The sequence below is a fragment of the Nicotiana tomentosiformis genome, chromosome 12 (assembly GCF_000390325.3).
Source record: "Nicotiana tomentosiformis chromosome 12, ASM39032v3, whole genome shotgun sequence".
NCBI lineage: Eukaryota > Viridiplantae > Streptophyta > Magnoliopsida > Solanales > Solanaceae > Nicotiana > Nicotiana tomentosiformis.
Genome location: NC_090823.1, coordinates 108,317,473 through 108,389,561, shown reverse-complemented (window position 1 = coordinate 108,389,561; position 72,089 = coordinate 108,317,473). Strand labels below are relative to the sequence as shown.

The following is a 72,089-nucleotide window of genomic DNA, read 5'->3' as shown; positions in this document are numbered from 1 at the left end:
ACTCACTCGTGAATAAAGAGAAGACATATTTTTGGTAATTCAATAATAGGGATATCACATAGACAATAACAATTCATTACCACTAGTAACTTTATTTAATAAGTCTCAAAATACACGTATTTTCATGGTTTAAAGTTGAACAAGTGATCAAACACATCATAACTTGTTTAATTTTCCCAACACCAATATACAACCCACACTATGTCAACGAAGCCTCTAGCAGATACAAAATAGTACTATGATTGTGCCGGAAGCAAGGCCCCGACTATACCTCAAACACAATACACAAGGAACAAAATATACATGACCCCGAAATGAAGTGTGGCTCTCCAAGTCAACTGTGAAGAGGGTGTACTGCTATCACTGATCAATGCCTCCTGCTGTGGAACCACCTATATCCATTGAAGATGCAGCGCCCCCGACAAAAGGGACGTTAGTACATATGGAATAGTACTAGTATGAGTGACTAAACACCCTCTCAATAGAATGAGTAATAATACAAGAAGGAACAATCATAAAATCAAAGGAAGCTTCAAACAATACCAACGCATGAAGTTAAGAATAAGATACGTTTTCAAGTAACATTCCATATTTTTAGGTTAGGATATCTTTAGTACCGATATACCATCGTTCACAATACCACCGTACCTTTAGCACGCAGTCCGATCATGACCCGATTGGCTAGGACGTCTCATCTTAGATATCAACCACAATCACATTTTCAATAACAATTTACGGCACAATCAACACCATTTATGCGGCACGATGCCCTATCACGACCCGATCAGCTAGGCCGTCTCACCCGAGACATTATCCTTTACTATCAATCATCTCGTTTCATACTTCTTTCACATCTTTTCATTTCATTGGCCCTTGTGGCCATAATTATAAAATCATTCTTGGCACTTGGCCGTATTTCATAATTCATGTTCACCTTTATCACTTTCAAACATCATCATCATCATCATCAACAATAAGGCTTTTCAATTCAAGACTTTAAGTACACATATAAACAATTAAGATTCTTAGGCACATAGAGTTTTTTCCACACAAGTTGGCATAATAATCTTCATTCAAACTTGAAGTCGTAACATTTTTACCACACAGCCTATACTTTGAACACATTCTCAAACGATAACATAACATGATAAGAGCAATTGGAATACATATTAAACATATATCTTTCAACACAAGCTTATTTTGAATAGCGAATTATATAATGAAAAACTCGGGACTTACATAATTTACACGAACATCGTGGGGTTCAATTCTAAGAGAGAAGTTTAGCCAACATACCTCTCTTTGAGATTCCTTAAAATACTACGATGATCCGAACATTTTAGCAACCTCAATCTATTTAGAAACTTAACAAAATTGAATATAAATTAAGAAGATATTCATGGTTTCAGCTCATTTGAGCATTTTATCAAACACTAGGTGTGCATCTGGATTTCAAGGTTTTTCCATGGTGGAATCTTTCATCCCCCAACCCAATCTTTACCCATACTAGTTCAATGACCTTTCCACAACCCTTGTTAGTACATACATGTATACATAATACTCTCACACCCAAGAATCATACTCGCAATCACCCATCTTTTATCCCAAACTCGAAATTGAAGAATACGATTAGAACCATACCTATCGGGTGAAGATCTTGTGAGCTTTATTGTTGAATTTCTAGGATTGAGCAAGATTTTGATGAACAATTAGCTAGGTCTTCTCTTTCTCGCTCTAAGATACTCTCACCTCTCTCTAAAAATATTAGATAAAACCCTTAAAATGACCCCAAAACCTTTTTATAAAATTTTCCAGATCTTAAACTGTACGAAACCGGGTCTACGATCACAGACTTGGCCGCATAATCAATCTGCGGCCCGCAATAAGGCCGCAAAAAATGATGCCCAGAAACTGAACAAGACTGCCGCTGATCTGCTGTCCGCATACCATTTCTGCGACCGCAAAATGGGCTGCAGAATCCCCTTCCAAATTTTTCATTCCAACTTCTGCGATAGAAGTGCGGTCCGCAAAAATAGATATGCAATCGCATAATGGACCGCACAATTGAACTTCAAATTTCCAAAAGTTTTCCTCTTCACTTTGCGGTCGATATGCTGCCTACATAATGATTCTACAGTCGTAAATTTGACAGCATACATTTTCCAACAATAATTTAGTGCATTCTTCAACCAAAAAAGTCCGGGCTTTGATCATATTCGCCTACCTAGGCACCACGAAATATTGGGTTTTAGGTAAAAAAAATCACGGGGCCTTACATTCTCCCCACTTAGGATCATTCGTCATCGAATGAGGGTACAAATCCGCCATTAGTATCCACTATGGACCAACTATTACCTCACACACCAGTCATACCAAATTTTGACTAACTCCCAAAATTTGAAAAACTTTTGCCATAATTTCCTTTGTAACTGGGCCTATCCACCAGTCAGAGAATCCCAGAAACCAATCCAAACAACATATACATAATCCAAAGATGCAACATAATATGAAACAATACAAATCATGTCCTCACAAACAATACATTTCTAGTAAAGGAACACTATTAACATCAACTATCCAGGTGTTACGAAATTCATAGAAGGTAAGCGCTCAACATCTTCGTAGAACACAAATACTTAATTACATAGATATTGAAACAAACGAGGGTACTTCTTCTTCATTTCTTCCTCAGCCTCCCAAGTGGCCTCTTCAACCTGCTGGTTTCTCCATAACACTTTCACGGAGGCAATTTCTTTATTTCATAACTTTCGTACCTTCCTATCAAGAATGGCAACATGAATTTCTTCATAAGCCAGTTCTTCATTAACCACAATAGTCTCAATCGTAACAATGAGTGTCGGGTCTCCAACTACTTTCTTCAACATAGACACATGAAATACTAGGTACACTAATGACATCTCAGGTGGTAGCTCAAGTTTGTACGCCATTTGACCAATCCTCTAAATGATTCTGTATAGTCCGACATACCTCGGATTCTAATTCCCTTTTCTACCAAACTGCATTATACCCTTCATGGGTGAAACCTCCAGGAATACCCAATCATCTTCTTTGAACTCCAAATCCCTACGATGAATATTCAAATAGGACTTCTGATGACTTTGAGCAGTTTTCAATCGCTCCTCAATGATCTTAACCTTCTCCATAGCCTGATGTATGAGGCCTGGTCCTATCAACTCTGCTTCACCAATCTCGTACAACCCAATGGTACATCTACATCTCCTACCACATAAAGCCTCGAATGGTGCCATCTAAATACTAGGATGATAACTGTTGTTGTAGGAAAATTCTATGAGTGGCAAATGATCATCCCAGCTACCTTTGAAGTCAAGAACACAAGCGCGTAACCTATCCTCAAGGGACTGAATAGTCCACTCTTCCTGCCCGTCGGTCTGTGGATGAAAGGTTGTACTAAGACTCACCTGAGTACCCAAACCTTGCTGAAATTTCTTCCAAATATTAGTTGTGAATAGTGCCCCTTGATAAGAAATGATAGAAATTGGAGTGCCATGTAACCTTACAATTTTCTTAATGTACAACTGAGCATATTATTCCGTTGTATCGGAAACCTTGACAGTCAAGAAGTGTGTTGATTTCGTGAGTCGATCCATAATCACCCATATCAAATTGAATTTGCGAGGTAGTCCTACCACAAAGTCCATATTAATCATTTCCCACTTCCACATTGGAATTTCTATGTTCTGTGCCAACCCACTAGGTCTTTGGTGTTCGGCATTCAGTTGCTGACAATTTGGACATCTCGTCGCAAAGTCTGCTACATTCCTCTTTGTATCATTCTACCAACAGACTTTCTTAAGATCATGATACATCTTTGTAGAACATGGGTGCACGAAATGCCTAGAATGATGAGCCTCAGTCATGAATCTTTCCTCGAGACAATCTACATTTGGAACATATAGTCACCCTTGGTACCTTAATGTACAATCTTCCATGCCAAGTAAAAAAGCCATAGTCTTATGTTTATGAATCCCCTCCTTCAATTGTAGCAACAATGGTTCATTGTATTGCTTCTCTTTGACTTCCACAACAAGCAATGATTCAACCCTGTTTTGCACAATCAACCCTCCTTCACTAGAGTCCGCAAGACGAACTCCCAAACTAGCCAACCGATGAACCTCCTTGGCTAATGGCCTTTGATATGCCTCCAAGTGAGCCAAACTGCCTATAGATTTCCGGCTAAGAGCAACCGCCACAACATTGTCTTTTCCCAGATGATAAAGGATATCGATGTCGTAATCTTTGAGTAACTCAAACCGTCTTCTGTACCTCAAATTCAACTCCTTCTGTTTGAAAGTGTATGGAAGGCTTTTATTGTCTGTCAATATATCTACGTGGACCACATACAAATAATGATGCCAAATCTTCAATGCATAAACAACCGCCGCAAGTTCAAAGTCATGTGTTGGATAATTCTTTTCATGGTTTTTGAGTTGTCTTGATGCATAAGCGACCACATTACCATGTGGCATCAATACACACCTAAGTCCAATCCTTGAAGAATCATAATATACCACAAACCCATATGTACCCTCTGTTAGGGTCAACACTGGCGTTGTCGTAAATCTTGATTTCAGCTCCTGGAAGCTCTTTTTACAACCATCAGACCATTGAAACTTTACCGCCTTCTGCGTCAATTTAGTCAATGGAGAGGCAAGAGTAGAGAACCCCTTTACAAATTTCCTGTAATATCCAGCTAAGCCCAAGAAACTGTGAATCTCTATTGGAGTTGTAGGTCTAGGCCAATTCTTCACAGCTGCCATCTTCCGAGGATCAACTTTAATCCCTTAATGGGAGACAACATGATCCAAGAATGTGACATATTCAGGCCAAAATTCACAGTTTGAAAACATCACAAATAACTTGTGACGATATATGGTCTACAGAACTACCATGAGATGATCAGCATGGTCCTCTCGACTTCGTGAATAGACTAGAATATCGTCAATGAACACTATCACAAATGAGTCAAGAAAAGGCTTGAAGACTCTATTCATGAGATCAATGAATGCCGCCGGGGAATTTGTTAGCCCAAAAGACATCACAAAAAATTCAAAGTGCCCATATCAAGTTCTAAAATCTATTTTTGAAATATCATACTCCCTGATCTTCAATTGGTAATACATGGATCGTAACTAAATTTTGGAGAAGTACTTAGCACCCTCTAATTGGTCAAACAAATCATATATCCTTGGCAGTGGGTACTTATTCTTGATTGTGACCTTGTTGAGCTACCGATAGTCGATACACATTCTTAGTGACCCATCCTTCTTCCTTACAAAGTGAACAGGTGTGCCTCGAGGAGACACACTTGGCCGGATGAAACCCTTATCCAATAAATCCTTCAATTTTTCCTTTAGTTCTTTTAATTCTGTCGGAGACATTATGTAGGGTGCAATAGATATAGGCTGCGTACCCGGCATCACACCAATCCCAAAATCAATCTCCCTGTTTGGGGGGATCCCAGGGAGCTCATCTGGAAAGACCAAAAGAAATTCATTCACAATTGGCACAGACTCAATTATAGGTGCCTCATCATCGGTGTCCATAACCTGGACCATGGTAGATTCACCCTTTTTTAATCATCTTTGTGGCCTTAAGGTAAGAAATAAACCTACCATTTTGCACCACATTACTCCCTTTCCATTCAATCACTGACTCATTTGGAAATTCAACCCTAACGGTTTTGGTTCGACAATCAAGCTTGGCAAAAGATGAATAAAGCCAAGCCACCCCATTATTACATCATAGTCGACCATCTCTAATTCAATGAGATCGGCCATGGTGTCCCAAACATGCACCATGAAAATACAATCTTGACAAACCCGCGCAGCCAAAATAGACTCACCAAGCGAAGTAGATACAGAGAACGACTCATGAAGCCATTCCGGTTTTATCTAAATTCCATAGCAACATATGGAGTAACACGTGACAAAGTGGAACGGGGATCAATAGCAGCATACACGTCATGAGATTGACCAGTCAATATACTTGTGACAACAAAATCTTCTGAATTTTGGCGACCCATCATAACATAAAAATGGATGGGTCCTCCTAAACTCTATGCTCTACCACTAGCTACACCATGCCCTGTGGGTGTTGGAGTGCCTCGAGCTGGAGGAGGTGCTCCGGATGTAGTAGCTGCAGAGCTGGCTCATTATGCCATTTCTCTGCACGCACGCGTGCGGGACAAATGACACTCTCTCTGAATGTGACCCCTGAATCCGCACCCGTAGCATATGGGTAAGTCTGTCACGATGGGCACCCGGTACCTTACTCAACCAAGTACCAGTGTAAAATATCTTTTGTATCGTACTATCATGGGTAAATGGGCCAAAAGGGCCGTCATGAGATAACCAGAATAAAACATAAGGGAACATAGGACGACCCAACATAATATATAAACTTATACATGTGACATACGGGCGTAGAAAGCTGACATGATCATTTGTAAACTCAAAACATAGGCCGTACAAGTATCCATATACCTGACATCCGTCTACAAGCCTCTAAGAGTGTATAAACATCATAAAGGTCGGGAAAGGGCCCCACCATACAATTAATACATGTCCAAACATAATGACCAAATAGGCAACTCAGGAGTAAGTGGAGTGCACCCTTACGATGCGTTGATAGCCTACTAGGATGACTATCAACTTGTCTATCGGAACCTGCGGCCATGAAATGCAACATCCCAAGGAAAAAGAGACGTCATTACAAATAAAGTATCGAGTATTTAAGGCATGAAAGCAATATATAAAAGACATGGAAGAAACATATAGTAAAGAACTCAACCTGTAAGTCTGAATAGATATGTGAATCATGAAACATTTATAATGTCATGCATATGTGTATAAATGGCATATCATGTATAGGTATATGCGTACATAACATCATCAAGCCTCTGAGGGCGTCCCATCATATTATCTCGGCCTTTGTGGGCGAAATCATCAACGTATTCCAGCGGATCAGGTGGTGGTGCGTATATAACGCCATAACCTTTTCCCATACTCCATATAAATACAATATACGCATATATAATACCATGTGGTCATGGGTCAATGTGCATGTATACGTGAATGCAATGTATAAGAAGTAAGTCAATAAGATCTCTCGGGATGTCATAAGATCAATATGCCTTCGGTTAATATCATGAAATAAACTTTATCAACTTATGTATTCTCTGAGACCCATAAACAGACGATATAATAATAGGACATATGGGGAACCAAGAACATAGGCACCCCTAATACTTCTAAGAATAGAGTCATTTGTGATTGTTCCGCGTTTGCTCATTTTATTTGTATCATATGGATCATGCCAAAAGGAAAGAAAGGATAGCCTTAACATACATCAAGTCATCAATGCAACTCAACAACAAGCTTATGAAAACAAGTGCGCCAACCCTATAACAAAGAAATACATGTACAACTTAGATGGCGCAAGTATAGCACGTATCTCAAACGATAACTCGATTCTAAAATAAAACGGGAAGTATTTCCCAAAATTTTACTACTTCCTCAAGACTACTATAGGAGATATACAAACAAAATACAATCATCAACTCAAAAACAACCCAAATACAATTCGGGACATTCAATACAACAAACACCCCAAATATACCATAACACACCCAATCAACAAGTTATCAATTAGCTTGAAATTGCAACGACGAGCGACCAGCCTACTACCCTACCACATGTGGCGTTTCTCCACGCCCTTGATCCTTCCAAACTCCATAAGTCAGCAGCAAAATAGGACAACACGAGTGGACTACAAAACAGTCCACTAAAAGTGAAATAAATCAAACTCACGGATTCCGATCACCGTCCCGTGAGTTACAAATATTAGGAAACAAATTTATCAACCTTACATGATATTTAAAATCTTAAATACAGAATGTATATGTTTTTTTAACTATTAAGTACCTTCTAAAACTCAAACTACAAACGAAAAGAGAGGTGGTGTAGCGATACTTACGTCGTAGGGATCGGTCTAATGTTATCGCTTATTGATTTCGTACCAAGGATGCTAGCCTTCTTTGAAAAACATGTAGAGAGCTTAAGGATAAGTTTAGGGGGAGGGGGGGGGGGTTCTATGTTTGTGTTCTAGGATAAATGAAGAGAAAAACGACATAGGACCTATATATATCAACTTTTGAAAAGTCAAAGAGGTGTTAGCTTGACACCCTAGCATTGGAATCTTCAAATGTTTATATATTTTTATATGGACGTCATATAAATGAACGGTTAAGAGCGTTGAAAAATACATTCCATGACCTTAAATTATATATATAATACGTCCCAAAAAGAGCTCATATAACATATGAAATGTATTGCTCAAAAAGCTTAAGTGTCACACCTACTTGTGACCTATGCAGTCTGCGCGGTCTCGCAAAACAGCAAATATCTCTATACTCTGATGTCATATTGACAAATGATTTAATGCACCAGAAACCACACTCGTAGATCTTCAATTTTATGTGTTCATCATCCCATAATTCCAAGTATATTGGGAGAAACGCTCCGCTACATTTGACCTAATTTTCAGCACATTTATGAATGTAACTTGTGATGACCTTTGCCAACTTTTGTTCCACAACTCGCTTGAATTCAAAATGCAACACATGACTATCATAAGCATAAAATAAGTCATAAAATAACTGCTTTATCATGTTAATAACCCTAGTCTCACCTCAAGGTGCATGTTATAACATTCCAAGCTTATCGACTTTCGATGAAACTTATTTTTCATTTAGCTTCTAAGCTTTCCAACCCTCTTGGTACTTTTTATCATGATCTTAAAGATTTGTAACCTCCAAGGTAACATGATTTACTTACTTTATGTACTTTCAAAGATGATTTCATTTCTGAGCTTACATCAATTGACTTACGACGTACTCTCACATACGAAAACATGGGGTGTAACATCATTCCCCCCTTTGTAACATTCGTCCTCGAATGTTGACTGATGCGATTATCAGTCTCATATCCTATACTTCATACAAATACTTAAATATTGTCCTTTCAATTTAGGCATCTGCTCTATGAATAAATCCAAAGGCCAGGGCATTCCCCATATTAAGCCTCTTTCTCACACCACGACCTGTGGTCAAAATTCTTCCGATCTCATAACTGTTGCTACCTTCTGTCATGCAGCATGTACGACTTTGTCCTTGTATGTGTGCCTATGCGACTCTTCTCTCCTTTTTCCTCCAGCTTCTAGCCAATCTATAGGCCTCACTTTGGGAACATATACAGAACTTTGACAAGTTGTCCCTCTGGGCATCTATAGGTGTGCTGAAGTTCTTCGCTCGGTACTTTGTCGAACTTACTACTATTGCTATATTTTGTTTCATAGCCTCAGTTATCTATGATTAGGGCTTTACAGCAACTAGGTAGGTCATACTATACCATAACTCTTACTTCAATTTATTATTATCGAGGTCTACTACCCAACTCCAGGTTACTCTCTCGCTGCTTATCCTATATGTATAACTCTAAGTCCTTTAATACTTCCTCATTACTGTTCATCTTAAGAATGATAGCCTAATCTCATCTCATACTTTGTAACTTTTATCCATCCATTATTGATTCACCTTAATATTGATCTATAATCTACCATTGATAACTTTAACCCTCTCACGTAATACATTGTCACTAGGGCTCAAGTTGCATAGGGGAACATTTGAAGTGATTTTCGTGATACGCCTAGGGATGATACTATACATCAATAACTTCATTTCATAGCATCCCAATGTGATTCATCTTATGGGGGTATTTTAACCCCGTGTAATTCATGAAATCTCTTCTCATTGAATCATTACTGAATCGAAGGCCTAAACAACATCCTCTTATCATTTATCATAATTACACCCTTACTTTACTACCAGGGCAACATTCCATCTCTTCCAAATGCTCCTAGGTTTAAACTCCTTTGAGTTCATTCAAGCTATTCTGATCTGTCTATAACTTATGGAAACCATCAGCTCTCTTGTTTTATGGGTTTAATCCCAAGGCCTTACCCATTCTTGTCACCTTCTCACTCACCATTTCTTATCCTTACTCCTATCTACCTAAAACCTTGTCGCTCTGCCATACTTTAGCTTGCAACCTACATATATATCTATTTGTACTATTCGCAACCTTCCTTTTAATTGCTAGCACCATATATTTTCTTTCGTGCCTTCTTAGTTGCCTTTAAACATAAGCAATTACTTATTCTTGTCATTCTGTCACTTGCTGCATGGATACTTGGCTTATTTTAGTGACCATGATTACTTGAATTCCCTGTAAATCATACGATCTCAAATATCACTTTTGACATCCCGTTCATTAATCACGATAGGTACCACTTTCTTATGGAGTGCATACAGTTTTATAGTGGTGCTGTTATTGCAAGACCATTTCTTCTTTATGTCTCTATGCTTAGGTTGACGCCATCTTTGTTATTTCCTTAGCTAGTCTTTCTTTGTAGTACTTAGGGGAGACCCTCCGACTCCTGTAAAGCTGTGAGCTTATTCCATCGTATACCCGAAGGAATTTTTGATGTTCTTACTTTATCCATAGTTACTTACCTCCGTGCCCTTGTGCTCGCAAGTTACTTCTTAACTTATACTTTTTACTCTCTCCCCAGTGGCACTTTTTTTTTATTTCCGTAACATTTATAAGGTACCTTTAATTACCCAACTCCTATCTGAATATTTCTCAAGGATTACGACGTCATATCTACTAGACTGAATTCACTATGTTGGGGTTCACTATGTTTATCTTGCACAATCTTCTGATTTGTTTGTATCATCTTGTTTAGCCATAACTAGGCTCTTCATGATCAACTACTAACTACTCGTTGGTCCATTCTCATATTTATATTCCGCGTAATCTCTCTTGGGATATGTCCTTTGTCTTAGCTTACCTCTTGCACTGCTCCTGATGTATCAAGTGTCCATTCGCACTTATTCATCAATAATATCCTGGCCGGGAACTATTAGTGCCTCTCCCCAACATCTTGCTTGTATAATGTCCTAGAGTCGCGACATATATGTATGATCTAAATAAATGCAACTTCACTCCTTTCGCCTTTTTACCATATTCTTCCTTTACCACTCCATAGCTACCTGAACCACTTAACTCCGACTTAATACCAAATCACACCATATTCCCCCCTTTAGGGGAGTTCTAAGATTTACTGCTATGACGATCTACCTATGTATGTTTTAGCTCTTAATATTTAGTGTCTTTTTGCATAATGAATGACCCTTAATCCGCTTACGGTAACCCCTCTGTACCGGGGATAACTAGATTCTTTATGCACAAAGGTGACACATGGTGTAACTGGCACACTTAGTTCTTTAAGCTTAATTCCACTCACGATGCTTGCTTTAGGGAAGTGTCTTCCTAAATGACCTTTAAAGGCCATTCTTATGTTGTCTATTCTATTATTGCTGGAATGCGATCTCTGAAATTCTCACGATGTTGACTATTATCAAATCTTCCAACCCCTAATTCATGTTCAGTATATCTTGTTGATTGCTAGTACACAGGGGATCGAACTTTTCCTTTCGGTAATCACGTTCGAGTCACCAACACATTTCTCGAAGTGAGGGTATGACTTTATGGCTTATACAGTTTTATTGTCTCAAGTCCTGTCACCTCTTGTCTTTTCTTTGACTTGACTATAGGCTCTGTCATTTTGTCATATTTTTATTTACCGTTATCACCCATTTATCACATCTTACTCATAATGTTTAATTTACTCTTTTCTTATTCTCCGGCTAATATTTCTGCCTATCATTTTATTCTAAAAACTTCAACTGAACGTTATTTCACTTTTAGCTCTCCTTGCTTAATCTCACTGGTTCGTCAGGATGCCTAACATTCTGTCTTTTTTTTATTAGGGTCGGGAGTCATACTAAGGTAAATATTTATCCTTTCTAGGATTCCACTACCTATCTTCTGAATTTTTTGAACATTCTAGGATTTATTTCTAACTGTACTATTCTAGAGTGCACCATCTGGGTGTCTCACAAAGAGATCTATTACCACCTTTGCACTATCCTTCGAAAATGTTAGCTAATAATAACAATCCATCCACCATTTTGGGTTACTCTAACCCAGTTGGATCCTCATATCACATCCGTCTCTTAATCTATATCTGTTAGCTCCCATAGGGCATAACTGAGATGGGTGTTGTCAAGTGTATGTATCTTTGTTACTGTTGAAAGTAATCCAGAATGCTTATATTTCTCTGCCTGAATTATAAATACTGATAATCTTCACTAACTGGGTACCTCATACCCTTCTTCACCTTGCTTCTTTTACTTGTTGTAACTTGTATCTTCTTTCTGATTCTCTTATTGCCTTTTACCATATGGGTGGATAGATATTCATGCCTTAGGGCTCCTTATCAAGAAGTTTACACGTCTTAGTACACACATGATCTGCTGAAGACCTCACATTTACTCATCATAAGCATGATACACAATCGAGTTCCTCTGACTAAACTCTTCTACAACTAAATTCAATCTCTTACCAAATGTCTTTGTGGATATAGATATCGTTGTATTACAAATAAAGTAGAATTTAGGAGTTTGAATTCTTAAAAATGAGCTCTACCACACGATCTAGAGTAAAAAAAAAAGAGTGACAGTCCTAAATGCCTTGTAGCCTCCTACTTATAAGTGTGGTGCACAACACACCCATAAACAAGACTCTACTAGACACGACTTGTAGACTCCCAAGGACATAACTACTCTGATACAACTTTTGTCACGACCAAACTGAAGGGCCAAGACGGGCATCTGGTACCTTACTTAACCAAGTACCAGCGTAACATATCTTTCTTATCGTACTATCATGGGTAAATGGGCCAAAAGGGCCGTCATGAGATAACCAGAATAAAACGTAAGGGAATACTAGACATAGGACAACCCAACATAACATAGAAACTTATTCATGTGACATGCGGGCCTAGAAGGCCGACATGATCATTTGTAAAATCAAAACATAGGCCGACAAGATCGTACAAGTATCCATATACCTGATATCTGTCTACAAGCCTCTAGGAGTACCTAAATGTCATAAAGGTTGGGACAGGGCCCCGCCATACCAGTCAATACATGTCCAAATCATACTGACCAAATAGGCAACTGCGGAGCAAGTAGAGTGCACCAACACCTTCCGCTGAGCTGATAGCCTACTAGGAGGACTGTCAACCTACCTATCGGGACCTACGGATATGAAATGCAATATCCCCAGGCAAAAGAACGTCAGTACAAATAAAGTACCGAGTATGTAAGGCATGAAAGCAATATATAAAAGACATGAAAGAAACATGGAGTAAAGAACTCAACCTGTAAGTCTGAATAGCTCTGTGAATCATGAAACATTTATTATGTCATGCATATGTATATAAATGTCATATCATGCATAGGTATATGCGTACATAACATCATCAATCCTCTGAGGGCATCCCATCATATCATCTCGGCCTCTGCAGGAAAAATCATCAATGTATACCAGTTGATAAGGTGGTTGTGCATATATAATGCCATAACCTTTCCTCATATCCCATATATATATATAATATACACGTATATAACGCCATGTGGTCATGGGTCAATGGGCATGCATAAATGAAAGCAATGTATAAGTAATAAGTCAATAAGATCTCTCGGGATGTCATAAGATCAATACGCCTTCGGTTAATATCATGAAATAAACTTTATCAACTTACGTATCTCTGAGACCCACGAACAGACGATATAGTAAATGGACATATGGGGAACCAAGAACATAGGCACCTCTAGTACTTCTGAGGATAGAGTCATTTGTGATTGTTCCGCGTTTGCTCGTTTCATTTGTATCATATGGATCATGCTAAAACAAAAGAAAGGATAGCCTTAACATACCTCAAGTCGTCAATGCAACTCAACAACAAGCTTATGACAACTAGCACGCCAACCCTATAACAAAGAAATACATGTACAACTTAGATAGCGCTAGTATATTATGTATCTCAAACAATAACATCGATTCTAAAATAAAATGGGCAGTATCCCTGATTTTACAGATCCCACAAGCCTACTATAGGCGAGATACAAACACAATACAATCTGTATTTCAATTACAATTTCCAGAACAATCACCACCATGTGTGAGACATGGCATCCGATCACGACCCGATCGGCTAGGCCATCTCACCGGAGACATCCTCCTTTTCTATCAATCATCCCATTTCATACCTCTTTTACATCTTTTCTTTTCATTGGCAGTTATGACCACAATTATAAAATCATTTTTGGCACTTGGCCATATTTCATTATTCATGTTCACCTTTATCACTTTCAAACATCATCATCATCATCATCATCAACAACAATGTTTTTCAATTCAAGACTTTAAATACATATGTGAACAATTAAGAGTCTTAGGCACATAGAGATGTTTCTCACAAGTTGGCATAATAATCTTAATTCGAACATGTCCTGAAGTCGTAACATTTTTAACACGCAACCCATACTTTGAACGCATTCTAAAATGATAACATAACATGATATGAGCAATTGGAATACATATTCAACATATATCTTTTAACACAAGCTTATTCGGAATAGCCAATTTTATAATGAACAACTCGGGACTTACATAATTTACATGAACACTGTGGGATTCAATTCTAAGAGAGAAATTTAGCCAACATACCTCTCTTTGAGCTTCCTTAAAATACTACGACAATCCGAAAATTCTAGCAACCTCAATCTATTTAGAAACACAACAAAATTGAACAAAAATTAGGAAGATATTCATGATTTCAGCTCATTTGAGCATTTTATCAAACACTGGGTGTGCATCTTGATTTCAAGGTTCTTCTATGGTGGATTCATTCATCCCTCAACCCAATATTTAACCATACTAGTTCAATGACCTTTCTACAACTCATGTTAGTATATACATGTATAGATAATACTCTCACACCCGAGAATCATACTCCTAGTCACCCATCTTTTACCCCAAACTCGAAATTGAAGACTAGGATTAGAACCTTATCTCTTGGGTAAAGATCTTGTGAGCTTTCTTGTTTGATATCAAAGCTTGAGCAAGATTTTGATGAATAATTAGCTAGGTCTTCTCTTTCTCTCTCTTAGATACTCTCACCTCTCTCAAACAATATCAGATGAAACCCTTAAAATGACCCCAAAGCCATTTTATAAAAATGGGATCGGGTAAAATTTTTCAGATATTAAACTGTATGAAACCGGGTCTGCGGCCCGCAAAATGGCCTCATAATCAATCTACGGCCCGCAAAATGGCCGCGAAAAATGATGCCTAGAAACTGAACCAGTCTGCGGCTGATTTGCGGTTCACATACAATTTATGCGACCGCAGAATAGGCCGCAGAATCTTCTTCCGAATTTTTCATTTTGAATTCCATGATGAAGTGCGGTCCGCAAAATAAATACACACAATTGACCTTTAAATTTCCAAAAGTTTTCTGCTATACTTTACGACCGATAAGCGGCCCGCATAATGATTTTGAGGTCACATGTTTGACCACATAATTGCCTTCTTCAACCAACATTTGCCAACAACAATTTATTGCATTCTTCAACCAAAAATGTTAGGGCTTTGATCAGATTAGCCTACCTTGGCGCGATGAAGTCTTGGGTTTTAGGTAAAATTTCATGGGGCCTTACATTCTCCCCCACTAGGGCGGCCCTTAGCTGCCTAAGCCCCACCCCGAGCAGGATGGGCTAGTTGTGAAGTAACGGAGCTGAAGTCATAGGCTGACTCCTCTGCTAAGCTGGACCTCCCGAAAGACGAGGATAATGCATCTTTATGTGACCCATATCTCCACACTCAAAACAACCTCTCCCTGTGAATGATGATGAATACTTAGACGGACCCCGAGAACTAGAGTAACTATTAGAAGGACCTAATGCAGATAAACCTTGAGCTGATGGTGCACCAGACAAACTCTGAGCTGGAAGGGCATGGAGAGATGAGTGACCCTAATGTGCACTGTATGAACCATAGTCGAATGATGCACCACAGTGAACTGGACGAGCCGTCTGGGCGTGCGTATTAGGACGCCCCCTGTTGTAGTAGAAGTGACCCCCAGATGGATCACCACTAAAACCAACCGATCCACGAGGCCTCTTGGCCTCCCTCTCGCCCCACTCCTGACTGCGGAACATCTCTATCTGTCGAGCAATGTCGCCAACCTCATCCAAAGTAGTGGTGATGCACCGACCGCCTTGCGCCTATCATAAGCCTCCCACCGTCTAAAAACGGCGCCAGAAAACTGAAAAGTAGTGAACAAGATCCCACTAGTCTCCATAATTCCTGCTGTGCGGAGAATCCGCTGACACTTGCCCAAGAAACCCTGCGCATCCTCCGATTTTTTCCACTGAAAGATGGAAGTTGGAGTCTCCCAAACCTCTCTAGTCTCCGCTGCTCATCATTAGTTATAACAGGAAGCACATGGGCCTGAGTAGCTGCCACCGACTAGGCTAGTAGTGCCCCCGGTGTCTAGATTCCCTGCATAACCTGCTCTGGTGTACAGGTGGCAGTAGTCTGATCACCTCCCCAGGCTTGAGAAGTGGTTGCTGCGGCCGGAACAGAGACTGCCTAAGCAAGACTGGTGCAGACAGTTAGAATCTGAGTTAAAGCCTCCTGAAGGCTTGGAATCCTAATGGGCGCAGTTGGTCCCTAAGCTGGCCCCATCGGCTCAACTGTATTTGGCACCTGCTCCTGAGCTGGACGGACTGGTGAGTCTGCAGGTGTACAAGCTGTACCTCTGCCCCTTCCATGGCCTCTGCACCTCTGCCACCGACTAGTGGGCCTACAATTGCCCTAACTGGTGGTATTGGTGGCTGCCCATCTTGTCCGATATTACATGTCCTCACCATCTATGAGAGAATAGAATAATAGAAGTTTAGTTACCGGAATCAATAGATTTGTATGACAAGAATTCAAGAATGTAAAGTTTCCTAAGTGTTCGACATCCTCTCGTAGATAAGTACAGATATCTCCGTAGCTATCCACAGGACTCTACTAAACCGTCGTGATGGTGCCTATCATGGAACTAGGCAATCCAGCTACTCAACCATTTCAACACAACAAAAGATTTGAAAAATACAACTCAGCAGCCACCGTGATCAGAAGCACCTGAATTTGCACACGAGGTACAGGGTGTAGCATGAGTAAAACCAACTCAATAAGTAACAAATCCAACCTTTGGATAGAAAGTAGTGGCAGACTCAACCGATACAGTTCAATATAGAAATAACAGTGCAGAAACATAGACATACTTTCAAGTTCAATGGTTAAACTTAAGATAATAAGATAGATCATATCTAAATGATATGAAGAGTATAATTTCTCTATTTCTACATGCCAATGCACATGCGTTATGTGATGCACCATGTTGAAAGCGTCATGTGCTAACTCCCTCAAAATTCTCAATTACTCAGTACTGTATATGGCCAATCCGGCCTAGGGAAGATCCATCCCGAAATATATACATCAACTGACCATCAGTCACTCAGTACAAGGTAGGGTCAATCAAGACAATGGGGAAGATCCATCCCCAGGTATAAATGCTTCGGACAAGATCCATCCCTCAATATAATCAATCGCGCTCACTGGGGGTTTGTGCAGACTCTGAAAGGGGATCCTTCAGCCCAAGCGCTATCATAAATCAGTAAAATCTACTGCGGCGTGCAGCCTGATCCCATAAATGTCACTCATAATCAGGCTTAAGCCTCACTCAGTCATCAATCTCTCTAGTCTCTCTCTCACGGGCTTAGAATGTCATGAAACTAGCCCGAAAATGATGATATGATGTATCAATAAATAACAGCAGAGACTGAGATATGATATGTAATGAATGAATATGACTGAGTATGAAATTCCATTGAAATCAATAAGTCAACGGCAAGAAACGACCACTAAGGGTCCCAATAGTACCAGCATATAGCCTAAACTTTATCTCTAGAATGATTGACAGCTCAATGACGTTATCACATGATGAAAACACATATATCAACAAGATAGATCTACTATACAATGCCATGGAATTGACCAGGTCACAATTCTCATGGTGCACGTCCATCACTTACCTCAACCCCAATCACATAACACATAATTTGGGGTTTCGAACCCTTAGAGCCAAGTTTAGAAGTGTTACTTACCTCAATCCGAGCAAAACTCTACTTCAACATATTATTGCCTCATAAATCGGCCTCCAAATGACCCGAATCTAGCCACAAAATGTACGATACAATCAATACGGGCTGAATGAATCAATTCCACAACAAAATACGAAGTTATAAATCAAAAATCTTAAATCGGCTCAAAGTCGGCCCTTGGCCCACTTCTCGAAATACGACAAAATTCCACAAAACCCGAAAGCCCATTCAACCACGAGTCCAACCATGCAAATTTTATCAAAATCTAACACCAAATGTCACTCAAATCCACAAATCAAACTATCCAAAACCATAACCTCAAACCCCCAAATTACACCTCAAAACCACACAATCTAGATGGAAAAATAAATGGGGAAACAAGATTATTGAAACAAAACGAGCACAAGAGACTTACCTCAAGAATCTCTTCAAAAACCCTCTACAAATTCGCCTTAGACCGAGCTTGAAATGTCCAAAATGAAGAAAAATTGCGAACCCTTATTATTTTATGTTCTGCCCAGCACTTCTACTTCTGTGGAAATTTAATCACTTATGTGCCGTCGTAGAAGCGACCTCTCAATCGCACCTACGGTTCCTTTGGCTTCTGCTTTTCCTAACTTGGCTCTTGTGGACTCGCTTCTGTGACCATTGAGTCTTCTTCTTTGGAACCCAGTCTGCTACCCATCTTTGCTTCTGCGGTGCCCTAGCCGCATCTACGGTCACGTAGGTATGGGAAAGCCTTCGCAACTGTGACCACCTGCTCATGCCTTCCAAACCTCGCATCTATCCAACCCTCCCCTCACCTGCGATCAAAGCTCCGGAGGTGCGGTTACACCAGCAGAACCCAACTTCAACAGCTCCACAAATTCTACCTTTGATCCGTTAACCTTCCAGATGAACCTCGAAGCCCCCGGGACCTCAATAAAACATACCAACAAGTCTTAAAACATCATACTAACCTAGTCAAGCCTCAAATCACATCCAACAACATCAAAAATAAGAGTCGCTCATAGATTCAAGCCTAATGAACTTTGACATTCTAATTATTTACAAACAACACTGAAACCTATCAAATCATGTCCGAATGACCTAATATTTTACACACAAGTCATAAATGACACTACGGACCTACTCCAACTCCAAAAATCCCAATCTGACCCCGATATCAAAATGTCCACTCCCGGTTAAACCTCCCCAAAAATCCAACTTTTGCCATTTCAAGCCTAATTAAACTACGGACCTCCAAATCGTAATTCGGACACGCTCCTAAGTCCAAAATCACCAAACGGAACTAACGGAACCAAAAAAACTCCATTCCGGAGTTTTTTATACATAAGTCAACATCTGATCAACCTTTTCAACTTAAGCTTCTAACTTTGAGACTAAGTGTCTCAATTCGTTTCGAAATCTCTTCAGACCCGAACCGACTAACCCGGTAAGTCATATAACAAATGTAAAGAAGTGAGAAGTAAATGGGATAATAGGGCTACAACTCTCAAAAAGATCGACTGGGCCGTTACATTAGATTTTTGAGGACTATTGGAGAGCCATTTCTCCATTTGGGGATTACCGCAGTCGATTTCGGGGGCCCATTGGTAGGCCCAAGGAGGATGTGTATTCTACACTAGGTCAGATTTGTTGACTCAACACTGTTATTTCTGAGAGGTGTGCCATTCGAATAGAGTTGATCTTGTTCATGTTCTGATATGTCTATGTGTTACTTTTCTATGATATGAGAGGATGTGATTTGTTGGTTCTATGCACACATAATGTGGTTCTAATCGAGCCTTGTAGCTCGATTTGAGCGAGATGGGTATTAGGTTGTCAAATGGTTGATTTTGCCTTGGTTATGTTCTCTTTGGGATGTGGTATGTTGTGTTATTTGCTTCTCCATGGTTATGGTCATACGCATAGTGTATTTGATGTCGAATTGCGTGTAATTGTTGATTTTGAGCATGGTGACTTGAGGTATTTCATATGGGCCTGTGTTTGGTTGGGTTACACATTGTAACGGGTCTATGTTGGGATATGATCCTTAGTGTTATATTCATGTGTCCTTGTTCTACTATGTATGATGGTTTTGTAGCATTGCGATTGTGGTGGTGCTTGTTGAGCTTGCGGGACAGTTCTCTTATTTGAGTCATTTTTAATTTTTGGGAGCATTTGAATTGTCGCGTATTGGTGCATGGATTGATCTTTTTGTGGCTTAAGGTTGTATTGGTATTGCAAGACAGTATAATGGTTGTATTTGATGAGATGGGTTGTTGGACCTAGAATGAGTGATATCAAGTTTGATTGCGCTATATTTGGAAGGATAATGTCACTGATCGACTTAGAAATTGGCTATAGTTCTTGTCGAAGGACGAAGAGCTCCATGACTTGATGATATGATGAGTAGTTGTGAGTTCCTACGTGTTTCTTTCAACACCGGCAGTGTACGAAGGTTTTGAACGATATTTTGTTTGATATGAGGTTTATTACCGAGACCAGGTCTGTTTTGAGCAGTTATTATGGCCAAAAATTATTGCTATGAGTATGTGAAGTATACTATATATCATGTGATTACATCTTGGGTTATGGTTATGGCTTGATATAGCCTGTTGAGACTTATATAGTGTGTAGATGCAAGATTCGGGTCTGATAGGAAATTTCGGATGCTGGAAATTGGATTCTAATATTTACAGACAATGTTTGAAGTAATGATATTTAGTTATGTTGTGTTGTAGTGCCTATATGGAATAGGGTGACATAGGATCACCCCCGGGTATGTGCATGGCAAGGTTACACAATGATTTGATGGCTTAGGAACGACTCTTGGCACGTTCGAGGACGAACGTATGTTAAAGTGGGGGGAGAATGTAACGACCCGACCAATTATTTTGACCATCTCCACTTCTCTTGGTGGTTTGAGTATATGAGTAGCTCCGTATGACATATTATGACTTACTTGTATCGTCGATTTTGGTTTTCAGGTATTTCAAAATTAGTTTGGAAGAATGAATTTCATGTTTGAAGCTTTAATAGTTTAGAGTTTTGATGGTTCCGTTAGGTCTGGATGGTGATTTTGGACTTGAGTGTATGCCCGGATTTCCATTTGGATATTTCTAGAAGGTTTCGACGCTAATTGGCAAAAGTTGAATATTTGAAGGTTTGGAATGTTCATGAGTTTGACCGAGTGTTGACTTGAGGATATCAGGATCGAATTGTGGTTTCGGGAATTAGAATAGCTTTGTTCTGTCATTTGGCACTTGTGTGCAAACTTTGAGCTCATTTTGGGTTAATTTGATATGTTTCGGCACGAGTTTTAGAAGTTGAAAGATTCAAAGTTCTTTATGTTTGATCTGAGGTGCGATTCGTCATTTTGATATTGTTATGCGTGATTTTAGGCCTCGGGTAGGTCTGTGTTATGTAATGGGACTTGTTGGTATATTTGCACGGGGTCTCGAGGGGCTCATGTGAGTTTCAGGCGAGTTTTTGACAATTTCCGTGTTCTTTGGCACTTCTGATTTTTGTTGTTTCAGAAATTCTTCGAGATCATAAAGATTGGGACGTGATTGTGTAATGTATTGTGGGAGACGGCCTTTTCCTTCATCGCATTCGCCACCATGTTATCACGTTCACGTGCCTTTGTGAGGCTTTGCCATTATGTTCGTGTCCTTATGCTCGCGTTCGCATTGAGTTGATTTGAGAAGCTAGGGAATGGGGAGAATGTCTTTACATTCGCGAAGTAGTTGATGCGATCGCGTAAGGTTGGAGCTGTTGTGCATCGCGTTCACGAGGACTATGCCAAAAACGCGTAGAGTATATTTGGAGGCATTTTATTTTGTTAATCGTGAATGCAATAGTTTTTCTGCATTAGCGAAGGGTTAGCCTGGGCAGTGCCTATAAAATACTCTATTTCGGAGGTTTCGGCCATTTTAGCATATTTGGAGCTATGGAGCTAGGATTGATACGTTATTTGAAGCATTTTCATCACATGGATTGAGGTAAGTGTTCTCTACTCGGTTTTGATTATTTTTCATGAATCTATCCTCGTTTCTAGCAGTTGGTTGATTATTTCGAAAGAGAAATTGGGGGGTTTTGTCTAAAATTTCATAAAGTAAAATTTTTAGTTTTGGACGTGGATTCGGTGTCGGATTTGAGTGAAACTACTATGGTTGGACTCGTGATTGAATGGGTTGTCGGATGTTTTGAGTTTTGTCGGTTCCGAGGTGCTAGCCCAGGTTTGCCTTTTTTGTTGACTTTTGGATTTTGATTAAAGATTCGACATTTATTGATTAGGTTTGTTTCCTTTGGCACTATTTGATGTTCTTGAGTTGCTTTTGGCTAGTCTTGAGCTGTTTGTAGGTCGGATCGCATGAAATGGCATTTCAAGAGTATTGTTTGACTTGTTCTAGGTAAGTAACACTTCTAAATTAGTGCTGAGGGTATGAACCCCAGTTATGCATGTTAAGTGTTTTGTGTTGAGGTGATGAACATGCTAGGTGACGGGCGTGTGGGCATGGACCATGTGAATTATGACTCGGTTGATTCTAAGGTATTGTGTAATTACCTAATCTTGTCTTTATCCGTGAAATTTCTATGTGCTACATTAATGGAGTTGTGATCCACGTTAGAAACCATGTTTACGGTATATGATTATCCTGTTGGGATCCCCTAAGGTTATTTTTGTTATTGAGTTATTTGCGTAAATTGCAATTACATACTCAGACATACGCATTCATTGCATATCATATCTCAGTCTCTGATGTCATTTGTCTCACATCTTATTATCATTGTTTGGGCGGATTGGCATGAGATTTGCGAGGCCGAGAGTCTGGAGATATTGATGACTGAGTGAGTCGAATGCCTGATTGTGAGGATGTTTATAGGATCGGGCTAAATGCCACAGTAGGCTTTACTGATTAATGCCATGATTGGCTTATATTAGCGCTTGGGCAGGATCCGCCCCTCCGGAGTCTGACATACTGGCAGTGAGCGCAAGTACCTACTGAGTGTCGAGTGCGAGTATAGAGAAAGAGTGTCAAGTGACCGTGAGGACTAAGTAACTGTGAGGACTTAGCGAATTGATACTCCGAGAGTATACATATGGTTTTATCACTACGTTTCATTACAGTTGGCATGCATACTTGGCATGTAGGGATTGAGATGCATTTCCTCATGTTGTACGGCATTATGACATTCATGACTTAACGTACACATTGACATGTAGGCATAGAGATGTATTGTTCTCATACCATCTAATAATGAAACATCTTATCTGTTGTTGAATGTTTATTGCAAAAATCATGGTTTTCAAATTTACTCATATTTCAGTGATTTTGGTGAAAGATTTTGGGTTTTACTGCTATACTTTAAAAGCATTCCTATTTTCGGGGCCATTTCTTGTACTACTTTTATTATATTGTTATGAGTTGTTTTTGGCTATTGGTGTTGGACTTTTACCGTTGTCCAAGCTCATCACTGCATTGAACCTAAGGTTAGGTTTGTTACTTATTGAGTACATGGGGTCAGTTGTACTCAAACTACACTTCTGCACCTTGCGTGCAGATTTTGGATGCCGATGTTGCTGTGTATGGTGGGAGCTGGCATTGAAGATGTACTTGCGTTCCGGTCATGGCTGCCTCTTATTCTTGGTAGCTTAGAATTATTAACATGTTCATGTATATTTGAAACAGATGATGTATTTATTTCATACCAGCTTTGTAAACTCTAAATCTTAGAAGATCATGATTTGTAGTACCAGTCCTTGGGAATTGTATACAAGTTCAGTTATATTATCTTTATTTCTCTTAGTAAATCTCATTGGTATTGGATTTTGTTAATTGGCTTACCTAGCGGATTAGGTTAGGTACCATCACGACTAGTTGGATTTTGGGTCGTGTAATCAACCATCGGGCCCACATGCCCAGATTACGAAATTCTTGAAGAAAACCATTACCTATTACACCACAAACCCAAATATATAATTTTTTTCCCAATTCCATGTCCAAATTCAAGGTAAAATCCAAAAAAGCCGAATTATGGGTTTTCTCCTAAAATCCAACAATTTTCATAAAGTTTCATATTTATATCCACATATAGTCCATGTATTTAACTCACAATGTATTCAAGAAAGGAAGATTGAAGAGTGGTATTTGATTATGTAAAGATTAGTATATCACTGGACAAGAATTATGGAAAGTCAATCATGAGTTTTTAAATAGCACATGAAGAAAGATCTAGCAAGAGCTTACAAAGAAATATTGTTATGGAAGGAATGATATAATCAAGGTGCAAGATTGTGGAATTATAATGAAAATGATCTCAAATCTATACGGGATCATTTAAGTGCAAGATCCAAAAGCAATTCCTTGTATTATTTAAAAGCATGTGAAGAACTTCTTTATGGAAATATCTTTTTGGTCAAATCTAATCATCTTTAGATATAAAAGGCAAATGAACATGGACAAGGAAGTGCAAGCTGCCAGAAGCAAAGAATGAACCGTAGTAGAAGGTATCAATTTGCGCAAATCAAGCAGGACACAAGATCACAAAAATGCTACTGCATTTATGAAGTATAACGGCTAGAGGGATTCGAAGATAGCATAAGAAGGAGCGATCAAAGACGAGAAAATTGATGCAATCTTCTATACAATTGTCTACCCAACTATAAGTTCTTTATTCTACTCTTAACAAGAATTGTAATTTACCTTTAGTAGATTTACTATGTACACAAAAGAGTAAAGAGAGACAGAAAAATATTGGAGAGGCGGTGTGTACTTAGAGGTTGTGTCATTATTCGTTTCTTTGGTGAGCGAGTAAAAATCAACCTTTTGCGTTGTTGGTGAGCGTGTTAAAACCAACTCTTGTTTGTTGTTTGTGAGCGAGTAAAAACTAACCTTTTAAACGTTGGTGGTGAATGTTAAAAATCACACAAGGTGTACTCAACTCATATTACAAAGAGCTAAAGAGATAACCTCCTTGTAACCCAAGGGGACTGGAGTAGGATACCACATTGGTTCCGAACCAGTATAAAATTCCCGGTGTCATTTACCTTACTACTTTCATATTTTATTATAAGTAATTACTGTTTATTGAGATAAGTATTTGATTGAATCGAAGTTCTAACAGTATTGTGCAGGCTGTCTTCGTATTAGTTAACTAGGTATGAGGAATAGTTGACTAGAAATTTAAAAAGGCTACAATTTACCCCCCCTCTTGTACTTTCAATTGGTATCAGAGCTGGTCTTATATTTTTACTTTTGCTTAACAGTAAGTGAGAAAAGATCATGTCAGCACACACAGTTATCGGAGCCTTACTCCAAGCGAAGACTTCTGCATTAACACCCCCATACTTCAATGGGCAGTATTACTCACTGGAAAGTTCGAATGGAAGCTTTCATCAAATCTTATGATGTTAATGTATGGTGCATCATCAAGAAGAGTGACTTTCCTCTCCTACAGCCCAAACCAGAAAAGAAACTAGAAGGATATGTATCTACTGAAACCCTTAATATTGATGATTATACTGATGATCATATGACGATCGTGCAGATAAATTCAAAGGCACAAAATCTATTATACAATGTTATAAGCGGAGAAGAATTTGAAAAAATATCAAGTTGTGACACAACCAAAGAAATGTGGGATAAACTAAAAGTTACCTATAAAGGTACCGGTAAAGTAAAAGAGACAAGGATAAATCTTTTGATTCGTGATTATGAGCTGTTTCAAATGAAGGATGATGAATACATTGAAGACATGCTTGGCCGATTTAGTAAAATAGTTGGAGATATAAAATTCTTTGGAAGACTATATTCAAGTGGTGAACAAGTCAGAAAAATTCTAAGAAGTCTACCCACTTTATGGCAACCAAAAGTTATTACTCTTGAATACGGAGATCTCGACAAACTATCATATGATGAATTTCGTGGAGACCTTATAGCCTTTGAGCAAACCCATCTCAAAAAGCATGGACATGAAGAAAAGAAAAAGAGTGTTCCCTCTAAATCAACTATTACTGAGTCTGAAGGTGAAGATGAAGAAGAAGGAGACAAACATCAAGATTATATTGTATTATTTTCTAGAGTTGTCTCTAACACGACGCGAAGTAGCAAGAATAATAGAATAAGCAAATCAAGTTCTAGAAAAGGTAATGAAATAAGTGAGAAGAAAAATAATGATAGAAAATGCTACGAATGTGAAAATTATGGTCACATCCAAGCCAACTATCCAGAACTAAAAAAGAAACTATCCAAGGGAAATCAGAAGAGAAAATCTTCCAGCGTATGGAGTGATGAATATATACCAGATAAAGATCATAGTGGAGCTACCAACCTTTGTTTCATGGCATGAAGTGAACAAGTGAGAAAAGAAAATCTTTTGGTGCCTGGAGTAATGAAGATATATCGACAACGATCATGAGGAATTTACAAGCAACTGCTTCATGGCCCCAAGTGAAATAAATGAGGTAAGATCTCATGACTGTGACAAATGTAATGAACTTCAAAATATCGTAGAACATGCTTTAGAAGATATGAGAAAAATTCTTGATGAGCTCAAGAAGACTAAACGGGAGAAGAAGAATTAGAAGACCAAACTTGAAGCAAGTTAAAAAAGAAAAAGGAAGAGTGGGATATTCTACTCGAAGATTATCAGGTTGAAAATGACTTACTTCAAGAAGAAAATGTGGAACTTCACAAACAAATAAATAGTTTGCACAAATCTTCCCGTCATCTTTTTGATTGACCGAACAAGTGGGCTCATTTTCTTAATAACTCCAAGTTGACTTACAAGGGATCTACTAGTAGACGCTCTACTTCAAACAAGTCGACTCAGGAAAGCTTCAAGTCGACTAAGACACCTGCTGGTAAATACTCTACTTCTTTTGTTACATGTCACTACTGTGGTAATTTAGGACATAAGGCGTTTGCATGTAGTTATGACAAAAGCCATATTAGATCAAAATTTATTTGGAGATCTAAACAGTTACATGTATCTCCAATTATACAAGCTACTAACCACGAAGGACCCAAAAAGATTTGGGTACTAAAAATAAACTAATTTGTTTTGCAGGAATTCCTAAGTCCATCCATAAGAAGGATCAATGATATTTGCATATTGACTAGTCAAGGTACAAGCTTAATATGCTTCAAAATTCATATATATTCTACAAAGGATAAAGGAACTATGACGTATGATCTAAAGCTGAAGTGACCAGTATCTCTAAGGTTTGTTCAAATTCTTTTCGCTGCATTAGGTGATGCATACCTAATTATTGGTTCAGTGAAGTATATCATGGTATATACTTATTAGTCACGTATATACAGTTTGAATCCACTAGCTAGATCACATTGTTATTCTATTCAGTGTTATTTTTATCCATGACTTATATACTTTAAATAGCTTGAATGCATGTCTTGCATGAACCGTGTCAATTGCATAAGATATTAGGAAGTAAGCATGCAATTTTATTAATATCATACAAACTTGATTCATGCCTACATGTGTCTTATATTATTCTTGAAGTGAATCATTTGTGTAATATTTACTTTCTTGGTAAAAATACTAATACTTCACTCAAGACTAAGGAAGTTATTTAACTTTGAGGCAACTTCTGCACATGAAATATTTTGGGCAATACTCAAAAGCCTACGCACGAAAGGTATGTATTTCTATTATTAAAGATTATTCGCTTTAATTGGGTATGTTCTAGATCTATATTAGAGGACATCTTATGTGAGATGTAGAAGGAAGAAAAAAAATCAAGTGTTAATTATTTCTGTCTTTTTTTTTTGAAAATGCTTACCCCCACCGTGGTAAGGAATCTGGAAGATTCATGATATTCTTTTAGCATTTTACTACTAATAATTCTTCAGTATTTGGAAGTGTAATTATAAAGTCGTTTTTACACGGTTTCTTTTGACTAATATCTTTTTAAGCAGTTTTGTGAATAAGGATGAAGAGCATATTTCGAGAACAAGCAATAAGCCAATAAGGATACATTTGCACAAGCTGGATAAGGAATGCTTGTGCTAAGCATAACAAGTTCAAGTCGAAAGAATTCGAATGAATTGAAGTGTGAGAATTTTATTACCAAGTCAAGTGAGCTACTATAATTGATATTCAGCAACGAGCATGATGAAAATGGTAAGGCTATGAATAACAATGGTAAACTTATAGCCCAAGATTTTACAACAAGAAGGTTTGTTTTTTCATTGAGATTATTGTTATATGATATCTTTATCGTCATCTTACAGAGTTTTAAATATTTTTTATATGTTTGAATTAATTTTATAATTGAAGAATATTCTTTTTAAGCATTCCCTAATGTTGAGAGTTTTCAAATAGCATTCATGTGACCAAGAAGTTTTATTTCTCTTTCCAAAAATGATTTTTGAAAGGCATGAAATTGTATTTTTAAAGTTGCACAATTTATATTGACAATATTATATTTCGAAGAACTCATATAAAGGTGTATCAAGAATTCTATAAGATTTTGCTAGGTGGTCGAATTCGAGATGAGCATGAGGGAGAATTAACATTCTTCTTCAAGCTCCATGCCAAGGAAGAAAATGTTACTTACCAAGCCAAATGCACAAAGGGGCAATTCAAAAGATTTGATTTGAAGAATTCAATAGTCACAAATCATTCTGTGAGCCCTCTACTTCTTTAGACTAGGATAAAAGTGGTGTACAACAAAAGCAAAAATGATTTATGTCACTTATTTTGAAAATTTATTTGCGCAATGAAAGCAAAGCTCTTCAGCCCCATCTACAGCTAAAAGTGGATACCTCTCCATGAGAAGATATTTTCTCATTTGAGGGAAGAAATTGGTATTACTAATGATGTTTCTTGTATCCTTTCATGGTAAAAATGATCATCTTGGTTCTTATGTGCTTAGTATTTGTGTGTTTCCAAGTATATTTTGCAATCTGCCTAAGGCTCTAGGAAGCTACAGATATTTTTGAATCAATTCAAATATCTTTTTCTAATATTCTTGTGATCTTGCATGGTTGAAAGTATTTGACTAAAATTCTCACTGATTTTATACTCAAATTGATATAAAGTCCTCCAGTCTTTTTTGAAGTGATTATATACTGTGCACCTATTGTGATTCGATGGCGCCTTTAAGTTTTTTTGAAATGAGTTTTCATATTGATTATTTTCCAAAATTGTCGTATGATTAAAAGTTGCTAAAGCTTTTTAATTGCTTTAAAATTACTATTTTTTACTTTCAGTTTGTGTGATTCTTAAGCACTCTCATTAATTAGACACTTGGTAAGGAGAATATATTGCGAATTATATTGGTCTCTTGACTTTTATATCCTTAGGTTCATGTATTTGGTATACGTACACCCTTTTGATGATGACAAAAGAGGGAGAAAATATATGGTACAGAACTTTCCTTGCAAACGTTGTAGATAAAATGCATGAAGGCAAGGGGAGATAACCGAGGAATGCATAGAGTGATGAGGGGGAGTTAACACTTGATGTACTACCTATATTTCAAGAAGATTACTTCAGGGAAGTAACCAGTTTACCTAGCATATTTAATTACAGTCTTTGATTAACTCTTTGATTAAATTCTCTTATTTTGTACTCAATGGTTTGCCATCATCAAAAAGGGGGAGATTGTTAGCCTCAAGGTTTCACGTATTAATTTTAATGATAACAAACCAACATAATTATTAATCAAAGAATATTTACTTGTGGTAATCTTATTCTTGCACAGGTTTGTTCAAGGAAGAAGATGCTAGTAAAGATCCAAAGAAATATGAGGAAGAGAATATCATGTGAAGAATTTATGAGCGAAAATATTATCAAGGAAGATACTGCATGGAAGAGATACTACTAGGCCAAGGAAGAATATATTTTCTATGGAAAGAAAATATATTATGGGTATAGTATATCTATATTATGAAAATTATTCCCATAATTATATAAATAATAAATGGTTATCGAGATCTTCATATTGGAGACAAAAATCAAGATCCAAAGTCAAAGGAAGAGGATCTTGAAAATCTGTTGGGTTATCTAAATAAGAGCTCAAAGTTGTACAGCCAGAAATCTACCCTAAGTAGAAGAGTACAAGAATATTTTAGCAATCAGATAAAGGTTATAGAATATCTATTTACAAAGTGATACGGTGTGGGGAGGAGGTCAAAAAGAATATATGATCAAGGAAGAATGAAGTTGTAGGAAGAAAAGAGTCTGAGGAGTTTACAAGGCAACGAAGCTGTCCGAAGGAAACTGTACTACAAGGAAAGAAATAGTTTTCACTATAAAATGAGCATATGTGCAGTACGAAACAAATAAATTGGTCCGGTGAATAAGGAAAGAAAAGCACGTTGAAAAACTATAAAAAAGGAAGATTGAAGAGTAATCTTTGATTATGTAAAGATTAGTATATCTCTAGACAAGAATTATGAAAAGTCAATCATGGGTTTTTAAATAGCACATGGAGAAAGATCTAGCAAGAGCTTACAAAGAAATACTGTTATGAAAGGAATGATATAATCAAGGTGCAAGATTGTGGAATTAAAATGAAATTGATCTCAAATCTATTCGGGATCATTTAAGTGCAAGATCCAAAAGCAATTCCTTGTATTATTTAAAAACATGTAAAGAATTTTTTTATGAAAATATCTTTTTGGTCAAATCTAATCATCTTTAGATATAAAAGGCAAATGAACATGGACAAGGAAGTGCAAGCTGTCAGAAGCAAAGAATGAACTGTATGAGAAGGTATCGGTTTGCACAAATTAAGCAGGACACAAGATCACAAAAATATTACTGCATTTATGAAGTATAACGGCTAGAAGGATTCGAAGATAGCACAAGAAGGAGAGATCAAAGATGAGAAATTGATGCAGTCTTCTATACAATTGTCTACCCAACTACAAATTCTTTATTCTACTCTTAACAAGTATTGTAACTCACTTTTAGTAGATTTACTATGTACACAAAAGAGTGAAGAGAGACAGAAAAATATTGGATAGGTAGTGTGTCCTTAGAGGTTGAGTCATTATTCGTTTTTTGGTGAGCGAGTTAAAAGCAAAGAGTCGTTGTTGGTGAGCGAGTAAAAACCAACATTTTGCGTTGTTGGTGAGTGTGTTAAAACCAACCTTGGTTCATTATTGGTGAGCGAGTGAAAACCAACGTTTTAAATGTTGGTGGTGAACGTTGAAAATCACACAAGGTGTACTCAACTCATATTACAAAGAGCTAAAGAGATAACCTCCTTACAACCCAAGTGGACTGGAGTAGGATACCATATTAGTTCCGAACCAGTATAAAATTCCTGGTATCATTTACCTTACTGCTTTCATATTTTATTATAAATAATTACTTTTTATTGAGATAAGTATTTGATTGAATCGAAGTACTAACAGTATTGTGCAGGCTGTCTCAGTATTAGTCAACTTGGTCTGAGGAATAACCTCTCTTGTACTTTCAAGAAGATTGGTTGATGAGAAGTCGAAGCCAAATGAGTTGGCTAGTCAAATTGGCAATATTGCATTGTATAACTCATTTGAAAGGTTTGCAGATACACCTTTTGCAAGAGCAGCTGAAAGAAAATGGCCCAGTCATAGAGGAGGAAAAGTTGATGATATTATTGTTATTGTTGCTTACATATAGAGGCGGACCCATGACTTGAATGCGATGGGGCACTAATATCTTTACATATGCCAATTGGTAGCGATAAAGTTTTGGCGTGCAACTCTTGGCGTGCAACTCGACATATGTTGTTGGTTCGCCGAAAGGAATTGTTAAGGGGAGGAAGAGAGTTTATATTTTTCTACTTGTAGAGAGGGGCTACACTTTGGGGCTTTTTATTTTTTGGGAGGGACCCCGAAAAGAATAAAATTAATTAAACCGACTATTAAGTAGTATTAAATTATAATTGAATTCGAAAAGGATAAATTCATAATAAAAAGGTAAACCAGTTGACTATTAAGTATTAAAAAAAGATGCACTTCCTCAGACTGCTCCTAGGGGAAAAGTCCCAAAACCAAAGACAGCAAGAGGATCTTCATCTGCTGGAAAAAAGGGGAAGGGGAAGTGGACCTGCAACTGCAGAATCATCTGCTGCTTCAGGGGGAAAAAGCCAAGAACTGTTGGCTTTGGATGCTACACTAATACAGAGACAGGAAGGATAATCCTTAATGTAAGAATCTTGATTTCTGGTTTTGTTTCTGGTTTATGTAGCCTGGTTTGTGGTTATTTTTGCAGCCTGGTTATTTTTATTTACTTAGGTTTTTGATTTTACAATTACAGTCTGGTTTGTCAAGTGAAAGGGTTGTCAACCATGGGACTAGAGTCAGGAGCACAACTGATGTGAATCTGGATGATGGAATTAGACTTCCAAGACTTAGATGGAATGGGAGAGATGCTATTACTACGTCGCACCTGCAACAAATGAGTGCAAGTCGATGAAACAAAGTTGGAACACAAGCACCAACTTAGTCTTCAACTCAAGTGATCATGGATAAACTAGCAAAATAAAATTAGTGACAAGTCAAGATTATGATGCAACACTTGTTTTTGTTCAAAACTTGCTCTTTTTGTTGAATGTGGTTTGCTGCACTAACTGGTATCTTTTGGAACTGGATTATGTAATATGCCAGCACTTCTTTGATTTGCAATGAACTAAGTTCCATTCCTTTTGTACTACTGTCAGCCCTTCTTTTAGTAGCTTCTACAATGAAGTAAGTTTCATTCCATTCATAAGACTAAAGAATTGCAGTAAACACTAACATTAAACACTAAAGAATTGCAAATTTTTTTAACACAAACAAAGAACATTGCGTTGATAAGGCAGTATCAATTACACAAAATAGGATCCCTACCATCCCAAGTACAACAGCAATGAACAAAAGTAGAGTAATAGTTCCCAACACTAACTACATTAACTAGCCTAAATTACAAACGATTTTCCCAAAAACTTGGCTCAATCCATCAACAAGAGCAAGAACCACAACAAAGCCATATGATTAAGGCCACTAGTAAAACAACAAACACTACTGTGTTCCTCTATTTTTTTTGTTCGATCTCTTTCTTGATCAAATGCCTTCACTGTCTTCAATAAACCCCATATAACTCTATTCGCTTGCTCAGGAAACTCGTCCTCAAATCATCTAAAATATTTACATCCTCCATCGTCCTTCAAAAATAAAAATGAACTGATATAAATCAATGACAAATAAAATCATATAAAATAATTTTTAGTGGAATACACTTTCTTTGCTAATTTTGCATACAAAGTACCTTCTTCCTGGGTTAGCAGCACTCCATGAAATTTTCAGTTCACCCGGACGACCACATCGATACCAGTCAACCCTTTCGGTATTTTGGGACATTATTTAAACACAAATTAAGAGAAGTAGAAAGAAAGATTACGTCAAAAATTCGACTAGGGAGGATGGAGTTCTTTCAATTTGAAATAAAAAAAAGCTCTGAATTTTACTTTTTGATGAAGAATTTAGCTCAGCTGAAATGAAAAGAAATTAGGGCTTGGAGAAGATAACAATGGAGAAAGGGGTTAAAATAAGGAAAATAACGTGGGGGTTTGGTTTATTACCGTTTGAATAGTCCATGTCAGCTTTTTTTATAACCCTCATGCGCTAAACATATGTGATTCCCACACAAGGTGGCCCTTGTGTTTTTTGTGTCTAAGTGACACAGTAATAGCCTTGTTATAGGATTCAAATGGAACAGTCTCAAGATTAAGTGTCATAGTGTAAAGGGAGGACAAATTTAATAACGTGCCGATGTATTCTGCCATAAATGTAGCTGCCAAGTTTCCATCCCGCGTCCCCAAGCACATAGAGAAAGTCTAGCCATATACTCAATCAAAGCTATCATCCAGCCTTTTATGTTTTTTGGGACACCAGCAAATTATTAAAGGGGTCCTCTATGTATACACTAGATATATACGAGATATATATACATTGTTATTTCTGAGATTAATGGGTTCTGGTGACCCCTCTACCTCATAGGTAGCCCCTGCTCACATCCAATGACTGATGAAGTGACTATTTGGAGAGGAAATTGAAGAAGCAGAAAAATAGAACCCAAAGAAGTGGAAAATTAACGTATTTGTTAGGTTGCCTATATTTTTTGTCTGCACTTGAACATTTTACAAATTTGTATAAACAATATGAAGCACAAAAAATAACGTGCACAAATTACTGTAAATTGCATAGTTACTGATTCCTTATGAATAAAAATTAAGGAGATCTACTCATTTGGAATCCAACGATTATATACCTTTTTATGGTCAACTTTGGCGTTCATAGCATTCTTTCTACATTTTCATATTGCCTCAGAAGCCTTCGTGAAAACATGGATAATTGTTTCTTCAGTATCATATTTAGTTTAATCGTTCATTAATTAGATGAAATATTTGCAATTATATTTTTAGGATGACATACGCAGATTTCATAGTACAACAAGAAGTTTTGTAGTATTGGTTAGTTCTGAACTATACCTTTAAGTTTCCTACTTTGAACAATAAATTTAGAATTTGCAGGGGAAAAACATTATTCTTCCTTTGACAATTAAAAAGAAAAACTTATATACCGCCGAAGAAATCCCAAAGTGATTTTTTTGTCTTATGGTGAAAGGAGAAGGCGCAGTGAATTAGTCATAAAATTAGAGAAACAAATCCTCTCTCATAGAGTAATAGTTATATTATTTTAGTTAATAAAGAATGAAATATTAACTTGCGCACACATAGGGTGTGTTTGGTATGAAAAAAATATTTTCCTTAGAAAAAATTTCCTGAAAATAATTTCTTGAAAAATAAATAATTTTCTTACTTATTTTTTGATATTTTGAAAATACTAACAGACGCACAAATATTTTCCAAGAATGAATATATTTACAATTCTATGATTAAGTAAATTAAACTTTGGTGGTGTGTAAAAGAAACTTTTCCTAATGGTGAAGCATGTGATGAAACTTTTCCTAATAGTTAAAGCAGCCAGCCATAATGAACTAACTGGATTCTCTTGAACTTCACATAAGTGTTGAAAATTAGAGAGGATCTTCCACTAGTACACTAATAACGGCCTACATGACTGAAATTAGAGTCTAACTACACAGTATTTTGGAACTATTTTGCTTGTTATTTCATGAAGTTTGCAGTATTTATTTCATGCACAAAATGCAATGGTATTGTTATTTCTTTTTTTATTTTTATTTTTGTGGGGGGAGGGTGAGGGGTTTGGGTTTTGTTTATAATGTGGTTTGTGTGCACATCAACCATTTCATCGGTATCCGCTACCTTTCTCGAGCATAAATATGATGATATTGTTATAACAAAATATCCTACCAAATGCGTATTTTACTTCAAAAATTATTTACAGAACTTATTTATTGTGGTAAAAAATATTTCCGCACGAATATCAACTCTTACATAGGTATATGCTTATGAAGTTATGCTATAATGAAAGGGAAAAAAAGAAGAGGAAATATCTAACTCAAGATCCATCCAAAATCACAATATATCCCAGATTATTCTTTTCATTATTTCATTTGTGAATATCTTCTGGCTAATGACCCAACAAAGGGTTCCAAAATCTGAATATCTGACCAATCAGTAAATGAGTTAAAATCCTAATTTATTTCACCCAAAAATGAAAAAATAAAATAATGGACAAACCAAGAAAACAGGGGTTGGCCAATATGTATACTTTATTTACTTTGATATATATATATATATATATATATATATATATATATATGCATCCATCCACCTTTATATCATAACAAGTTTACTATAAACTTTGATGATGTTGGAGAAGCCTTTACAAATCCATTAGGTCTCCCAAAAAAAGAAAAGTAGACAACAAAAGGAAGAAACAGAAAGCAAACTGAAAATACTAGTCTTGTAACTAAATACTGTATGATCTTTTAGTAATCAGACTGCTTGATCTTGACCTTAACTTTGTCTCTGCTTTGGAATGGGAGCTAAGACAATAGAGGAAGAAGAAATGGCCGCTTTAAGAGTAGTTTTGGTGTTAGTGATAGGTTTGGCCTCTGGTTTTGAATCATCTAAAATTTCATCAGTCTTTCTTGTGTTGGCCAAGAGATTTATTTGCTGTGATGTGCTTTCTCTGTGGATTGTATTCCGAGGAGGGAAGAAGAAATCTGTTGGAAAAAAGTTGTATTGAAGGCCAGCCATGAGGAAGTGGTTGTGTTTTTCTTGCTTGTTGTGAGTCAAATTGTTACGGCTGCTCTCTTATTTATAGACTCACATTTACAAATTAAAGGCGGTGCCAAAGGATCCAAACAACAGGGTTGGGTAGGTGGGGAGGGGATACAAAGTTTGAGATTAATTAGCAAAATATATTCTACACAACAACGTATCTAGTGTATTTTCATGTCTAGATCGGAGTCTGGGAAGGATAATGTATAAGTAGACTTTACCCCTACTTCGAGAAAATAAAGAAATTATTTACGGTAGATTAGCAAAATATATTGTATGAAAATGTAAAAACTTTTGAAATAAAATGGTGTTTGGCCAGTTGTGAAATCATTCAGATACTAAATATCTCGATTCACCAGAGGTTTTAATTAACCTCACTTATTTTTCTTATTTCGGTTGATAATTGAACTCTGATCTTTCGTGATTTTCATTTATTTTATTGATCGGCATGCCACATCCCAAGGTGCAATTGTACTATAGTACTCCCTCCCGTTCACAATAAGTGATCATTTTAACTTTGGCACACCCATTAAGGAAATAAGAACTCCTAGAGGAAAAAAGATGTATTAACTAAATAAACCTTAATTAATTATTATTATCTTGACACATTTATTTTTAAGCAAATATATGTCACGACCCCAAATTTCCTTTGTAGGAGGTCGTGATGGCACCTAGTCTCTAAGACTAGGTAAGCCTAACAATGCGGAATAGTCATAAATATCTGAAATAAATAAACTACAATTCAAATAATTACAACTCTCAAAACCCGGTAGAAATAAGTCACAAGCTTCTAAAAAATTATTCTCAATGTTTCTATGTATCAAGGTCTAAAGAAAAATAAGGAAGCAACATAAAATGATAGAAGGGGACTTCGGAGTCTGTGGACGCTAGCATATATACCTCGAAGTCTCCTTGCGCAGGTAACTCGCTGACGTCTAGACTGGTAAGATATACCTGGATCTGCACAAAAAGATATGCAGAAGCGTAGTATGAGTACACCACAACGGTACCTAGTAAGTGCCAAGCCTAACCTCGGTAGAGTAGTGACGAGGTCAGGTGAAGCCCTGCTGGAATATAATAATGGCATGTAAAATGTTTAACAATATAGTAAAATAAAATGACATTGAAAATGAATCAAGTAGTATGTCACATTTAATTACACCAAATAATGGCAAATAATTACCTCGTGGAAACAGAACATAATTCTTTTCAACTTTAAGAAATCACAACAATAATCAAAGGCAACTGCGGCCATAAATCAATATCAACAAGAGCACTCACGAGGTACCGCCTCGTAGTCCCAAATCATAAGCAAATTCACAATATCTCATTTCCTTATCTCACCGCGAGAGCCTTCACAATTTATTTGAAAGAAAATATTTTTTCCCGAAATAGCATCCCGCATTTTAGCCATCCTTATCACACCGCATGATTTCTAGTAGTTCTCCCCTACTAGCTACGCGTATCAAGCTACCCTTATCTCACCGCATGCGTTTTAATACACAGACCTTATATCACCGCATGCGTATCAATATCACAATATATCACAATTTGCACCTCAAGTGCTCAAATAATTTAACTTGCCAAAATAATTCAACAACAATATTTTTCCACAATAAAGAGCTCACGGCTCATGCCAAAATAAATCATCAATAATAGTTTTTCACAATAAAGAGCTCACGACTCCATCACAATGAGTACGAAAATCTTACAAAAATATTCAAGAGTAAATAATTCAGGAAAATAATATTATAAAATCTTTAATACGTTGCTTCAATATCAAGTTTAAAAATATCAAATACTTCATATTAATAATATTTAATTTAAATAAAATCAACCTTCAAATAATGCACAGTATAAAAGAAACTAAGTTTCAATTAAACAGGTAAAACAATTTATAGGAAAATGTCAAACAAATTTAAAGTATATATCTCAGATAAATGATGAAGAATATAATAAGATAAAATAATTTAATAAATGCGAAACAATGATCTACACAATTTAAAAATATATTCTTTCACATTTAGCCCGTGTACATACTCGTCACCTCGTGTACACGACTTTCAACATATTTCAATAATCACATTCATATTAATTCTAGGGAAAATTTACCCCACACAAGGTTAGACTAGTCACTTATCTCGACTTGCTCCAATTTAACCAAGTATTATGCTTTATTCTCGATTTTCCGACTATAATCGACTCGTATCTAGTCATAATTAATTCGATACAATCAACAAAAATTATAGGAATCAATTTCATAAGAAAATACTATATTTTTCAATAAAATTCGAAATTAGCTCAAACATCGCCTGTGGGGCCCACGCCTCGAAATCTGGCAAAACTCACAAAATCCGACAACCCATTCAATTACGAGTCCAACTATACCAGTTTCACTAAATCCCGACTCTGAATCGATACCGAAATCTCAAAAATTCGTTTCTATGAGATTTCTAAAAATTTCCAAATTTCAATCTCAAAACACTAATTAAATAGTGAAAACAATAATATATTTGTGTATATAGACCAAATCCGAATTGGAATCACTTACCCCAAATTTTTCCTTGAAAATCTGTCAAAAGTCGCCTCTATTCAAGTTCAAGTTTGTCAAAAATGGCAAATGGGTCGAATGCCTATAACTTACAGATCTGTCCAGTCCGATGAGGGAGCTCGATCAGGGAGCTCGATCTCGGGAGCTCGATCCCGGGAGCTCGATCTTGGGGGCTCGACTTTTGGGCCTCGATCCGTTAACCATCAGAAACTCACCCGAGGCCTTCAGGACCTCAACCAAATATACCAACAAGTCCTAAAACATCATACGAACTTAGTCGAACATCTAAATCACATCAAACAACACTAAAACCACGAATCATACCCCAATTCAAGCTTAATTTCACTACGAATTTCCAAATAAAATTTCGATTACACTCCTAAGTCAAAAATTACCATACGGAGCTGTTGGAATCATCAAAATTCTATTCCGGGGTCGTTTGCATATAATTCGATAACCGGTCGCTATTTGAATTTAAACTTTTAATGTTTCTTCAAAATTCCATATCTCGGGCTAGAGACATCGGAATTTAATTTCGAGTATACGCCCAAGTCCCAATTCACGATACGGACCTACCAGAACTGAAAAAATACTGATCCAAGTCAGTTTTCTTAAAATGTTGACCAAAGTCAACTCAGTTGAGTTTTAAAACTCTAATTCATATTTTAGTCCATTTTTCATATAAAAATTTTGCAGAAAAGTTTACGGATTACGCACGTAAGACGAGGAATGATAAATAGTATTTTTTCGAGGTTTTAGAATACAGAATTAATTATTAAATTTAAAGATGATATTTTAGGTCATCACATTCTCCACCTCTAAAACAAAGGTTCGTCCTCGAACAGAGTTAGAAAAAGTACCTGAGCTGGTGAATAAGTGTGGATAACGGTTGTGTATATCATGCTCGGTCTCCCAAGTCGCCTCCTCGACCGGATGACCCCTCCACTGAACCTTCACGGAAGCAATGTTTTTTTTACCTCAGCTTTCGAACCTACATATCCAAAATAGCCACTGGTTCCTCAACATAAGATAGATCGTTGTGCAACTAAACCGAACTGAAGTCTAACACATGAGACGGATCGCCGTGATATTTCCGAAGCATGGAAACATGGAATACCGGATGAACCGCAGAGACACTAGGTGGTAGTGCAAGTTTGTAAGCCACCTCTCCAGCTCTCTCAAGAATCTCAAAAGGCCCAATATACTTAGGGCTCAACTTGCCCTTCTTCCCGAACCTCATCACACCCTTCATAGGCGAAACCCGGAGAAATACCCGCTCACCAACCATGAATGCAACATCACGAACCTTCTGATCCGCATAAATCTTCTGTCTAGATTGGGCTGTAAGAAGTCGATACTGAATCAACTTATTCTTTTCCAAGGCATCCTGAAGCTGATCAAATAGGTCATCAATACGTGGCAATGAATACCTGTTCTTCACGGTAACCTTATTCAGCTGGCAGTAATCAATACACATCCGCATAGAACCATCCTTCTTCTTTACAAATAAGACAGGAGCACCCCAGGGCGATACATTGGGCCGAATGAAACCCTTATCAAGCAACTCCTATAACTGTTCTTTTAATTGTTTCAACTCTGTTGTGGCCGTACTGTATGGTGGAATAGAAATGGGCTGAGTGCCTGGTAACAAATCAATGCCAAAGTCAACATCCCTGTCGGGCGGCATATCCGGAAGATCCGCTGGAAATACATCAGAAAAATCCATTACTACAGGAACTGACTCCATAGTAGGAGTATCAATACTACCATCTCTCACATATGCCAGATACGCATCACACCCCTTCGCAACCATTCGTTGAGCTATAAGAAATGAAACAACCCTGCTAGAAACATGATCCGAGGTACCTCTCCACTCTAGCCGCGGTAGACCTGGCATAGCCAACGTCACCGTCTTGGCATAACAATCAAGAATAGCGTGATAGGGCGACAACCAGTCCATACCCAAAATAATATCGAAATCCACCATACTAAGCAATAATAAATCATCTATGGTCTCAAAACCACTGATAACAATTAAACATGACCGATACATACGATCCACAATAATATATTCACCCATGGGTGTAGATACATAAATAGAAGAACTCAAGGAAACACGTGATACGCCCAAATACGTGGCAAAATAAGATGACACATAAGAATAAGTGGAGCCTGGATCAAATAAGACTGACGCATCTCTTTGACAGACCGGAATAATACCTGTGATAACAGAATCGGATGCAAGAACATCTGTACTAGAAGGAAGGGCATAATATTTGGCCTGGCCTTCCCCTCTAGGGAGACCTCTACCTTCCCGACCTCCATCTCTAGCTGGATGTGCAAGTGGAGTGGAAACTGGTACAGTAATCATGGCCTGAGAAGCCCGAGGACCTTGCGGAATAGGTGGGGCCTGAGAAATCTGTGGAGGTGCACCCCTCCTAAATATGGGGCAACCTCTCATAATATGATGAGTGTCACTACACTCAAAATAAAGCCTCTAAGGACGTGGATGCAGGGACTGGCTCGGGCCTGATAGACTAAACTGCCCGCTGAAAGCACCCCGTACAGGAGGTACATAAGACACTGGTGGTGCATAATATGGAACTTAAGGTCTGGGAGTAGTCGGAATACCACTGGAAGCTGGAAGTACTAAATGAATAGGACGGCTCACATAACCTCTATCATGACGGGCTGCAACTGGGGCATGAGAATTATTATATGTGCCAGAATCTCGGGGTCTCTTACCTTCCCTCTCCCGAGTCCGCATACCTTCCAATCTCCTAGCAATTGACACCACCTGTTGGTATGTGATATCCATCTCTAGAACTCAGGCCATACTGTATCTGATACTAGGGTGAAGACCCTCTATAAATCTGTGAACTGGCTCTCAAACAGTAGGAACTAAGGCTGGTGAATGCCTAGCCAAATCACCGAATTGGACCGCATACTCTGACACGGTCATAGAACCCTAGCGCAACTACTCAAAATCTGCGCGCCATGCATCCCTAAGACTTTGAGGAACATACTCCCTTAAGAACATATCTGAAAATTGAGTCCAAGTTAGTGAAGATGCCTCAGCGGGACAATCCAACTCATATGCCCGCCACCACTGGTAGGCTGCTCCTCTAAACTGGAATAGCGTGAAAAACACCCCACTGGAATCCACAATACCCATAGTACGAAGGATACGGTGACATTCCTCCAGAAAACCCTGAGCATCCTCTGAAGCTAAACCACTGAAAGTGGGAGGGTAGTACTTCTTATACCTCTCGATCCTATGCTACTCCCCCTTTGAAACTGCTATCCTAATATCAGGCCGAACTGGGACAACTGGCTGCACTGGTATAACCTCTGGGGCATGGTCAGCTTGGGTACGTGGCTCTGGAGTACGGGCAGTGGGAGTCTGCGCTCCTCCCCCAGCCTGAGATATGGCAGGAGCAAGTGGAATTAATCCTGCTTGAGCTAAAGTGCCAAACATGCTCAAAAACTGGGCAAGAGTCTCCTGAAGTGTAGGAGTAGTAACAAGCGTCTCAGGTGCCTGCTCTCCAACTGGAGCTACTGGTGGCTCTAGTGCAGCAGCTCGTGCAGATGCTCTGGCTGCACCACGTGATCTTCCTCGGCCTCTAACTCGGCCTCTGCCCCGTCCCCGGCCTCTTGCGGCTCCAACAAGGGGCACGTGTGTTTGATCATCAGATCCATTTGTGCATGTCCTCACCATCTGTGAGAGAATAGAAAGACAATTGTTTAAAATTTTGAAGTCAACAAATACGCACGATAAGGAATCAAAGAAGTGCATATTTCCTAACAGTTCCATAGCCACTCGAAGATAAGTACAGTCGTCTCCGTACCGATCTGCAAGACTCTACTAAACCTGCTTATGACTCATAACACCTATGAATCCTAGGGCTCTGATACCAACTTGTCACGATCCCAAATTCCCTCTGTAGGAGGTCGTGATGGCACCTAGTCTCTAAGACTAGGTAAGCCTAACAATGAAGAATAATCATAAATAAATAAATTACAATTCAAATAATTACAACTCCCAAAATCTGGTAGAAATAAGTCACAAGCTTCTAAAAATTTATTCTCAATGTTTCTATGTATCAAGGTCTAAAGACAAATAAGGAAGCAACATAAAATGATAGAAGGGACTCCGGAGTCTGTGGACGCTGGCAGATATACCTCGAAGTCTCCGTGCGCAGGTAACTCACTGACGTCTAGGCTAGTAAGATGTACCTGGATCTGCACAAAAAGATGTGCAGAAGCATAGTATGAGTACACCACAACAGTACCCAGTAAGTGCCAAGCCTAACCTCGGTAGAGTAGTGACGAGATCAGGTGAGGCCCTACTGGAATATAATAATGGCATGTAAAATATTTAACAATATAATAAAATAAAATGACATTGAAAATGAATCAAGTAGTATGTCACATTTAATTACACCAAATAATGGCAAATAATTACCTCGTGGAAATAGAACATAATTCTTTTCAACTTTAAGAAATCACAACAATAATCAAAGGCAACTGCGGCCATAAATCAATATCAACAAGGGCACTCACGAGGTACCGCCTCGTAGTCCCAAATCATAAGCAAATTCACAATATCTCATTTCCTTATTTCACCGCGGGAGCCTTCACAATTTATTTGAAAGAAAATATTTTTTCCCGAAATAGCATCCCGCGTTTTAGCCATCCTTATCACACCGTATGACTTCTAGTAGTTCCCCCTACTAGCCACGCATATGAAGCCACCCTTATCTCACCGCATGCGTTTCAATACCCAGACCTTATATCACCGCATGCGTATCAATATCACAATATATCACAATTTGCACCTCAAGTGCTCAAATAATTTAACTTGCCAAAATAATTCAACAACAATATTTTTCTACAATAAAGAGCTCACGGCTCATGCCAAAATAAATCATCAATAATAGTTTTCCACAATAAAGAGCTCACGGCTCCATCACAATGAGTACGAAAATCTTACAAAAATATTCAGGAGTAAATAATTTAGAAAAATAATATTTTAAAGTCTTTAATAAGCTGCTTCAATATCAAGTTTAAAAATGTCAAATACTTCATATTAATAATATTTAATTTAAAGAAAATCAACCTTCAAATAATGCACAGTATAAAAGAAATCAAGTTTCAATTAAACAGGTAAAACAATTTGTAGGAAAATGTCAAACAATTTTAAAGTATATATCTCAGATAAATGATGAAGAATATAACAAGATAAAATAATTTAATAAATACGCAACAATGATCTACACAATTTAAAAATATATTCTTTCACATTTAGCCCGTGTACACACTCGTCACCTCGTGTACACGACTTTCAACACATTTCAATAATCACATCCATATTAATTCTAGGGAAAATTTCCTCCCCACAAGGTTAGACAAGTCACTTAACTCGACTTGCTCCAATTTAACTAAGTATTATGCTTTATCCTCGATTTTCCGACTCTGATCGACTCATATCCAGTCATAATTAATTCGATACAGTCAAAAACTTATAGGAATCAATTTATAAGAAAATACTATATTTTTCAATAAAATCCGAAATTAGCTCAAAAATCGCCTATGGGGCCCACATCTCGGAATCCGGCAAAACTCACAAAATCCAACAACCCTTCAATTACGAGTCCAACCATACCAGTTTCACTCAAACCCGGCTCTGAATTGATACCGAAATCTCAAAAATTCGTTTCTATGAGATTTCTAAAATTTTCCAAATTTCAATCTCAAAACACTAATTAAATGGTGAAAATAATGATATATATGTGTATATAGACCAAATCCGAGTTGGAATCACTTACCCCAAATCTTTCCTTGAAAACCTTTTAAAAGTCGCCTCTGTTCAAGTTCAAGTTTGTTCAAAATGTCAAATGGGTCGAATGCCTCTGTTTTTATAACTTACGGATATGTCCAATCCGATGAGGGAGCTCGATCAGGGAGCTCGATCTTGGGGGCTCGATTTTTGGGCCTCGATTTTGGGCCAAAATTTCCAGCAGAAAGGAAAATTTGCAGCAGCTATTTTAAATCCAACTTTTGATCCGTTAACCATATGAAACTCACCTGAGGCCTTCAGGACCTCAACTAAATATACTAACAAGTCCTAAAACATCATACAAACTTAGTCGAACATGTAAATCACATCAAACAACGCTAAAACCACGAATCATACCCCAATTCAAGCTTAATTTCACTACGGATTTCCAAATAAAATTCTTATCATGCTCCTAAGTAAAAAATCACCATACGGATCTGTTGGAATCATCAAAATTCTATTCCGGGGTCGTTTGCACATAATTTAATATTCGGTCGCTATTTGAATTTAAACTTTTAATTTTTCTTCAAAATTCCATATCTCGGGCTAGGGACCTCAAAATTTAATTCCGGGCATACGCCCAAGTCCCAATTCACGATACGGACCTACTGAAATTGAAAAAAATACTAATCCGAGTATGTTTGCTCAAAATATTGGCCAAAGTCAACTCAGTTGAGTTTTGAATCTCTAATTCATATTTTAATCCATTTTACACATAAAAACTTTCCAGAAAATTTACGGATTGCGCACGCAAGTCGAGGAATGATAAATAATACTTTTTTTGAGGTCTTAGAACACAGAATTAATTATTTAAGTTAAAGATGACATTTTGGGTTATCATAATATACCACTAGGTAGGCTTCCTAGTGGTTAGTGTATATATATATATATATATATATATATATATATATATATATATATATATATATATATATATATATATAAAAATCCCAAAATGGGTCCAAAGCTTACAAGATGTCCAAAACTAAATACAAAATGCATAAGACTAATAGCTACTAGAAAGATCAAATAACTAAGAACTAAGGAGCTAGCTATTACACAATGATAATCTGAACGCTTCTTTCTCCGGTCAGTGTATGTGGATCCAATAGCCAGGGAAAATACTAAGTAGCACCTATCAATCTCTCACTAGGTGCCAGGGCATGCATTTTATTGAAAATGGACAAGGCTAACATGAAATCCAAACATCTACACCACTGAGTACAAGCAAACAAAATCTTCCAATACCATAGAGATTTCCATTTTAAACCAAAGCAGTATACTGAATTTGCCCCAAAACTGATCATTCACCTGCTCACTTAACAACCATACCATGTATATTGCATTATCACCTCCAGAATGAGTGTGTTCACACACTAATACCACTGAAAAATGACAACACAATACACCAAAGAACATGAAGAACAATATGTGATGGCAAGAGTAGAGGAACTGCATTGTATTGTATGATGTGTGCAAACACTGTCTAAAAATCATAGCAATAGTCCAATGTGCAGTAATAGCATCATGTGTGAGTCTTGACCAACCAAAAGTAGTGTGCAAAGATATACCTTGTAAGCTTATAAAAACTACTGCCAGAACCCTAGAGATAGAAACTATTCTGAACACTGCTAAACCACCCCCAGGTTGAGCATGGTAACATACTAATACCACTGGGAAGCCATTCAACAATATCCAGAAACACAAAAATGTAGAATGTTCAGGCAGTACTAGCAGTACATAGCATAATATGCTCATCAGTCAGGATATCTTTTCTTGGCAATCCTAACCCTAAGATTAGGAATTTGAGATTTGTCCATGTTGATCAATGTTCTTCCTTCAATTGGCAGTTCATGGAATGAATGAAATGTGATTGTACCTCCAAAAGAGAAAACTAGGTTAGCTAAAAAATCAGCAACAATGTTGCCCTCTCTTAGAACATGCTGAAAGAGCACATTATATGTACTCTTCATCTCCTTAATCTTCCTCACTTATGCCCCTATACACCATGGTGTTTCCTATTCATCGTCAATGATCATCCTTATCACTAAGGAATCAGTCTCCATAATCAAAGGATGCAGCTGCCTTTCCATACAAAATGCCAATCCCTTAACAATAGCTTTAGCTTCAGCTACTATATTAGTTTCCTCTCCTATCTCCTTTGCCTTAGCAAACACCAAATTCTCTTCATGATCTCGTACACAAAAGCCATAAGAACTGGGACCTGCATTACCCCTAGAAGCTCCATCAGTATTTCACTTGAACCACCCTTCATAAGAAAGCTGCCATGTCGCTCTTTTAGTCACTACATATGGCTTGTAATTCATAAAATATCTGATCATTTATGGCCACAAGAGAGGGATTCTGGACATCCATGGATACCTCACCTTTGCAAGATAGTATAGAGCTTTATTCACATCATGTATCACCCTATTGTAAGACACTCCCCCACCATGCTTCATTGTGTTTCTTATCTTCCAAAGCTTCCAAATAATCACTGCTGGAGCAGCCTGAAATGATGGCTTTAGCTTAAGACAACACTTTGCATTCCACCATTCTCTTATTACTCGATGTACCTGTACCAAAATTGATCACCAAACCTGCAGCTTGTATGAATGTCTTCCATACCTTGATTGCAGTATCACTTGTCAAGAACAAATGTTGAAATGAGTCTTCATGTGGTTGTGAGCAGCACCAACATTTAGACACTTACTCCCCCTCTCCTCCACAAATCATCAGTAGGCACCTTCCCCTTCCATACTCTCCACAAAAAGAAGAAAATTTTGAAAGGTAATCTCTTGGTCCATAACTTGGCAAATTCAGGATTGATTGGCTCCCTATGCCTCAAAATTCTCCATGCACTACTAACAGTAAACTTACCAAAAAATGTAGGCATCCATCTTGGACTGTCCCAGTAGTCATTAGCATTAGTATAGTGCACTTCTTGTCTAATATTATCTGTAATATCTTGTGGGATGGATCATATAGATCATATGAGAATTCTATTTTGAAAGATTATTTCTAGCTATACATACTAGTGCTATTCGACAGTACTAACGTCCCTTTTGCCGGGGGCGCTGCAACTTTAATGGATGCAGGTGGTTCTACAACAGGTGGCATTGATCAGTGATAGCAGTACACTCTTTTAAGCTGATTTGGTGAGCCCCACTTCATTTCGGGGTCATGTATCTTTTGTTTCTCATGTACTTTGTGGTTGAGGTATAGCCGGGGCCTTGTTGCCGGCTTTTTCATATTACACTTCAGTTGTACTTAGAGGCTCCGTAGTCAGGTTGTGGGTGGTATTTGATGTTGGGAATTGGATTAGAACTGTTGGTATTTGGCAACATATTTTTTATTAAATCTATAAACTCGTACTATTTTGAAAATATTGAATAATGCTGTTAATGGGAATGAAATGGAAGTGGTTAATAAAATCTCTTCAGTATTTGATTAACGGAGTACATCTCCTCTTTATTCACAGATGAATTTGGGTAGAATCAAATCTAACAGGCTTGCTCAGTCGGGTTCACTCGGTTGAGCGCCGGTCGCGCTCCTCGGTTTTGGGGCGTGACAAAATAACTCAATATCAAGGTCACGACCCAATTCATGATATAAATCCCCTAAGCCAGTCTAGTTTTCATGCCACACAATAGTCGACCCCCTATTCATTTCCCATAAGATTTTATGTTCAACTTCTTCCCTTGCCTCCAATATTTTTCTCCAAACATGTGATCCTTCCCTAAATTGAACCACAGTTGGTAATTCTTTTTTACAATATTTATTCCACATGAAATTGGACCATAAAGACTTGGTAGTTCTACATCTCCACCACAACTTAGCAAATAAGGCCTTTGAGACATCCTCCAAAGATCTAAAACCTACTCCCCCCTCCTCCTTAAGAATACATAGATTCTGCCACTTTGTCCAATGCATGTTCCTTCCTTCTTTCTTATTGCTCCAGATAAACCTTGCAAAGGTTTTATGTAAGTGTTCAAGAACATTATTAGGTGGATCAAGAACTAGGAGAATGTGTGTAGGCATGCTTTGCAACACACTAGATATAAGTGTAGCTTTTCCCCCATTGGACAGTAATTTCCCCTTCCAAGAGTGTAGCTTTGCCTCCACTTTCTGAATTAAATCATTGTAATACTCCTTCCTTCTTCTTGTATAAAATATTAGGCAGCCAAGATAAGTAAAAGGGAATTCACCCTTTGAGAATCCAGTGATATTTCCTACTGTGTTTACCAGTGCTCCAGCCACATTAACATGCATATAATATGAGCTCTTTGCCTTGTTGATTAACTGTCCAGAAGTGTGCTCATATTGAGCCAAAACATCAACAATCTTCTGTAGGGAATATGGATCAGCATAGGCAAAAATGATAGTATATAGAATATGTATATAAGGGCAAATTTTGGAAGAATAAAATTAATTCTTTCTTGATTATGTAAATGAACACTTATTTTGGATCAAAATAAAAAGATAAATAGTCACTTATTGTGCACCTGGGAGTAATATTCTAAGCCGGTTTTCTACCTAGCAAAAGTCAGAAGGAAGGAAGGCCCCGTGCATGTCTTTTTAAAATAAGTACTACAATTGTCACATAAATTAGTTACTTAATTAACTAATTAATGAGAATTGTTGGCTCTACATGTGATACAATACACAAGCAAATTGTTGCCAAGTAAATGTGCTGTAGAGGTTTGGCCACAAGGCAGGCATGAAGAAACTCCTTTTTTCTTTCTTTTTAAAAAATCAATTAATGAGTTTCTGTTATGCCAATTATTACACTATCTTATGAATTGTTGACATATACAGATATCACCTGAGGGATGTATCACGACTCATACTCTTTAGTCAAATATTATTAAGAATAACAATAATATATTGACTATGACAACACTAGTATAAGGAACAAAACAATTTAATACATTTGACTCTGCTACTGCGAGTAGAGTAATGTAATCATTGAAGGTTGTAACGGGACAAATAAGATCTATTTTCCTTTAATCAAAAGTCTTGGCTTTGAGCGCCTGGAATAAAAGAAATTTCTAATAAAAAATGCTTTTTAATGGATCTTATGCATCACGAATTTTGAATTAATCGACATCCAAATGCGAGTATAGAATACAGGAAAAATAATAAATATAGTGGTGTAAATAAACTTGAGAAAATAAAGACTATTCTAATACGATGGGACTCTCTTGAAACTGATTTAACTTCACTTAGACAGTTAGGCAAGTGCTTTTACACTTAGAATATGCTTTAAACCGACTTTTATGCTTCAACTGACTGGATGTTAGGCTTCAACTTTGAAGAAACAGAAAGAAAAAAGAAAATATCTCCTACCGGCCAAATAGATACAATCTTAAAAATATTTGAGTGATTACATCAGTCGACTTTTACATAATTGCCTCATAGATGAATGAAAAAAAAAATCTTATTAAAAGTCGATCGGTCAATTACTTTTGAAAGATGAATTTACTTATCACGAGAAAAAGAAAATGTTGCTCATAAAGTACTTATCGGCCCAATGAATATCAAAAGGAAAAAAAATACTTACTCGAATTAAGTGGTTATGTCAAACGAATGAATATTTATTATGTATCTTTAATATTCATTTTTGGCACTTAATATATTATGGTCAATTAAAATTAATTTTGACATCAGTTTACATATTAATAGTAGTAGAGTTTAAACTAACAGCTTGTTTGAATGGTTTTATGTATCGTTATTGTACTGTATCTGATAGGTTATAATTAGTACCTTGTTTTATATTTTGATGATCTAACAAACTTAATGTCAAGAACCAGATAAGAAACCTGATACACATTTGGTACACCTTCTCAAGCATGTGAAAATAACCAGACTTAAGCTGGAGATGTTCGTCAGTCTTTCAGAAGTTAAAGAATCAACAAGGGGAACAGATCGACATCAGTTCCCCTGCTGATCATACCAGTAAACTCTCCAACAGTTGGAAGGATCATGTACCCAAGATGCTTACATCATTCAAGTGATGTCATCAATGTTATATTAATATTAAATCATAGACAAAACATAACTTGAACACTTAGAGAATTTACTCAAGCACTCCCACAGTGATTGATCATCCAGCAAACGATTCTCAAGTGCATCAAGAACAAAGAACAACACTGCAACGGACCAGTTCCCCATATCAAGTTATTATATGTCCTTAATTGAGTTGTATCTTTGTCAAATTTCTTACTTGTATTTCCTACTTAGCTTACTTAGAAGCATTGTGTAGGAAACTCTTTGTAAATCATAAACCCTTGCGTTTGTGTCTTGGCTAGAGTTAGTTGAGTTGTAAAGTCTTTGTAATAGAGGTATTACAAAGTGGCTTGTAATAGGATTGTTACAAGTTAGTGAGGGATTAAAAAGATAATTCCTAGGTTACAATAGGTTGTAATCTAAAAGTTTGCTCAGTAGTGAAGTTGAAATCCTATAAGGGTAGGTCGTGATTTTTAATCCCGTGAGCTGGAAATTTTTTACGTAAAAACTCTTAGTGTCATTTACTTATTGCCGTGTATGAGTGATATGTGAAAACTAATAGAGAACCTGGTTCTCTATATAGTTTGATGGACCCTCAAATTCTATCAATTGGTATCATAGCAGGTTCTTTCTATCAGGATAATACCTAGAAAGGATTCTCATGGCTGCTCTACCAAACTTTGAAGAAGGTCAGTCTACCTATAGGCCACCAAGGTTCAATGGCCAGTATTATGGATGATGGAAGACCAGGATGCACGATTTCATCATGGATGAAGATTCCGAGCTTTGGGACGTCATCTGTGATGGACCCTTCGTTCACACAAAGACCAGTGCCAACCCTGCTGTAATTGTTCCCAGAACAAGAAAAGAATTCAATGACGTCGACCGAAAAGCCATAGAAAAGAATTTTCGTGCAAAGAAAATTCTTGTTTGTGGCATTGGTCCTAATGAATACAACAGGATATCGGCATGCCAGTCAACCAAGAAAATCTGGGAAGTTCTCCAGACAGCTCACGAAGGAACAACACAGGTCAAACAATCCAAGATTGACATGCTCACAACTGAATACGAGCTCTTCAGGATGAAAGATGATGAATCCATTCAAGACATGCATACTCGCTTCACATCGATCGTTAATGAGTTTCACTCTCTTGAAGAAATTATTTCAAGAAACAAACTTGTCAGAAAAATACTTAGTATACTGCCCAGTTCTTGGGAAAGCTAAGTGAACGACATCACAGAGACAAAGGACTTGTAGAAGCTAACCATCGATGAACTTGTTGGCATTCTGAAAACATATGAAATGAAGAAAAAGAAGGATAATGAAAGAAGAGAGCCCAAAAGAGAGAAGAACTTGGTCCTCAAGGTAGACAACAATGATTCAAGTGGTAAGGATGGTGATATGGTTTACTTGACAAGAAGATTCCAGAAAATGGTTCGCAGAAATGGAGGCATTCCAAAAAGGGACGGTTCTAGCAAGCCAAAATATTATGACCTATGTCATAAATGTGGCAAGCCAGGACACTTCATCAAGGATTGTCCCCTCCTAAAGCAAGATCAATTCAAGCACAACACAGACGAAGCAGCCAAGAGGAACCCGGTTCCTGATAAACGCTTCAAGAGAAAGAATGTCGCTGACAATGTTGTGAAGCAAGCTCTTGCTGCATGGGGAGACTCCTCCAATGAATCTGAAAAAGATAATGATCATGGTGATAGCTTAATGATGGCAGTAGAAAGTGAAGCGACTGATTATGACTCCATTTTTTCCTTGATGGTTCAGTCTGATGATGATGAAGATGACAGCGACAATGATGTGGTAAATTTTCTGGATGTTCAGAGAAATCTGAAATCTTATTCTCCTAAAAAACTCATGTCTTTGGCAAATGTTTTAATAGATGCATACCACAGTCTTATAAATGATAAAAATTCTCTAACTGTGGAATTAGGAGAAGCAGAACTGTCACGACCCGAAATTTCCCACCGACGGGACCTTGATGGCGCCTAACATTTTACTTGCTAGGCAAGCCAACGTTAGAAAAATCGTTAAACCAAATCCTTATTTCCATTCTGTAAAAAACAATAATTAACTAAGATGAAATCTAATAAGTGCGGAATATCATAAAACTATATTAATTACTACCACCTGGATCTGGAGTCACAATTCACGAGCATTCTAGAATTTTCGACAAGTAATAGTCTGAAAGAAATACAACTGTCTGGATGAAAGAAAACAGTAGGACATAAAAGATAGACGGGTATTTCAAGGTCTGTGAACGCCGACAGATCTACCTTGAGTCTCTTGACAGCGGACCAATAGCAAAATCTCGATCAACCTGAGCCGGTATCAAAATCTGCATAGAAAGTGTAGAGTTCAGTATCATTACAACCGACACCATGTACTGGTAAGTATCGAGCCTAACCTCGGCGAAGTAGTGACGAGACTAGGACAAGACACCCACATATAACTTGAACAATATAATCATGCTAGTGGCAACAACAATAAATAAAGAAATAACATAGAAATAATGGGAAGGGAACATACAGTGGGGAATACAACATAACGAGTGAGAATAATGAAAAGACAGAATTAAACCGAAAATCCTTAAACGAATTGAGCAATTAAAACAGCAAGGAAAACTGCACGGCATTACCCTTCATGCTTTTACTCTCAACCTCACCAAATAAATAAATAGAACGACACGACATCATCCTTCGTGCATTAAATCTCTCATAATATACACGAAATTAACCTTCGTGCTTTAAACCTCTCATAATATACACGGCATCACCCTTCGTGATTTATACTCTTCCTCACAATATAAATAATGCATGCATGGCATCACCCTTCGTGCTTTACACTCCTCCTTACCAATCACAAAATTAATAACAACGGATAGATAAGAGTATCACAAAGAAACCAGTATTTTACCCATAATCAATAGCACAATGTAATCTCAACCTTGAATCAATATTCGAAAGTTACCAAATCTCAGTGAAACCAGATATGAGTCACCCAACATTTCAAATAATCCGTTAAGCATGGATAGTAGAATTTAAGGCTACAAAATAGACAAGAATAGAATTTCACTCGCATGCTATGACTCGACAACGACGCATAGATGCTCGTCACCTCACCTATACGTCGTATTTAAAAACCAAACACGTAGCAAATGAACACATAATACCTATTCCCTCAAGCCAAAGTTAGACACGACACTTACCTCGCTCCGAAGACCACTTAATTCTCAATCACAACTTTTCCTTTGGAATTCACTTCTAAACCACTCGTATCTATTCAAAAATGACTCAATAATATCAAATATTGCTAAAGGAATCAATTATATTTAATAAATTAAATTTCCCAAATTTTTTCCAAAAAAGTCAAAAAATTAACCCCGGGCCCGCTAGGTCAAAACCAGAGGTTCGGACCAAAATCCTTTTACCCATTCACCCCCGATCCCGAATATGTAATTAGTTTTGGAATCCGACCTCAAATTAGGGTCTAAATCCTCAAATTTTCGAAATCCCTAGTTTCTACCCTAACCCCTAATTCTACCATGAAAACTCTAGATTTTAGGTTGATAATTCATAAAATATAATGGGTAATTCAAAGAAAATGATTTAGAATCACTTACCAACACTTTGGGGAAGAAAATGACTCTTCAAAATCGCCTCTACCCGTTTGGCTCTTGAAAAATGTTGAAGAAATGGCTTAAACCCGTGTTTGGAGTCTGTTTTAAGTCACTGGACAAGCCTTCATCGCGTTCGTGAGAGGCCTGTCGCGATCGCGATACACAACGGCCTAAGTCCTTCGCGTTCGCGAGTCTATCTACGCGTTCGCGTAAAGCATCTCCCCCCAAGCCTTCGAGTTCGCGGCCCAGTGGACGCGTTTGCGTAGAAGAACATGACTCCCCCCCCCCCAGGTCCCTTAAACTATCGCGTTCGCGTGAGACAGATTGCGTTCGCGAAGGGTACCACTTTCAATGCTTCGCGTTCATGACCAATCCATCACATTCGCGCAGAAGAAAATTCCCCTGCCCCTATTTTACCTTTTGCGTTCGCGACACTACCTATGCGAACGTGAAGAAGGGCACACCAGAACAGCTGCTGCAACAAAAATCTCAGATTTTCTAAGTTCAAAACATCCCGTGGCCTATCCGAAACTCACCCGAGCCCTCGGGGCTCCAAACAAATCATGCACACAAGTTTAAAAATATCACACGGACCTGCTCGCATGATCAAATCTCCATAATAACACCTAGAACTCTAAATTTAGCACCAAATCAAATTAAATTCTCAAGAACACTTTAAAATTCTATTTTCTCAACTGGACGTCCGAATCACGTCAAATCAACTCTGTTTTACACCAAATTTCACAGACATGTCTTAAATATAATAATGAACCTGTATCGGGCTCCGGAACCAAAATACGGACCCGATACTAGCAATGCCAAATATTAATCAATTCTTAAAAATAAATAATTTCCAAACTTTTAATTTTATTCAAAAATTCATAACTCAAGCTAGGGACCTCCGAATTCGATTCCGGGCATACGCTCAGGTCCCATAATTTGATACAGACCTACCGGGACCGTCAAAGCACAGATCCGGAACCATTTACCAAAAATGTTGATCGAAGTCATAATAAAATATTTTCAAAAACCTACTTGGACTGCGCACACAAATCGAGGAGGGTAAAAAATGAGATTTTTAAGGCTTAAGAGCGCAGATTCGAGTTCTAAAATATAAGATGGCCTCTTGGGTCATCACAAGAATAATCTAGAGATGACCAAGTAGTCGTTGTGGTGGATTTGCAAGAAACTATTGAGAGTTTGAAAGAAGAAAAAGATGCCCTAACTAAAAAAATTGCAAATAGAACATGAAGGAGATAATCTAGTGGTTGTTGTGGTTGGTTTAAAAGAGACTATTGAGTGTGCTAAGAAAGAGAAATAAGTTTTAATTGAAAAAATTGCTAACTTAAAACTTGAGAGAGATGATCTAGTAGTAGTGGTGGTTGATTTGAAGGAAACCATTGAGAGTGTTGAAAAAGAAAAAGATGTCTTGACCAAAAGAGTTGCTAACACTGAGCTTGAGAGAGATGACCTACTAGCAGTAGTAGTTGATCTGAATGACATAATTAAGGAACTGAAAGGAGAGGGTAGGCATAAGACACTTCACAAAGGTAAGGAAGTTGCTAATGAAACACATCTTAGGCTTGAAGATGAGATGAAGACAGTGAAGTCTAGACTGTGTATTGAACTTGAAAAGAACAAACAACTTCAGGAAGAACTAGGAAGAGTCAAGAGTGATCTTGAAAAATTAGTCAAATGGACCTGGTCCTCTGATGCTATCACTGCCATGTACATAAACAATGGGGGGAATATGCAGGGAATTGGGTTTCAAAGGGAAAAGACTCCCTACAACCCTCATAGCAAGTATGTTAATGTACACGACAACTAGCTTTGTACTCACTGTGGTAACAATGGGAACCTTAAGGAAAACTGCAAGGCTAGGGTTCAGTCACAACAAAATAACAAAGTTTTTGCTAAGAAAGTAATTACTGCTAGAGAACATGGTCCCTTATATAGAAAACGCATGATGCGTGCCTGGACTAAAAGAACTCTTATTTACCCTTTTCCTCACTACAAGTGACCAACCTTGTTTAGGTTCCTAAATCTAACCCTTAAGTTCCTTGTATAGGGAGTAGTGAAGGGGAGCAACCAACAATGGTACATAGATAATGGCTGCTCAAAGCACATGACTTGAAACACAATCGATTTCCTTTCACTGAAGGCCCTGCAAGGAGGGAGTGTATCCTTTTGAAATGGCAAGAAGGGATATATTTTGGGAGTTGAAAGGATTGGCAAGTCACTCTCTTACTCTATTGAGAATGTGTACTATGTCAATGGTTGAAGTATAGCCTGTTGAGTGTCTCTCAGATATGCGACAAGAGAAATAAGATGGAATTTTTGTCAAAGATATGCACAGTTACAAATCTTATGACTGGTGAAGTGGTGTTAGTGGCCAAGAGATACAAGAACATCTATGTTTCTAATTTTGAGTCCCTCCAGAGTGGTGATCTCAGATGTCTAAGAGCTATTGATGATGATGCTGAATTATGGCACAAAAGGCTGGGGAATGCAAGCTTTTCATTGCTGAACAAACTAGTCCAGAAGGATCTGGTTCGTGGTCTGCCCAAATCAAGCTTCAAGGAACACAAGGTGTGTGATGCGTGTGCAAAATGAAAGCATGGCAGATCCTCATTCAAGCCCAAAAAGGAAGTTTGCACCTCAAGGCCACTTGATCTTCTTCATATGGATCTATGTGGACCTATGAGGGTGCCAAGCAGAGGAGGACAAATATATATCTTTGTGATAGTAGACGACTACTCTAGATTCACCTAGACCTTGTTTCTCAGAACCAATGATGAAACCTTCCAAGTATTTGCTGCTTTTCTCAAGAAGAACCAAGTGAAGATGGGAAGTAATGTAGCTTGCATAAGATCTGACCATGGGACAAAATTTGATAATGCCAAATTCGATGAATTCTGTGTCGAAAATGGCATTACTCACAATTTCTCAGCTCCAAGAACACCACAACAAAATGATGTTGTAGAAAGAAAGAACATAACTCTTGAATATATGGCAAGGACAATGCTAATTAACAGTGGCATTGCAAAATATTTTTGGGCAGAAGCAGTCAACACTACATGCTACTTGATAAGCAGGTGCATGATCAGGTCCCTTCTAAACAAAGCACCTTATGAGTTGCTGAATGGAAGAAAGCCCAAGCTGACGCATTTGAGGACATTTGGCTGTAAATGTTTTATTCTCAACAATGGCAAGGAAGCGCTTGGAAAATTTGATGCCAAAAGTGATGAAGGAATCTTTTTGGGATACTCGTCCCCAAGAAAAGCTTACAAAGTATACAACAAAAGAACTCAATGTGTTGAGGAGAGTATACATGCGATCTTTGATGAATCTCACCTCTCCTGTGAGAAGGACATACATGATGATCAAGATGGAGAACCTTTATCTGTTCCAGGTGAAGTTATTGAGATGGAAAATGGAAAGGCAGACATGTTGAGTAATGTCAAGGAATACAGTGAAGATGATGCAAATACATCTCCATCCATTGGAGAGGAACCCGGACTCTCAAATTCTATCAATGTCCCACGATCACAATAATTGAAGCTGAAAACAGAGTTGTCGATACAGTCCAAGGTACTCCACTTGCTGAAATAAGAAGCGGCTAAGAACCTCAGTCAGACATACTTGGGTCTTCTACCAATGAGATTCAGGTACCAAATTGGAAGCATAAAAGCTCGCATCCTCTTGATAACATAATCACTCCTCTTGACTCAGGAGTTCAAACCAGATCAAAAGCTAGAAACTCACTTGCCTTCTCAGCCTTTCTTTCTCAAATAGAGCCCAAACATATCAAAGAAGGATTGAAAGATGCAGGCTGGATCACAACCATGCAAAAGGAGCTGCATCAATTTGAAAGGAACAAGGTATGACAACTGGTTCCTCGACCTGCAGATCGAACTATAATAGGAACTAAGTGGGTATTCAGGAATAAACTTGATGAGTTTGGAAATACAACAAAAAACAAGGCAAGGCTTGTAGTTCAAGGCTACAATCAGGAAGAAGGGATTGACTATGATGAAACTTTTGCTCCAGTTGCTCGAATGGAAGCTATCAGAATTCTTATTGCCTTTGCATCACATATGGAGTTCACATTGTTCCAAATGGATGTCAAAAGTGCATTTTTGAATGGCTTCCTGAAAGAGGAAGTTTATTTCAAGAAGCCACCTAGATTTGAGAATCACGAGCATCCTGAGTATGTGTTCAAACTGGACAAAGCGTTGTATAGGCTAAAGTAGGCTCCCCGGGCTTGGTATGAAAGGTTGTCAAAATTCCTTCTTGAAAATGTCTTTACAAGAGGGAAAATTGATAACACTCTTTTTTCTGAAGAAACGAGGGAGGAACCTGCTCATTATGCAAGTATATGTTGATGATATCATCTTTGGAGCCACAATCGACTCTTTATGTGAATAATTTGCAAAACTCACGGGGAGTGAGTTTGAGAAGAGCATGATGGGACAATTGAATTTCTTTCTGGGTCTACAGGTGAAGCAATCTCAAAAGGGAACATTGATAAGTCAGCAAAAGTACATCAAAGAGTTGCTGAAAAGATTTGACATGGAAACATCAAAAGTCATTGACACTCATATTGCCACAACTACTCGTGTAGACATGGATGAACCTGGTTCCCCTGTAAATCAGACCATGTATAGAGGCATCATAGGGTCACTCTTGTATCTTACTGCAAGCAGACCAGACATTATTTTCAGTATGGGTCTTTGTGCAAGGTTTCAATATATGGAATCCCATCTGAAGGCTGCCAAAAGAATATTGAGATATCTCAAAGGAACGCATGACCTGGTTCTATACTATCCTACATGAGACAACTTTGATCTTGGTGGGTATGTTGATGCTGCTTATGCAGGATATCTGGTGGATAGGAAAAGCACGTCTGGAATGGCACATTTTTTGGGTTCCTGTCTAATCTCATGGGGTACAACGAAGCAAAACTCGGTGGCACTCTCAACTACAGAAGCAGAATATGTAGCAACTGTTTCGTGTTGTGCTCAATTATTGTGGATCAAACATTAGTTGGAAGACTTTGGAGTGTTCTCTGACTGTGCACCCCTATTGTGCGACAATGCAAATGCACTCAACATGGCCAAAATTCCAGTCCAACATAAGAGAACCAAGCATATTGATGTGCGTCACCACTTTCTCAGAGACAATGTTGAAAATGGGCTCATCCGTATGAAATTTTACAGCACAGAAGATTAGATTGCAGACATATTCACCAAAGCCTTGAGCAGAGAACATTTTGAAAGAAATCGCCTGGCACTGGGGTTGATAAAACCCAACTGAGAACGTGGTCCCTCAATGATTGGCTATGAAAGAAATGTACAGGTAAAATTAGCTAAAATGTATTTTATGGCAAAGTCTAACTCATCTCTATACCATTACAGGTAGACACGAATGATGATTACAGAGTAGCTGATGTAGTGCATGCTGGTAAAAAGTGTAAATCTTACACTTGCAAGATCCGCTAGGGAACCTAGTTCTCCTGACACAGGTTAATAGTTTCTCTGTTCTCTCATGCACAATTCTGAACGGATAAAATAGTTCCACATCATCAGTGTGTCAGTTTATTTTCTTTGTATCTTTTGAACCCAAACATCTCACCCATTGGTAAGCGATACGACTCCCAAAACTGCCGCCTTTTCGTAACCGGTCCCTCATCCATCCTAAATACACCCATCACTGTCACAACTCTTCATATCAAACTTCAAAATTTTCTTTCTTCTTTCTCTCTTCAAACTACCAATCCCTCTTCTTCAACTCATCACTTCTCACCATTACTGAAAGTCAAGAAACCTCAAATTTTTCAAGTAACACCCCCATTTAGTCCTCACCAGTTAAAACACCGACATTAGACTCTTCACTTAACACCAACACTAGCCAAAACCCTAAGGCAGAGTCACCCCTACACCCAGCCTCTTTCTCCTACCCAATCGAGTTCTAGTTCTCATCGGAGCAGCAAAACCTCTACTCCTAAAACATTTGTGGCTACAAGCTATCCTCCTGCCTCACCGGAAAAATTGGGTGAAAAGGGTACAGTTGACGAAGAGGAAAATCAGGAAATCTCCAGTCTTCCTATGGAAGAAGGCTCAAATGCAGACCAAATTGCTGGTTCTGAGAATGCTGACTCAACTAAGACAGTTCCTAATCTTGAGTCCACAGGTAACACTCCTCATTCTCGTGCATTTTCCATAGATTTACAAGAGAAAGAAGCAATAGAAAAAACTTGGTTGTATTGTAATATTTACCAAATTTGTCTACATCCTTCTACAGGGCCCTTCACTGAAGAGGCTACTGGAGATTGGTAAAGTCAAGACTGGTCTATACTTCCATTGTTCAGACAACTACAACACTGGTTCTACTTCACCTGATTTTCTAGTGCATCTTATCCATGTCATACCACTAATAAAGATGAGGTATACTCTGCTGTTAACACATCTAGTTCATTTTCTTTTCCTCATTTAGCTAGTACAAATAAGCCATATTCTACCATCCATGTTGCATCTACTTTTGTTGTTCCATCTCACAACAGTAATGAGAGTAGTTCTTTTCCACATCTGCATCATTCTGTAAATAAATCAAGCAATAAAAGTGATTCTTGTCTGTCTGATGCTTCCTCAACTACAAAGAATTTGCTTGATCTCTTGTGGCATAATATTTTAGGACATGTACCTTTTGTCAAAATGAAAGGAATCACTTCTATACTTTTTACTTTTGCACCCAAACAACCTTTCTTTTGCCCTATTTGTCCAATGGAAAGACAAACCAGATTGCCTTTCCCAGAAAGAACAACATTAACCACTAAGATCTTTGAGCTTTTACACATTAATCTATGGGGTCCCTATCATGTTAAAACACACAACAAATATATATACTTCATCACACTTGTGGATGATTACAAAAGGTCCACCTGAACTCATTTGTTAAGCTGTAAAAACAATACCCTGCATACTATCAAGGCTTTTTCTGCCATGATAGAGAACCAATTCAATACTAGTATCAAAATTCTAAGAACTGACAATGGCCTTGAGTTCACCAGTTTTGAAGACACCTCATATTTCCAATCAAAAGGCATCATACATCAGAAAACATGCCCATATACACCACAACCAAAAAGGTGTGGAGGAAAGAAAACATAAATACCTGCTAGAAACAGCTAGGGCACTCTTATATCAGTCTAAATTGCCCGTGCAATATTAGGGATAGTGTATATTGACATCTACCTATTTGATAAATAGATTACCCTCATCATCACTCAAAGCTAAATGCACATTTGAACTACTGTACCTGAAGAAACCAAATTATTCCCATCTTAGAAGCTTTCAGTGCTTATGTTTTTCTACTACTCTCAAAACTCACAAAGATAAATTTGAACCAAGATCCACTCCTCATATTTTTTGTGGGATACCCCTTTGGGACAAAAGGTTACAAGGTACTAAATCTGGCATTAAAGAAAATAAGTATTTCAAGAGATTTAGTATTCTATGAAAATGTATTCCTATTTGCCCTGTCCACCAGTCCTAGTAAAGTATTCCTTTCATTTCCTCAAATGAAATCACACCTATCAGATGAATTCTTTCCTGCCAATGATACAGAGAGCACTCCACACTTAGTGACTGAAAATCACCATGAAGTGTCACCAAGGACTTTGTCTAGGCATGAACATCTGTCTGAATCAGATCCAATATCACCTCAACCATCGTTTTTTTGATAATAACTCAAACATTCTCTCAGTCAACCTTGAGTAGTCAGACATCAGGAGTGTTTCCTATTGCTGATAGTCCAACTGTCTTAACTCAAGACCAAAACATTTTAGTTTTAGATCAGAGTAGACCTTCCAGAACCTTGAAATTTCCTACTTACCTTAAAGACTATGAGTACACAATTCCAAAGCTATAGCATACTCACCAAAACCAGTCCCCCTCTTCTAATGATAGCCAAAGTACATCATCCTTTTCTTTGACCACATTTGCACCCAGACTTCATCATAATCCCGTCAATGCCCTAAATTTCACCAGTCAGTATTTGATGGAAACTGCCTCACATGAATGTGAACCTAGTTCATATAAGGAAGTTGCTGTAAAACCTGCTTGGCAAGAAGCAATGAATTAGGAATTTCAAGCATTATATGCAAATAAAACTTGGGATTTAGTTCCTCTTCCAGTTGAAAAAAAGGCAATAGGGTGTAAGTGGGTGTATAAAATCAAGCATAAAGCATATGGAAGCATAGAAAGTTTTAAAGTAAGATTAGTGGTGAAGGGTAACACATAGCAGGCTGGGATAGATTATACAGAGACCTTCTAACCAGCAGTCAAGATGACAACTGTGAGAGCCTTGATATCAACAACAGTTAAGAAGAGGTGTACATGGAGGTGCCACCGGAGCTGGTTGTGGAAAGGCCAGGTTTAGTGTGCAAATTAAACAAGTCCCTGTATAGAATCAAACAAGCAAGCAAGCAAACAGTGGTATGAAAAATTAACTGAAGCATTATGTTCTGGGGGTATACTCATTCAATGCTTGATTACTTCATGTTCTATAAAAAGGCTGAAGGATCAGTAGTGTTTGTGGCTGTCTATTTAGATGATGTTCTTGTCACAGGTACTCACCTGCAAGAGATTGAGTCCTTGAAAGATTTTCTACACAACACATTCAAGAAAAAAGACCTGGGGAGGCTTCATTACTTCCGAGGCATAGAGGTTCAATACACAGACAAAGGAGTTTTGATGTCACAGAAGAAGTTCACTATGGACCTTTTAAAAGAGTTTGGCTGTATAGGTTGTCCGCCTATGACTTCTCCTCTTGATTCATCTGTGAAGCTAAAAGTTGATGAAAGAGCCTTATTAACAGACCCTTCCAATTAAAGGAAGCTGATTGGGAAGCTCAACTTCCTTACTAATACTAGTCTAGACATTGCTTATAGTGTATAATATCTCAGTCAGTTCATGAAAAGTCCCAGCGAGCCACATCTGAAGGCTGCATATCATGTCCTAAGGTACTTAAAAGGGGATTCAATCTTGGGAATTTTTCTTACTAATGATGCAGACTACAAAGTGAAAGCTTTCTGTGATTCATATTGGGCAACTTGTCCCCAATCCAGAAAATCAGTCAGTGGCTACATTGTATTACTTGGGGACAACCCTATTAGTTGGAAATCCAATAAGCAGTCCACCATTTCCTTATCCTCTGCATAAGCTGAGTACATATCAGCTAGAATGGTTGTTGGAAAACTTGTCTGGATTTCGAGGCTTCTTACTGAGCTTACTGTTCCTCTATCCTTACCCATTCCCATATTCTACGACAGCCAAGCTGCCCTACATATAGCAAGGAATCCTGTGTTCCATGAGCGTACGAAACACATTGAAGTGGACTACCATTTTGTATGAGACCAGTTGCAGGAAGGATTGATTTTCCTACACCACATTTTTACTAATAACCAATTAGCCAATATTTTTACCAAGTCTTTGATAGGGATCAAACATTCCACACTCCTTGACAAGTTGACAGTGAGCCCCTCACCTCCAACTTGAGGGGGGTGTTGAGATTTGTATTGTATTTATTCTTTTGTTCATTACCTGTACAGTAGTTAGTGAAATGTAATTAGTGGAATTGGTTAGTTAGTTGTCACATGGTAAATGACAGTTGTCATTAGTTAGTTGGCTAGACTAGAAGTTTGTACATTCTATAAGTAAGAACCTAATTGTATATTTCATTTTCTGAGTTGATTAAAAATGAAAAGCACAACTCCTTTTCCAGAAGCTTCAATCTCGTTCTCTTCCTCTCTGTACATCCTCTGATTCCTCCATTGGAGCTCCTATTGAGGTCGTGTTCCTCTTGTTGTTTATGCAATTTCACACCTAGAAAATGCATATAATGGAACCAACAAAAAGAAAAAAATTGAAATACATCCTAACTTTTTTAATGTAAAAAAAGACCTTTCTTCTTCTTTTTTTTCCTTTGTTCTTAAATAAAAAATGCAAATATTGAATTGTAGAAGAACTTTAATTTACCTCATTCCCAACCTAATGAAATGCACCTCGTAAGAAAAGAAAATTCCCACACCTTGGTGTATTGGGAACGAAGTAAAGAGGATTAAGGAGATGAAGGATCAATTCAATGTGATCTTTTCGATATGTGTTAAGGGAGGGCAATGTTGTGGCCGATTGTTTTAGCTAATTTTATGTTTTCTTTTGCAGATACAATAACTTTCCAATCATTTACCGAATTGCCTAGTGCAGGAAGAAAACTAATCAACTTAGACAAGGCTCAAATCCCTAATCTTAGGGTTAGGATTGAAAAAAGAAAAGCTCTTGATTCGTGTGTGAACTTATATGCATACTGCCTCCTTTTGTTTGTTCTTGTGCTTGTAATATCCATGTAGGGTTGAGCTACTATCGAGTGGTATTAGCATAGTTTCTTGCTCAGCCTAGAGGTGATTGGACATTTTGTGGAATTCCTATTACAAGCAGGCAGTCCTCTAGGTTTTATGTGATGCAACAAAGTAAATTACCATATGGGATCTTTGTTTGCTTGATTCTGGTAACATGTTTGAGTCGCGATAGACCATGCGACGCAAGGGAGGCAGCGAGCTCTACAATGAGGAGGAGACCTGGCGATGCGAGCTCTGCATCGAGGAATAAACATATCTTTTATTTGGTCAAATTGTTAGACTTGGACCCAATTTGAGATTTTATTTATATATAGTAGCTACTAAGCACATAGTTTAGTAGTATATTTGCTAAAAAAAAAGAAAAAAGTATAACACTTGAAAGCCTTGTTCCTATAGAACACTTGTACTCAAGTCCAAGTCATGTATCTAGTGCAAGAAGATTCGAGAAAAGAACAAAAAGAGAATCCACCATATTAACGAATCCAAATCATAAGGCTTTGGTACTTTCCATTACGGTTTTGTCCGGCCGGATATGCTTGAGAACAACGACCATTCCATCTTTTTCCTTTTGAACCTCCACTTTCAACACTATTAGCTTTAAAATCACGCAAATTACCATCTATAAATAAGATGTCAAACAAAATTTTGCACTAAGCTCTAAGAAAAACTAAAAAGAAAAAAGTATTTATGGCTGTCCTTCAATACCAATTCTTTCCAACTGATTTCTTCTTTCCTCGCCAATATTCAGTAACTAGAGGCAAGACACACCCTCAAATTTCTTTGCTCAATAACAAGAATATTGATAAAGATCAAGAAGTTTATGAAGATCTTAAAGAGTGTAAATCTTCATATGGCCAAAATAAAAACGAAAGCAACTCTTTGAGAATCGCTACTTCTTTTTCTGCCCCACTGAATCAGAAGCGAAACAAAGATGTGGAATTCTAATATGCTTGTTCACACTGTTCAACTTTGAATAACTGGTTTGCACGACCTATGGAATTAAGTTATATATGTTGATAGCGCAAAAAGAATGTTAAAACTATCGGTATACGTACAGCTTGTTTGGATGATTGTTACCTGTTGTATTGTATCATTACTGTAAATATAATATTTCTTTTAATTGTTACTTAAATTTTATTGTATCGTATCGTTAAATCGGTTGTCACGTAACGATGAAAATGTCACTTTATGGAACGATCGATTTGGTGTGGTCGCATGGTTATCTTTTTTTTTTTCCTCATCTTGCCCTTCCTTATTAATTTTATTTTATCCTCTATCCTGCCTTTTTATAAAATAATTCTACCTACCAAACTTTATTATTATTATTATAATGTTGCAAGTTTATTCTTCAAGTTGTTGGTGCATAACATCATGAAACGATGTCAAACAATACAATATATCCAAACATTATATACATCAAAACGGTACTGATAGAATTTGAGGGTCCACCAAACTATATAGAGAACCGGGTTCTCTATTAGTTTCTACATATCACACACACATGACAATAAGTAAATGACACTGAGAGTTTTTACGTGGATAATTCCCAACTCACGGGATTAAAAACCACGACCTACCCATGTAGGATTTTAACTTCACTACTGAGCAAACTTTTAGATTACAATCTATTGTAACATAGGAATTAACTTCGTAATCCTTCACTAACTTGTAACAATCCTATTACAAGCCACTTTGTAATACCTCTATTACAAAGACTTTACAACTCGACTAACTCTAGCGAATACACAAACGCAAGGGTTTATGATTTACAAAGAGTTTCCTACACAATGCTTCTAGGTAAGCTAAGTAGGAATTACAAGTAAGAAATTTGACAAAGATACAACTCAACTAAGGACATATAATAGCTTGATATGGGGAATTGGTTCGTAGCTGTGTTGTTCTTTGTTCTTGATGCACTTGAGAATCGTTTGCTGGATGATCAATCACTGTGGGAGTGCTTGAGTAAATTCTCTAAGTGTTCAAGTTATGTTTTGTCTTTGGTTTAATGTTAATATAACATTGATGACATAACTTGAATGATGTAAGCATCTTGGATACAAGATCCTTCCCAATGGAGTAGACTGTTGCACTGTGCTATACTGTTGCATGTACAGGCAGTCACTTTCCAGCTGTTGGAGAGTTGACAGGTACGATCACCAGGGAAGCTGATGTCCATCTGTTCACCTTGTTGATTCTTTAACTTCTGAAAGACTGACAAATATCTCCAGCTTAAGTGTGGTTATTTCCACATGCTTGAGAAGGTGTACCAGATGTGTATCATGTTCCTTATCTGGTTCTTGACATTAAGTTTGTTAGATCATCAAATTATAAAACAAGGTACTTATAACCTATCAATTTCCACATTTTTGATGATCACAAACTTATAATTGAAATTTCCACGAAGAGCCACAATGAACCAGAAATGGCAACTCTTATCCCTGAATTCCCCCTGAATCGGTGTTCCCCCTCAACCAATGCATATCATTTATTTAATTATCCATAGTCTTCCCCTTTTGGCATCATAAAAAGAAGAAAATCAAGTAAAAGCACAAAGAAGTCCAACATGGTTAACTCATGCCACATGTGTGCACACAAACATAATAGAAGATAGAGACCCAAGAGCAATGTATACACAACAAAAAGGGAAAAGCTTTCATTAAACAATTTGGATTTTACGACAGTAGTAGTTTCAATGTTGCTAGAAACCATCCACAATTCAAAACAAAAAAACAAGTACCAACCACAAAATATCATCAGAAAAAGTCATAAGAAATGGATACTTAAAACTTGACACTGGAGAGGACACTATGTAGGGAGCACTGGAGGAAGTGGGCTTGGAGTAGGGGGCAAGGGTTTTGAGGACTAGATCCATTCGAGCATTCGTCGATATTTGCTCATTGAGCAGTCTTTCTTTCAGGTCCTCCACTTGTTTCTTGATCTGAGCATTCTCCTTAGTCATACAGGCAACCTCTGAGCTTTGAGAACTACTGGAACCAGGTGCCTCCTGAAGCTGACTGAGCTGACCCTCAAGAATAGCATTCCTTGCTTTTAACTTCCTGATCTCCTCCGTAGCACTGTTCTGAGCGTTGATCAACTGAGAAATGGTAGAAGTGCTTCCAACTCCTCCAACCCTATCAATGCACTCACGTTCTTCGAGAGTAGTCTTGGAGAAAGATTTCTTCCTAGTGACCACTTTAGCTTGTCCCAAAGGGACTTTGAAGAACTCAAAAACCTTGATGAGAAGGAACCCATAAGGTAGCCCATGGTTACCATCTTTGAACTCTGCCAATTTCTGCATGTGTTCAATCATAATCCTAGGCAGGTTGATGGTAGTGAAGCCATCCAGCACTTCCATGAGAACCAAGTCGGCTTGGGAGGTAATGGATCTTCTATCAGCACGGGGAAATAACACTTTGTTCACCATCTCAAACAAAAATTAGTACACCGGAAGGAGAGCCTTCTTGTGCACTCGTTTCCCCTACTGGATTTTCTTGTCCTTAACAATAGCATTTCTGAAATTGGAAGAGCAGGATCCTTGGACTGATGACAATCCTTCAGCAGGCACACCCAGAATTGACCCCAACAAAGCAGAGTAAATCACAATGTCAACCCCATTCGCCCGTATGCATATGTGATCATCCTCAACTTTGAAGAAGTCGGCATAGAAGCTTCGTACTTCCTCCTCATATAATTTTGGAGCATCACTTGTAAACAAGTGTGTCCATTGTTGTAATTTACAAATTTCAACCAATTGTCGCATCCCCGCCAGCTCCAAAATGTCAGGGGAAAATGTGGGGCCCAATAGTACCTTCTGATACCTCAATGTTTCTTTCCCAGCACTCTGGGACACATCAACTTTGTCCTTCTTGGAGGAACCGGGTTCCTCATCGACATCAGCTTTCCTTTTCACAGACTTGCGAGCAGTTTTTCCCTTCTCAACAGACTTTGCAGACACTGCTTTCTCAGACATATGTTCACCAGAATCTTCCATCACCTTGTTAATAGATTTTTCACCACTTTCTTCCACTATCTTGTAACCAGATTCTTCCACCAAATTTTCACTAGAGATAGAATCATCACTCTTGTTTGGACTCACAACACTCGAAGAAGATTTCTTTTTAGACTTGGAGAGACGGTGCTTTTGTGAGCGCTTGCGAGTCAAGGAACCAGATTCCTAGTCCACTTCATCATCCACAGTGACAACAGTAACTACATTCTCATGCATAGCCTTCCCATCCTTCACCATATAGCTGCTGAAGGGGTTATTATCGAAGGAGGTGAGGATGTGTCTGAGCCTCAGGGGGAGAATCTAAGACCTTGGTAGAAGGTATAAAGCTTGTGCCTGTTGAACAATCAGCACAGGACTATACTACTGGGGTACCTAATGAAGGTCCTGATCCGTCCTTAGAGGATCTAACTCAGGGGTCCTCTCAAAAGCCCCAGGTCATTATTGATCCTGCTCCCTCTCCTCATTTTTATGCTGAACCTTTGTCTGTGGTGGTGCCTGAGATGAGATTTGTATCTGGTGAAGAAAATGGGGATAGTGAAGAAGATTTCGATGATATAGTTATTGCTAGCTTTATCTGGGCTAGACGTAGACCAGTTGCTACTCGAGAGCCAAATCCTAAGCGACTCACTACAAGGTTGCAAAAGAAGGAGGCTCTTGAGTCCGCTCTTAAGAAAAGCCAAATTAGTCGAATGAGGAGGTGACATGTCATTTTATAATCATAAAAATACGGGTCTCAGCCCATTTTTATATTTTTCGGAAACACGGGTCTCATCCCATTTTCATATTTTCACAGCACCTCGTACCCATAATTAAATCATTATCACACGGAGAACTCACGTGTCAAAATATCAATGTATATAAGATCCGCAGGATTAATTTATTTTCACTAAAGTAAGGTTAAAATCTTTAAATCAAGTAAGAAATCAACAAAGGAATGAATTTATTTTAGAGATCATTTGGGTGAAGAAAATGACATTTCAATTAAAATGAAGTATCTGATGACTACTAATTTGGATGTAAAATTTATTAATAAAAATATAATAGTAATTTCTTTTATTCGAAACAACTCAATTCTCAAAAATCAGTAAAAACCATAAACACAACTCTGCAGAGTCTTGTACAAAGAGTCAAAGCCAACATATTACAACAAGGAATACAAAATACATAATAAAATCAAATAATACATCATAGAAGAACACAAGAATTTATATATCACGGAAAAACAAAATAACCAAAGGCAAGTGCATCCATAGAAAATATCAACGAAAGGGAACTCTCGAGGTACCACCTAGTAGTCCCAAAAGTAAATATGCAAGACAGGGGAAGCGAGGGGGAGGGGAAGGATCTCCCGTGGTACCGCCTCGTAATCCCAAAAGTAAATATGCAAGACATGAGGATCTCCCAGAATACCACTCTGTAGACCCAAAGTAAATATGCAGGGCAGGGGGATCTCCCAGAATACCGTTCTGTAGTCCCAAAATAAATATGCAGGGCAGGGAGATCTTCCGAAATACCGTTCCGTAGTCCCAAAGTAAATATGCAGGATAGGGGAATCTCCCGGAATACCGTTCTATAGTCTCAAAGTAAATATGCTTTCATCAACTGCACATCAAGTGCTCACATATCACAATATATCACAAAAATCAACAATACATCATTTTCCACAATAAGGAGCCCATGGCTCGTCCATAATGTGCACAAAATCTTAACAAAAATATCCGGGAGTGAACAACTCAACAAAATAATATTTCACATAAATTCAAGGTGGCAATCACACCAAATCGTCATAGAAAAATAATTTCAACAAACAAGGATCTAGGCATGACAAATAGAGGATTTGATAAGTGCCAATAATTTCCAACTTAATACCTAACGTTGTTTAAGGATTATTAATCAACGAAATTTGCACATATAAACCAAGTACTTACTCGTCATCTCGCGTACATAGATTTCAATTACACAATTTGCACATAATACTCAATGCATAAGGGGTATTTCCCCCACTCGAGGTTAAGCAAGGTACTTATCTTTTTTCTTTGAAGTTATGCCGATATTCCAAAATCGCCTTCTTGCTTGAATTGATATCCGGAGCGCTCAAATCTATTCAAATAAATTGTATAACTTCATTAAAATTCATCAAAAATAATTCCGGATAATAATACGTCGCCTTAAAAATTTATTCCAAAAAGTTAACAAAAGTCAATGCGGGACTCACTTCTCGGAACCCGACATAATATTCACGAAATTCGAACACCCATTCCGATACGAGTTCAACCATACCAATTTTATCGAATTCCAATAACAACTCAACCTCCAAATCTTAGATTTTCGTTTTATTTTGGAAGCTTTTTTAAAAATCCTGATTTTTTCCATTTAAATCCGAATTAAACGATAAATATAATCATAGATTCATGAAATATAATTACTTTAGGATATATAACACTTACCTCAACCAAGCTTGTGAAGAATCTCTCCAGAATCGCCCAAATCCGAGCTTCAAAAATCCCAAAACGAAAATGGCAAAATGACCAGTTTTGGTCCTTAACATTCTGCTAGTTTGCGCACCTGCACACCATTTTATCGCACCTGCAAGCTCGCTTTTGCGAGCCAATTCTCGTTTCTGCGACGTCCACTGCCAACAAACACATCGCACCTGCGGAATCCTTTCCGCTCCTGCGCATTCGCAGGTGCGATGCAACATGCGCATCTGCGCAAATAGCCATTTCTGCGCCTTCCTTTCCCGCTTCTGCCCCTTCCTTTCCCGCTTTTGCGGTTCCACAGTTGCGGGATTTTCTTCGCACCTGCGGCCACTACCATGCCCTTCCATCTTCGCTTCTGCGATAGCTCCCTCGCTGTTGCGTGGTCTCACCTGCGCCCAAAATTCCGCAGCTGCGATTCCAACAGCTGCTGCCATTTTTCAGCAGCTTCTTCCAAGTCTGAATTGCTCCGTTAACCTTATGAAATTCACCCGAGGCACCGGGACCTCAACAAATTATAACAACATGTCCAAAAATACAATACGAACTTAGTTGAGGCTTCAAACCACATCAAACAACGCCGAAATTACGAATCGCGCATCAAATCGAATTATAAGTTTTCAAATCCTCCAACTTCTATATTTTGCGCCGAAATGTATCAAATCAATCCGGAATGACTTCAAATTTTGCACATAAGTCATAATATATGACATGGAGCTATCCTGATTTTCGA

At 37.8% G+C, this 72,089-nt stretch overlaps 3 protein-coding genes across 3 annotated transcripts; 2 read left to right on the top strand and 1 right to left on the bottom strand.

The window, feature by feature from the left end:
• Positions 1-25,567: 25,567 nt before the first annotated feature.
• Positions 25,568-26,563, top strand: LOC138903203 (uncharacterized). Its single transcript, XM_070191134.1, has one exon. The coding sequence runs from the start codon at positions 25,568-25,570 to the stop codon at positions 26,561-26,563; it is 996 nt and encodes a 331-aa protein (XP_070047235.1).
• A 20,267-nt stretch (positions 26,564-46,830) lies between these two features.
• On the bottom strand, positions 46,831-50,986 carry LOC138903202 (uncharacterized). The gene is made up of 5 exons (XM_070191133.1): positions 50,870-50,986; positions 48,634-49,159; positions 47,526-47,770; positions 47,195-47,388; positions 46,831-47,047 (listed from the first exon to the last, which is right to left on the bottom strand). The coding sequence occupies exons 1-5, from the start codon at positions 50,984-50,986 to the stop codon at positions 46,831-46,833; spliced, it is 1,299 nt and encodes a 432-aa protein (XP_070047234.1).
• A 586-nt stretch (positions 50,987-51,572) lies between these two features.
• LOC117275376 (uncharacterized) lies at positions 51,573-52,046 on the top strand. Its single transcript, XM_033654670.2, has one exon. The coding sequence runs from the start codon at positions 51,573-51,575 to the stop codon at positions 52,044-52,046; it is 474 nt and encodes a 157-aa protein (XP_033510561.2).
• Positions 52,047-72,089: the final 20,043 nt, after the last annotated feature.

Excerpts from the sequence above, each read along its gene's own strand:
- LOC138903202 (XM_070191133.1), bottom strand. The coding sequence starts at position 50,986 with ATGGGGAACTGGTCCGTTGCAGTGTTGTTCTTTGTTCTTGATGCACTT. Across the intron at positions 47,389-47,525 it reads ATTTGTGGAGGAGAGGGGGA|GTACATCGAGTAATAAGAGA; the intron begins GTAAGTGTCTAA and ends ATTTTGGTACAG. Across the intron at positions 47,048-47,194 it reads TACTATCTTGCAAAGGTGAG|GGGTAATGCAGGTCCCAGTT; the intron begins GTATCCATGGAT and ends TGGAGCTTCTAG.
- LOC117275376 (XM_033654670.2), top strand. The coding sequence starts at position 51,573 with ATGCACGATTTCATCATGGATGAAGATTCCGAGCTTTGGGACGTCATC.
- LOC138903203 (XM_070191134.1), top strand. The coding sequence starts at position 25,568 with ATGGGCAGTATTACTCACTGGAAAGTTCGAATGGAAGCTTTCATCAAA.